At 45.4% G+C, this 71,554-nt stretch overlaps 2 protein-coding genes across 2 annotated transcripts in view; both read left to right on the top strand.

The window, feature by feature from the left end:
• The first annotated feature begins 1,892 nt into the window (after positions 1–1,892).
• On the top strand, positions 1,893–18,257 carry LOC134395464 (uncharacterized). The gene is made up of 6 exons (XM_063121626.1): positions 1,893–2,027; positions 4,516–5,068; positions 8,706–9,091; positions 11,674–11,834; positions 15,007–15,139; positions 17,343–18,257. The coding sequence occupies exons 1-6, from the start codon at positions 1,893–1,895 to the stop codon at positions 17,523–17,525; spliced, it is 1,551 nt and encodes a 516-aa protein (XP_062977696.1). The 3' UTR covers positions 17,526–18,257.
• A 25,368-nt stretch (positions 18,258–43,625) lies between these two features.
• Positions 43,626–71,554, top strand: part of KLHDC8B (kelch domain containing 8B) — a 31,173-nt gene continuing 3,244 nt past the window's right edge. Inside the window, exons 1-4 of the mRNA XM_063123447.1 lie at positions 43,626–44,471; positions 63,717–63,881; positions 66,439–66,663; positions 68,091–68,192. Coding sequence (XP_062979517.1) covers positions 44,096–44,471; positions 63,717–63,881; positions 66,439–66,663; positions 68,091–68,192 — 868 coding nt within the window. The 5' untranslated portion in view covers positions 43,626–44,095. The remainder of the gene's footprint in view (positions 44,472–63,716; positions 63,882–66,438; positions 66,664–68,090; positions 68,193–71,554) is intronic.

The following is a 71,554-nucleotide window of genomic DNA, read 5'->3' on the forward strand; positions in this document are numbered from 1 at the left end:
CAGGCAAGCTCTTATTGCTCCTTCCTTCACTGTTTCAGATGATTGGTTGGAAGAGAGCAGAGATGAAGTATGAAATTATGCTAATGAGGTTTGCTGCTGAGAGGGCATACTTAATTTTCCATGATTATCATTGAGCTACCTATTATGTAAATTACATTGCACAGATTTTATTTTTGACATAGAAAGGTGTGATGGTAAGGGCTATGCGGTCATCCCATCTTCCTTTGGGAAAAAGAAGACTTCAGATCTAGACACTGGCCAGGTTCACATGATCACTACAGCTCACCATGTCTTATTTAACCCGTGGTGGGTTGCGGCGTGCACTGGTCACCCTTTCCGAGCTGTGGCGGTTGGTAGCTCTGGCACCACGATATGTGAACACGGCGAGTGTGGCTTATGTGAGAGTAATACAACCCTCGCATAACCCTAAAACAGTTGTTGTTTAAGCCATCAATGCTTGATTCACACAACACAATGGCTGAGTTCGGACGACACGCCAATCAATTATTGTTTCCCATTCTGTTCTTATTACCCACCCCCAGTTGATTAGCGTGTTGTCTGAACTCAGCCAATACGTTACACCCACTGTGGCTTGAATATTAAAAAGAGGGGCTGGCACACGCTACAACCCACTGTGGCTTAAAAATAAACCAACGACAGCTGTGATGATTGTGCAAACTGGCCCGTTATGTTGGGGACTCAGGTCCTTGACTGCTTTGTGCATCTCAGCCCTGGTGTACACATCCAGCAGAATGAGGCAGGAAAGTTTTAGTTTCCACCAGTCCTGCTGAAGACCACCCCCATTAAGGCTTCTCCTTCCTCAGCAGTCACTACCAGCAGCCATTCCAGCAGCCTGTACTAAGGGAGATGAAAGGGGAAGTGGGGCCATTTTACTACCTCTGCTGAAAGACTACTTAATGATTTTCTCCTTCCCTTCCCTTTTTCCTTGTGTCTGTTTTTTTTAGTTTGTAAGCCTGTGGGTAGGGGCTGTTTTGCTTTGCTGGTTGCATGTAAGCCTTTCTTATTTATTTATTACATTTTTATACCGCCCAATAGCCAAAGCTCTCTGGGCGGTTCACAAAAATTAAAACCACAATAAAACACCCAACAGGTTAAAACACAATTATGAAATACAGTATAAAAAGCGCAACCAGGATAAAACCACAGCAAAGTTGATATAAGATTAAAATACAGAGTTAAAACAGTAAAATTTAAATTTAAGTTAAAATTAAGTGTTAAAATACTGAGTGAATAAAAAGGTCTTCAGCTGGCGACGAAAGCAGTACAGTGTAGGCGCCAGGCGGACCTCTCTGAGGAGCTCGTTCCACAACCGGGGTGCCACAGCGGAGAAAGCCCTCCTCCTAGAGCACTTTCTTGGAGCACTTTTCGCTGAGGAGCACAATAAAAATACTCTAAATAAACAATAGAAACATAAATAATATTGATTGTGGTGCTGAAGTGGTCAGTACCACTTCAGATTGTTAAGTGTGGGTTGGGAAGGTTTTTTTAAAAATGTTCCCTTGCATTAAACAACAAAAATCCTCCCTGCAAATAGAAAGCTAGCATACCAAGAAATAACCTAATCTAGGATATTTAGCCATGATGTGCTAGCTTTTTACTTGCGGAGAGTTGTCTTGTTGTTTAACCCAAGAGAATATTCAAAACTATCTTCCTCCTGAAGTGCAGCAGTCCACTTTACTACCTTGTTGTGCTACACACGTAAACAAGGCCTCGGACCTTTATTGACCCAGTTAGAAAAACTCACAACGTCTTGGCGTCGACCTCAAACCAAAGCACCGTGGATGGGAGAAGAAAAGTAACACGGCAAAATTCCCTTGCCGCGAACTTCTGGGGAGCGACGGAGTCGAGGGAAAACTGACTCCAGTCGCCAGATGGCGTCGCAGTCGACGGCACCAAAGAGGAAGTGCGGAGGTGGGGGCGTTCTAGGCTTCACAAAAGAAAGTTATTCTATGGTGACTAGAAGAAAGCGCCGGAGCGGAAGTTGGACGCCGGGCAGCGGTAACTTGGTAACGTCTCTTAGGGGAGTGGGGTGGCTGGTCGGTGGTTACTGGCCAAAGGCGGGAGTGGGGCTCGTGTCCTTTCAGGCGGGGAAGGAGGGCGGGCAAAAAAGCAGGAGCTGAATTCATGCGACCATCACCTTCCCCATTCTAAAAGGAAGGAGATCCCTCCCTTGGTTCTATGGGGCAACGAAGGGGAGAAAGCACCCCCACGCACACCCCCCCCCCCCCCGCCTTTGGTGGCCAGGGCTGGGTGCGGGTTGAGAGAGCGCACAGTGTTGGGTTTCGGCTGAGAAATCTGATGCTTAAGAGGGGATCTGATGACAAAAGTCTAAGCAGCTAAGATCAGTCTGGAGAAAATAAGGCGTTTGAGAAAATCGTTTTCACCTAGCTTGAGGCTGACCTGTGGAACTCCCTGACACCAGAGGTCGTAATCATGGATAGCTCAATGCAACTTTTATTTTACTTTATGCAAGTTTATTTGCAGTCCGCCCCGAAAGGCGGGTAAAAAAACTTTTAGATAAATAAGTTTAGTCAGAAGCATGTTCTGCTGTGTTCAGTGAGCATTATCTCCAAGTAAGTGTCTTGGGGGACTTACTTGGGAGCTTTAAGGGTGTATATGATTGTGCTTGCTTGCTTGAAAGTAAGCACTGTTAAACATAGTGGAACTTAATTCTAACTAGCCTCTCATTAAATCAGGCTGTGGTTTGTTTGTTTTTAAAGCTAAGGATAACTTTTGTACATTTATCTAAGTATTGGCAGCTATATTTAGCTTTCTCATGAGCATAGAATTTAGGTTTCTTTGACAACAAATTTGAAGTTTCTATTTTGCTGTGGGTGCTACATAACGGTCCACAATGTATATTGTATACAAATGTATGTACCAGAGGTGGAAGTAAAAACAACAGGAGCATTGGCTTTCTAGATCAAACAGATCTAGTCTTAAACTTTGTCTCTAACTATAGCCAACTCAGTTTGCCTTTGGGAAAACTTCAAGCAGGATGAGTGGGAAACAGCCCCATTCTTTGTTTGAAATCAGCATCTGATGATCAGACATAGACATAGACATAGGGAAGGTCTCTGAACCTTCCCACTTAGAAGTCCTCATAATGCTGAGGTTCCATTTTAAGTTGTCATGACTAATGTTATGAATGATAGACCGAGCCTCTCTGTGTTTGGTGATGACTAATGCTTAAAAAAAACAACACACAATGCTCTCTGCTTATGACATCATGACATCATGACATCATGTGGCAATGACTTCTATAAATTCAATTATGTAAAGAAATGCTTCCTCTTGTTTGCTACTGAGTGACTCTGAAGTGACTAAGCTGTTGATGGGGTGGAATGAGGGATGCGCCAACATGTGGAGAAGGAGGGGCAAACAGTGGTGAGCAAGGTTGGGGTGGGGAGTGTGTGCGCGTTTGCCATTTTAAAGAGGTGTAAGCTGGGGGGAAAGTGTGTTCATAGGAGAGATCTCCCTGAACGTCTTTCCCAGCCCCACCACGTTGGGTGAGTAGGACATATCCAATCCAGGCTCTTGTATGCTGTAGTCACTGATATGTTCTAGAACAGCCTTCCCCAGCATGGCACCTTCCAGTTGTGTTGGACTACAACTCCCACCATCCCAGCCAGCATGTCCAGTGGCTGGAGTTGTTGGGGAAGACTGTTCTAGCATCAGAAGTGATGGCTCTTTGCATGGTCAAGTAGATACGGTGATGGATTTAACATGTCAGGCTTGGAACCCTACTTCCTTTAGTGCGGAAATAAATTTTCTAGCATCTTAGATGAAACTGTATAAAACCTTAGGGAGCCGCTTAGAGTAGTTCATATTGAGCCAAATGAAACAACATCCTGACTACGCATGACGTAGCGTTCCGAGGCAGTACTATCCTTGGTTCTTGTTAGGGAAGCTATGGGAAGTTACCAGTTTTCTCCTTCAGTCCCGCATCTGTAAAAGGGAAACAGTGCTTTAAGATGGATCATTAGACAAGGTCATGGAGGTCAAGACTATCAGTGGCTACTAGTCATGATTGCTAAATGCGAAGTCCAGCATCAGAGGAAGCATCAGTATGTCTATGTTGCCCAGTTACAAGGGAACATGAGTGGGAGGGTAGTATTGTATTCATGTCCTGCTCGTGGTTTTCCCACAGGCAGTTACTCTGCCACTCTGTGGACTAGATAGCCTCTTGGTCTGATCCAGCATGGCTCTTATTATGTTGTTATGACATTGAGGATACTAATTATTATTATTATCAGTTGGTTACGTTGGTATCTTTGCCTTCTGCCAAGGAGCACAGAGCAATCCATGGAACAATACTCAGTTGTTGCTTATGCTGAGAAGTAGTAATTTGCTGAAATCCATGCATCAGGCTTCATAGCTGAGTGAACGTGGATTTCACATATCCAAGCCCAGAACTATAATAAGCCACTGCATCACACTAAGTGAGATAAGGAAGACTTGATCATTGGTTAATTACTCTTCTCATCCATACAGTTGAGCCTGAAACAACATTCTCGCTATTCATCCCAGCCCATGAGTGAGCCAACTGCTTTGAGGGAGAGAGATCCCTCAGGCAACTGGACTGTAACGGATGATATTTCCAGCAGAGGTTCTGGCACTTTGAAATCCAAGCTGAAGCCCTTGTGTGCTGAGATGGCCGCTGGACTAGTAGGCACAGAGTCTGTCTCCAACGATTCCACCTCGAGGAAAAGGAAGAATTCTCATTCTGGGACTGATGTCCTTGGGAATGGCATCAGAAATCCTGCAGAGCAGGACAAGGTTGTTGGGACCAGCCTTGCAGAAGGTCAACACAGTCCATCTCCCCAAAGACAGGAAGATGAAGAAATGGCTTGCCAGCAGTCAAGAACCACTGCTCCCATGGTTCCTCTTTCTGAGGCAAACTTAATTCCTAAGAAACGGAAACTTGTCCTTCACATTGATTTGAACAACACCATCCTAGTCTCTGATGCTGTCACCAATCAGGACCCTACAGCTGCTCTAAATTACTATTTGAGTACTGTGACCTGGGGAAAACTCAGCCCTACAGGTAAGGCCATACAGTATTATGGTTAGCTAATATACCATTTACAGTGACTAGAATAGAATAGTAGCTTATTGCAGTCACAGACCAACAGTTTCTGTAACTAAAAATCTGGAGTTCAATGGCTGGATGAAATTGTTCAAGAAAGGAAAATTGCACACTGTATTTTCCTTGATTATTTTTTCATTCCTAAAGCATAACTGCTGATACAGGGGAGAGTGGGATGGTACTTAGAGCCTTGTGAGGCCAAGCAGCATGTAGGGAAGGAGTCAGGAACCAGTGTATCTTGGAGCAAGAGTTTAGGGTGTTTTCCAGAATTCTAATGTTCTCCCATAATCAGTGGGGGCCCCATGCAGACCCCTCTCTGGTTTCCAACTGTCTACCATGCTCACATGTTTCATGAGGCCCAGAAGCAAGAAAGTTGGATTCTTTTGCCAAAATCTCAAGTTCTGTGACAGCAGTCACAGTTGGGCTTTCCCCACAATCATAGACGTGTGCGGGTGAGAAATGCCAATTTGTCTTTGGTTTGTTTCGAGCAGTCTATGCATCCTCTTCAAGGATGTGTTTTTGTTGTGAGGCTATTGGCAATTTTCAGTACTTGGAATGAAATATTTGTACTTGGGGAAATGCAGGTGGCCTGTTCATTATGACTGCTAGGTGGAATATGTTTGTGTGAATGGTTTTTAACCTGCAAATGCACACACACACACACACACACACACACCGCTTTCCCATTATGAAGGAAACACGGGGTGGGAGTCCCATTTTTTGCCTTGTAACGTATAATCCTGTCCATCATGTCATGCCTCTGGGTCAGCTGCAGGTTCCTGGAGTCTGTGCAAGGCAGGACCGTGTAAGCTATTATCCCGCCCATGATCTAGATCTCTTTATACATCAAGTCCTTTTGTTCCCTGTGAAGCTAACATTGTCAAAAGAGCTGCTGCATCCTGTTTCTCCCCTACCTAAGCACATATGTGTATTGTTGGTCTCTTTAGAATTAGGTTAATGCAGCCTGCTAACTCTTCTCTGTTGTGGGCACCCACACATCAGGAACCTCAATGAGCATGTATTTAGCTAAGTCACCTGGCTTCAGGTGCCCTCTGCCTGAACTACTGACATTAACATAGGATAGTCACCAGTTCCATTTCGCTTCACATGGTGTTTCCCATCCCCTTCTGAATATGAATAATGTTTTGTCTATACTGTCGGGGGAGGGAGGAACTCTTCAGAGAGTTCCTCAACTTTTTTTAGGATGGGAGTTGTGTCATTTCGTCTTTGCTTTCTAGAGATAGTATTGTACATAGAATCTGGGCTAGCTCCAGGTTCTGGAGGCCGCCTCCCACTTCTGTCCTGACTGTTGACTCACGTGCCCTCTTCCTCTGGGGACCCAATCTGTAAAAACCACCCAGAGGGGGAGCACAAAGCAAGAGGAGGAAGCGGCTCTATTTTCACATGCTGGCCCCTGTTTTGCATGCTGAGAGAAGGAAAGTGCACAAGTAGGGATAGCGAGGAGGAGGAGTGGGGTCAGGAGGCTGTGGGGATGGATCGTGGGCTCCCTGCAGGGATATGGACCTCAGCAAGTGCCCAACCATGTGTACCCCTGACACCTGCCCTGCAAAGAGTTATAGGCCCCTTTCAGAAGACACGTTAAAGCATGACTTTAACCACAGTGGTTAAGCCAGAAAGCCAGGCTGTGTTCAGAAGACACCTTAAACTATGGCTTTAACCACACTGAATAAAGCAAAAGGCCTTATTCACTGTGGTTAAAGCCATGGTTTAAGGTGTCTTCTGAACACAGCCTGGCTTTCTGGCTTAACCACCGTGGTTAAAGACATGGTTTAAGGTGTCTTCCGAATGGGCCCATAGTGTTGGAAAGCTTCATAGGAAGATTGTGGAGTCTCTTCAGTTGTAAGTTTTCAATAAAGATGCTGGGCAAGCATCTGTTGGGGGTAACTTCAAGGGTTGCCCTAATTTAGGGCACTGAGCTCTGCTTCCTCTGCACCCCAGCCCCTCAAGCTGATGGGCTCGCTGAAATGAGATGGTTTAGTATGGCCTGTGTAGTCTGGGTCCTTACTTTCATTGGAGGGCTCTCCTGTGGAAAGAGGGATACAGCTCGTGTTCCTGATTGTGTGGCAGGACTGTAGACTGACTTGGGACTGCAGAAAGCTACTGGCCTATCTATCAAGAAGGGGCATGAGTACACTGGAGTGGGCCTGCATATGCATCTGGGGCACTGAAGAGGCAAGCCACTTTCACGAAACTGAATGATGGCTTGTTTCTTTGGTGGTGGCAGCTGCAACCAAAACACATGCCCAGTTCTCTCTCTTGCTCTCATGTGTTGGGTGTGTGTGTGTGTGAGTGTGTGTCTGTCTGTCTGTCTGTCTGTCTTAGATCCCTACCACTATTCCATCTTTGGATGACTGCTTGGTTTGGAAACATTAGAGCTCTGCTTGACTATAAGCAGCTGACAGGGTTGTGTCTGATTTTTTTAAAAAAATGTTTCTAGCACAATATGAGACACATTATTAACAGCGTCTAGCACAATCTTAGACACATTCTAAATAAATATTAATATGGAGATGCAGGAGAGTAATTCAGAAGAAAGCAGTGCAGATACGGTGAAGCTGTGGCGGGCCTGGAAAAGCTTTCCTGTAGGGTTTTTGGTGTGGTTTGATATTGTTTGTTCTTAAATAGCTAGATTAGGAGGTCACTCTATTGCTGGCTTAAAGAGGGACATAAGGATCAGTTTGGTAGAAGGTATGAAACTTGGGAGTGGGAGAAGAAAGCAGAGAGGACTAGCAACTTAATATTTATCGCATTTTTCTTCCCCCTCTTACCTTTGCAGCACCCCTGTGAGGTAGGTTTGATGTCCTATTCTGACGCTAACCACCACACTTTATATATACATACATACATACATATATATATATATATATATATATATATATATGCACACACACACACACACACACACACACACACACACACACACATAGTGTTTTATGTCACCAGTAGTGTAGGTGTAAAATAGTGTAACATTTTGGGGTTAACAGATAACAGTTTGCAACAGTAATACGCATGGTATGTATAGTAATGCTTAAATAGATCCACTTCTGAGAAAGGCAAACTAGTCTAGTCATACACGTCAGATTATCCCTTCTAGATGTCCATGTATGTATCTAGGAGCTGCTATCTATAATAAGCCACATGCTCTACTGTGGAAAGAGCATTAAGGTCCTGTGTCCGTTTTATAATTGCTGGTGGAGAGTTGTCTTTCCAGTGTTGGTGAACAAGCCTTTTTGCTACCAGAAGAGCTCCTGGGATCTCTTTTTTGTTGTTGTCTGTCCAACAGTTCCCAGAGGAATTCTAAAGAACTTGAATGTCAGTAAACCTCAAAATTAATACACAAAATGACCAAAACAAAGCACATCGCATCATAAGGGTTAATGTTGCCAGATCACTGCTACACCACATAGATCACCACGTGCTGGCAGAGGGCGAGAAGAAAATACAGGAGGATAGTTGGGATGGAGCGGGAGAGCCTTAAATGTAAATATTGGGACTTTCAGATGGCACAGATGGGAGAGATTGTTTTCAAGCCAAGCGCTGTGACCCTCCTCTGCTCACTTCCTTTCTGTTTCAGGTGAGTGGCAGTGGCTCAGTGAGTCCCCCTCATTGCTGCCTCCCTGCCCGGGTGCTGTGAGCTTTTACTCTCATTTTGGCCGCAACACCAAATTCATTGAAACGCCGGAAGGGCAGCAGTTCCGGGACCTTCACAGGCGCCACCTGAAGCTGCTGGAATGGCAGGGCCAGCCTCACCCGCTGCTCTCCATCAAAGGTGAGGAAGCCACGCACTACCACTTAGTGCTGCCGTCCTTCTTCTACCTCTTGGAGAGCCTGCACCGGGAAGGGAGGCAGTTTGCCGTCGTCTTCCGCACCTTCGGCACGGACCTGCCTCGCCTCCTGCCGGCGGTGCACTGCGCCCTGGAGGGGCAGCACCCCCACTTCCCCACTCTGCGGGACATCTTGGTGAGTGGGCCAAAAGCACGCTGAATTCCTCCTTGCCGTAGCTTCTTCGGTTGCAGCCGGCTTTCTCGGCGAGCCCAGCAAGTTCGCAACTCGCTTGGATGGGTATCTGCCGCCTTTCCTTAGGAAGCTGACCTCTGCTTCTCCCCAGTTTGCTCAGTTTTGTAGAGTGTGATTTAGTTTGGTCTGCCAAGCAACCGCCTAGCAGTTTTTGAGACTTCCTCTGCTGGGTCCCTGTGTGATGATATGGGCTTCTTGTGAAATTCAGGATTAGGCTCCCTGAATCTGCTTCCCTTCCCTCATCCTGGGCTGAGGATGCAAGAGGAAATCCTGCTACACTCACAGGCATATCCTTTCTTTCCCTGAGGGGTGAGCAGCAAGAATGAAATCCATCAGTACTAAGTTAAATGTCTAATAAGAAATTAATGTGATAGCGGAGTTGGAGAACTCTGGATCTGAAAGTGGTGGCTCTCTTTTATGTTATGGTGGCCAAGATGTCCACATTGTGTGTTGCAGCAAGGTAGGAACATAAGAAGCTGCCATATACTGAGACAGACCATTGGTCCATCTAGCGCAGTATTGTCAACACTGACTGGCAGCAATGGCTCTCCAGGCTTTCAGGTGGGATGCATTCATAGACCTACCTAGAGATGCCAGGGATTGAACCTGGGACTTTCCACATGCAATGCATGTGCTCTACCACTGAGCTAGGGCCCCTGAGATATCTTGTTCTGAAGTGCCAAATTCTGGTGGCTTTGGTGTATCATGGAACTTGGTTTTCATTAAAAAAATAAATAGCAGGTTTCTAGTCCCTTTGATACGGATAAAAGTTTCCAAATAGTGGGCAGACTTGTTAAAGATTAAGGAATCAGCAAAAGCCTGGCTATGACTTTAGAAAGTCATATATCTATAGCTTGCAGAACTTCCTGTTCCCTTCCTATGGGCCCCAATGCTTACCTTCCCACTTCAATACATTTGTTTGACACACACACACACCTTGCCCATGTACTTCCTCCATTTACCTGCAAAAAGCTCTCGGAATTCTCTGCCAAATTTTTTTAAAACAATAACGTCTGATTTAAAATACGGCAATGTGTGTAGTATGAATCATTTGGACGTTAAAATTGGTGGTATGTAAAGAGCATTGTAGACTTCAGCTTATACTCCTTGGATCGCTGGTGTTTTACAGTTGAGAAACTGACGCCAAGAACAGTGACCTGGCCACAGCCAGATTATGGCTAAGGAAGCATTTGGTTGGCATCCGACACACTTGTCTACAAGATTGGATCACATTGGCATTCAGGGCACAAAAAGAAACAAGCTCAGCAGGTCTGTTGATACCCAGAGGTGCAATTAGTTAATTTTAGTCTCTGGACTTAATGGTCTTATATGCACACACGGACTTAATGATCTTAATGTGGGTCTTGTGGAAGGCCACCCCTCCCACATACGCACTTTAGATGGTAGGATGTATTTCTTCACTCACTTCAAGATAGGGTAAGCCACCCTGCTTCATTTGGAGGCCCTCCTTCTTATTCTAAGTGGGGCTCTGGGCTTCTGCTCCAAAGTCTTGGTGGCACCACGTTTGATATTTAGTGATGGATTTAAGAAGATCAAATAAACCTTTTGTTGTAATTGTGGATGTCCTGTGACCACAGATTAAAGTCTTTATGAGCGGAATTAGATCTGGGTAGAACAAAATGTTACTTTGGGCTGCCCTTTTCCCACTTCCTTCACTCTTGGAGAGCTGCAGGGAGCGGACAGGTTTCAGCTGTGGCAACTTCCGTGCTCTGTTTGGTACATTTGGGGACCTTCATTGATCATGGCACTTCATTTATTATTTCATTGATTCATTACGCTTCTGTCCTGCCCTCCTTTGAAGGAGCTAAGAGCAGTGTTCACAGGGGGTTATCCCATTTTATCCTTATAAACAGCCCTATGAGGTAGGTTAAATAGTGAGAGACTGGCCCAAGGTCCACCTGTGAGTGTCATGGCTGAGTGGGCATTTGCACCCAGGTCTCTGCAATCCAAATTCTGCCCATTATCTTGCACAGGTTCTCCACTTGTCACCATTGAGATCCATGCTTAGGAGAAACATAGCTCTAAATATGGGGTACAATTAATAGGTGTCTTCATGCTCTGTTGGTGACCTTCCCAGAGGCATCTAACTAACCACTCTTTGGAACTGGATACTGGGTGGCATGGCCTTTTGGCCTGAACAAGCAGGGCTTTTTTGCTCCAGGATCTCACAAAATCCTGTTCATACAAGTAGTCCATTTGCATGAGAGGAGAAAGTAGCCAAATATAACCAGGAAGTAGCCTTTAAGCTGGTTAATAAAACAGTTATCAGCTCCCTCTTGCTTTCCCTGGGAGTGAGATGTTTCCATGTTTTAATTATCATGAACCTCTGATCCTCCATTAGGGAGACGGTCTATTTCTGTTCAAGATGATCCCTCATCTCAAATTCCCCCCTCTTTTGATGGTCTCAGCCTTGCTGCTTAGGGCTTGATAAGATTGTGACGCACATCAGTGTTTGTGTTTCAGATCATTTTTACCCCTCCTGTTTCTGTATTATGTTATGGCAGTTGCCTGTAAACCTCACTCCTGGAAAGATACGTTGCAGCAAGAAAAAAGTAGTGTTGACCCACGGAACGGAGCAGCGTTCCACTGAAGATGGCGACAGGGAGATGTATGCATACTTCAGCTCCAGGGAAGGCCTCTGCGGCTTCCAGGACCACTTTGATTGGTGAGACATTAAAGGATGTGGCTTGTTTCTTACTCGCAAGTGGTTGGTGTACTTTGATTTGTGGTGATAGCAATAATCGGTTATATAAGTTATCCAAAAGTCAATCTGGGCAGATATTTAAAGAAGAATCACCCTGTTTGGAACGCATATTTCTCCGGTCCTTGCCTTTCCTGACAGTTTACCTCACTTAAAAAAAAAAGTTCCCTGTAATGCTTTTTCTCCTGAGGCAGGTGAATGCTTGCGGTTCTAAAGTAATTTCCCTTTTATTTCCTGACTCCAGCCAGACTACCTGCTGTGGCATGTTTATTCACACCTTCCTTCCTTTTCCTACTGAGTCCACATCTGTCAAGCTATTTGGAAGCTGTTCTTTGAAACAATAACTAATGATAGGTTCTTTAAGGGCCATCTGACACCACTGTACCCTGCCGGGTCTGGGTTAGAGACTAGGCTTTGTGGATTCACAGTTGGCTACAGAATCGGACTCAAAGAGTACTTATCAATGGAACCTTCTCAAACTGGGGAGAAGCAACGAGTGGGGTACCGTAGGGCTCAGTCCTGGGCCCAGTGCTCTTCAACATTTTTATTAATGATTTGGATGAGGAGGTGCAGGGAACGCTGATCAGATTTGTAGATGACACAAAATTGGGTGGGATAGCTAATACCCTGGAAGACAGAAACAAACTTCAAAGTGATCTTGATAGGCTGGAGTGCTGGGCTGAAAACAACAGGATGAAATTTAATAGGGATAAATGCCAAGTTCTACATTTAGGAAATAGAAACCAATAATAATAATAATAAAGGCACAGTTACAAGATGGGGGATACTTGGCTCAGCAATACTACAAATGAGAAGGATCTTGGAATTGTTGTAGATTGCTAGCTGAATATGAGCCAACAGTGCGATACGGCTGCAAGAAAGGCAAATGCTATTTTGGGCTGCATTAATAGAAGTATAGCTTCCAAATCACGTGAGGTACTGGTTCCTCTCTATTCGGCCCTGGTTAGGCCTCATCTGGAGTATTGCATCCAGTTCTGGGCTCCACAATTCAAGAAGGACGCAGACAAGCTGGAGTGTGTTCAGAGGAGGGCAACCAGGATGATCAGGAGTTTGGAAACAAAGCCCTATGAAGAGAGACTGAAAGAACTGGGCATGTTTAGCCTGGAGAAGAGAAGATTGAGGGGAGACATGATAGCACTCTTCAAATACTTAAAAAGGTTGTCACACAGAGGAGGACCAGAATCTCTTCTCGATCCTCCCAGAGTGCAGGACACGGAATAATGCACTCAAGTTAAAGGAAGCCAGATTCCAGCTGGACATCAGGAAAAACTTCCTGACTGTTAGAGCAGTGCGACAATGGAATCAGTTACCTAGGGAGGTTGTGGGCTCTCCCACACTAGAGGCCTTCAAGAGGCAGCTGGACAAGCATCTGTTGGGGATGCTTTAGGGTGGATTCCTGCATTGAGCAGGGGGTTGGACTCGATGGCCTTGTAGGCCCCTTCCAACTCTGCTATTCTATGATTCTATGATTCATCTTGCCCTCCAGGCACATGACCCTGCCAGTAAAGGAGGGGAAAAGGCTTGCTCTGCCCTAAATCCAGATAGTTTCTTTGGGAGAGACTCACCTGCTTTCTCCAGCTTCCCCAGGCAGCCTGAGTCAAGTGTAGCTTTCAGCAAAACTATTCATTCCCGATCTAGAAAAAAAATAAACTTTCTCATCTATATGTATTGTGTCTAGAGGTCAGGGATTTGGAAAGTCCTATGAATAACGGTTGAAAAAGTTGGCTATGTTTAGCCTGGAGAAGAGAAGAGGCGATAAATTGGAGAGAGGACAGCTATCCTCAAATGTCTGACAAGCTGTCATGTAAACAATGGAGCAGGCCTGTACTTTGTTACTCCAGAGAGTAGGACTAGAACAAATGGGTGGAAATGGAAAGGAAGCAGACTTTGGCTAAACATTGGTGGGGGATGAATCATAACGGCACATGGTGTTCAGCAGTGGAACAGCCCTGCCTCAGGAGGTGGTGGCCTCTCTTTTTCTGGAGGTGTTGAAGCAGATGGCTGGATGGCCATCTGCCAGGGATTTTGTGGTCGCAACCTACATCACAGATCCTGGACTGAGTAAGGGGTTGGACTAGATGACCTCAAGATCCCTTTCAACTCTAAATTTCTATGATTTTATGCCCGTGATTACTAGAGAACCTGCCCTGCCTGAGACCTTCAGCAAAGACTGCCAGTCCTTTTCTCTGCAGCAGCTAAAATTCTCATCTGTGCTGTTTGCACAAATTAATGGGGTACAAACAGTCTCAGTTATATGCATTCTGTCCTACACTGAGGGTTATGCCTGCTTTATCTGTTTGCAGTTTCATCTCTCAAACACTAAATTTAATTTACAGTCATCTTGTATCCTGAACATCTTGCTTTTCAAATACGTGTTTGGAAAAAATGTACCAACTTCTTTTTACCTCTTGTTATTTTGCACAGAAGGTTAGAGATATGTTGGCATTCTTGCAAGAGGATTCCAGTGGCCAAGAGTTCGGTCATAAATGCCCGGCACAATGTTCTATTCATCTTTATTGACTGTTACTCTCTGTCCCACTGACCCTATGGGTCATCTGTCTTCTCCATTCTCTTCCCCTTTATCATCTCATTTCTTGCCAAAAATAATCTGAATCCTTTCAAACCCGGAGAACAAAATAAACTTACAGTATAAGAGAAGATATACATCGTGTTCAGATGACACTCTAAGCCACAGTGGTTAAGCACTTTGAGCTAAACATTACGGCTTAGTGTGTCATGTGAACCATTTCTAACCATGGGGGCTGCGTAGCGACGGTTTAAACATGCTCAGTAACCATTTGCTGCAAAAGGGTTAGCGGCCTAGCCATGGCTTAGTGTGTTGTCTGAACAGGCCCATATTAACTGAATGAATAGGGATCTGTATCTGGGAAGGATATACCAGCTGGGCCCTTACAAACACTGCTTATGGTAATTTATTGCATCCTGGTTTCTGTTCCTTGTCTTTTTTCTTTTCTTTTCTTTTTTCTTTTGCTTCATTGTGCAAGGGGTGAGGCAGATGGGAGTCTCACTGATCCTCACCAGAGTCTTCTGGATCTTTGGAAAAGGCTGGAAAATATCCCGAGAGTTTTCAGTTGTGTGTCTTGCTGTGTTCCAGGTGGTCCAGGAATCAGTTTTCTAGCCAGGGTGGGAAGCCCCTTTGGATTGACCCTCATGACTCAAGCATCCACCACATCTGTATTGATGACAACATTCGGCTGGACGATTCTGACACCATCGTCCATCCTCAGGTATCGTTATCGTGGAACATTTCTCAATGTGCGATCCTTTTCTCGGACAAAATGTGTGCTTTCTATGCCCACAGCAACCCTGGCAGGTGAGCTAGGCTGAGAGATTGTGCCCCCAAGTCTTTGTGGGTAGGTGGAGACTTGTACTTCCAACTCCTGCATCCAAACCCATGTGCCATCCTCAGGTAGTGAAGCCTGTTTCCTTGGCTACCTTCTGAATGCCGCCTCTGCCTAGCTCGATATGGGGAACACTACTCCACTCTGAAGCAGTCCCAGTGGAGCTGGGGGGCTAGCTGCTTGTCATAACTGCAGGTGACTGGAGGAGAATAGTTTGCTGGCACAGACCAGCAGGTGCTTGAGGCCTGCTCTTGCTACACAGCTCCCTCTGTCCTCAGCTGACACGAGTCATTCCCACTCCCAGCTGGAGCCCAGCCTCCTGCCTCCAAACGGCCTGAAACTCATTCACAGCCCTGTGTGCTTAAAGGGCAGCTTTCACACCAGAGCATGCTCTGAAGTGAAAGGGAGGGAGGGAGGAAAGGAGAGGCTGGCCATTGTGACAGCTCTTTGTATCTGCCTAAAAGCTTTCCCTTGCAAGAGGAGGAGAGTGCCTGGGAGGGGGCACACCGGAGGGCTGGCTGGACTGATGGATTGAGGAACAGCGGGGCAGGAAAGGTTAATTGGTTCCTGCTGGAGTCCGGCCACCACAATAGCCTCTTGGGGCTGTTTGCTGCTCTGTGTACAGGACGGCTTGCTATTGGCCCCATGAGGCTCTTTGGGAAGGAGAGAGTTTCCTTTCCTTATAGCTAATCGGGAAAGTGCAGAGCTCTCTGTGGAAGATGCGAAGAGCCCTCTCGGGAGCTTCCGGCCTCTTACCCCACCCCTATTTGCAGAACGGATTGATGTCCGAATCCCTGTTTGTAGAACAGGGAGGCATTTCTCATCCATCCCCAGCCAAATGGACCCGGGTCAAGCTATATTTAGAGAGCAGCGCTCCAAAGATGACCCCTGGCGAATCCTCTCTTTGCTCCTGCCGACTCCACATCAGATCTCTTGGCTTCAGAGGTCCAGGCGGATTTTGCTAGCTGCAAGCCCAGCCTTGATCCGTCTGTGCATCTTGCTTCTTCCCCTTAAGCCACAGGTTCAGCTCTTGCCCTTGAGTGCACAGGCCAGGCTATGACCCAGTTTGTGCTTCTCTAGCAATACTTACCCAGCCGGCCAACGAGGGCCTGTTTGCTTGCGAAAGGTGACTCACTAGGTTCAGGGTTATGCATTTCATAGCTACACAGAAGGGAAAGCTTTGGTCAACGCGCTTTTTCCATAGGGGGCTCCGATGAGAGAAAGGGCACCTGCCAAATTTTCCCTTTCATACAACAGAGTCATGTGAATCTGGCAGCTTTTGGTGCACTGCTCAGCCATGAAGTGCACAGAGATGAAAAGCTTTGTTGCCTGTGTGATCTTCGTATTCTGTGTGCAGCTTGGAGCAGGGTCGGACTGAGAGCCATAACCACTGAATCCGTTCCCTTGGCAGACCCCTTTTGCAGCCCCCTTCAGTGAGGAATGCTTGCAGAACTCCTTCCACCCAGAGGAAACCCAAAAGATTGGGAGGAGAAAGTCTCAACTCTCCCACCATTTTATGTCCCCAGACGGGGTTCAGTTTGAGCCATACCTTGCTGCTTTCAGTCCCCAAAGGCTGGTCTTGGATCCCAGGATCTTGTTCCACTCAGGATCTCTCTGCCGGGAGGTTTGTCTCTGTAACTACACACATGCTGGAAGAGTGTGTTCCAAGAGTCTTAATTCCAGAATCTGTTTCCAGCGCCATGCTCTCAATTGGCCTATGTTCCAAACTGTGAGGATTCAGGTTGTCAGGCTGCTGAAGAGTGAATAAAGATCTGGCATAGTATTAGGCAACCTAGTACAGTCTGGATGTTTTGAACCACACTTCCTATAATCCCTAACCACTGGCTATGCTGTCCGGGGCATATGGGAGTTGAAGTCCAAAGCACCTGGAGGGCACCAGGTTGCCTTTCCCTGACCTAGCTTCCCTTGGTCTCTCCACATAGGACACAGCGTTGCCATCTATTCAGTGGAGGAGGGGAGGGGGGCGGCCCACTTGCTGTTTTGCTCTCATGCTGCATGGGTCCAACTGCCACGTGTCTCTGTAAGAGCGTTGCCTTTCTGTGCAGTTTTTCCTTTTCTTACCCGGCAGGTGTTCTCAGGGCCTGGAAGCTGCTGTCTCCGGACGACTCCCACCTCAGAGCTGTACGATATTTGTCTAGTTCAAACAGACCTCCTGGAGGCCATTGCCGACGTGAGCTATTTCTGCCACTGCATAAGACGGTGCGAGGAGAACTATGAGAGATACTTGGCCGGGGCTCCGGATTGCACCTAGTGGGTATGACTGAGCGGCGGGTGCGGAGGGTCTCTCCAGAGGAGACTTGGGCCCCCTCCCTGTGCCCTCCTGCATGGTGTGGTGCTTGCAAGGTTTGAAGAGAGTCTTCTGCTTGGAGCTCCTTGGTCTTTGGACTTCCCAGCAGGGCTGTTCCCTGCACCTGTCCCAACAGAGTCGGTGTCTTTGCTTTAACCTCTGTGCCGGAAATTCCAAATGCTCCTTTGGAACTGTCAGCAAGCCCAGGAAACACTCCGCACTACTCTCTCTGGTGCTGTCTCCAGGGCAGCTGAACAGATGTGGTTTCCTCTTAATATTTATTCAGAATGGCGGTGTGTGCATGTGTGTGCTCATGGAGATTTCCCTGCCACAGAGATGGCCTACCCTCCGCCTCAGAAAACCTTACAACCAACCCATGGGCCCCTTCCTGCGTTGTGCGGGAAACTGCTGGTCTGTTAACACAGCCCAACTTTCCAAACATTAAAATTGACTCCAGCTGCTCTTGTTTGTTCATTGGCTGTGATGGCTGCTGACCCCACCGCGTGAGGCCGAATGCTAAGAAGGCCCTCGTGGGAAAGGTTTCGGGGATTAAGAGTTGCTTCTGGTATTGCCGAGCAGGGGGCAAAAGAAGTTTCAAAGGCTTGTGAATGTATCCATTTCAGGGAACCCTCCACCTCTTCCTATCCATGACCATGCGCGCTGCAAGATTATCTAGGCTTCCACAGTGTTTGACTTCAAAAAATAAGCAATCAGTTTGGGTTTCAGTCAAATTCCTATCACTATTTATTTATTTATTTTATTACATTTTTATACCGCCCAATAGCCGAAGCTCTCTGGGCGGTTCACTGTCCACATTGATCTGCACAGATAAAGAGCCCCACTTCCCTAGAATAAGGCAGGGCCCGATTATGCTTGACCTCTTAAGTTCTGCTTGCCAAACAGCCTCTTCCCTATTGCCTGGGTGAAGGCCTCTTCTTCAAGCTCCCTACCCACAGTAGAACACTGAAAGCATAATCCAGACTGCTGTTGCTCTTTTGTGGAGAGCATTTTTTGCTCACAGGGTCCCTTCCACCCCAGGTGGAGAGGCAGGCTCTGCCTATTGTTGCCGCTCTGCTGCTTGTGAGAACTGTTTGAGAGAATAGCTTTACCTCTCCCAGCACTGGGAGGCTGAGCCCGGTTCCTTTGCCAAGACATCAGCAGAAAGCAGGCATGCATCTGCTTCTGCAAGCCATTGTTCTGGCCAGTTCCTTGCCTTTTAAGGATGCAGTCTTCCCTTGGGGAGCTGTGATGGAAAGGGAGAAGGAGGACTGTGACATACACTGTAGTTCAGAAATCCTGAATGCTAAGGTGCACAGGACGTTAACCCAGTGGCTCTACCAAAGATGCATAGAGATTTACACTACATGGCCCAGTTCACATACCGTCCTACAGGCAAACCAAAATAACCCCATGCACAGATCAGTCTGTATGATCAGCACAGCCAATTCAGTTTTATTGTGTAAATGCATACCTGCCCTTTCCTTTTTAGCTCAGTTGGTTATAGGATTTTAGAAAGATAAGAATATTTCAAATAGACAAGATATATGACTGAAATAACCCCATGAGCACTAAATGTCAGCTGCCTCACATTTACCTCTGGAAGGTGATCATGGCTTTAAAAAGTATTAAAGGCATCCAAAGGAAGATAGTTTTACCCATAATAGTGAGATAAAGCTTCCATGTTCAGAGATAGCATACCTCTAAATTCCAGGTGTTGGGGATAAACAATGCAAGAATGTCATTGGTTTCATGCCCCATTTGTGTACTTCCCAAAGCTGTCAATTTAGCAAGTGTTAGAACCAAGGTCTGGACCGAATGAATCCGTGGTTTGATCTGGCAAAGATCATGTTCTCTGATGGCCCCGTGGAAGAAGGATGTTCCAGGGCCTGGGGAGCAGCCATGATGAGTACCTTTCTGTATGTCCCTCCTGTTCATATTTGGTGCACAGAGAGCACAACTGAGAGATTGTAAATGAGGCCAAAGGGATTTGACAGTCTTTGAAATTTATTGGACTCAAGCTGTTTCAGGCTGGAAAGATTCCTCAGACAGATGGCAGATATAAGTAATGTACTCCTGTACAAATGGCATCCTATGTAGTCAGGGAATGTAGAGACTGCATCATTTAGAAAAGCTTTCAGCAACTATGCGAACCAGCATAGATAGCTCTCTGGAGATAGATGCAGGCTTGAACTTATTTATTTATTACATTTCTATACCATCCAATAGCTGAATCTCTCTGGGTGGTTCACAACAATCAAAACCATAAAATAGAACATGATCAAATACGATATAAAAGTTTTTTAAAAATTAAAACTACCATATAAAATAAAAATAACCAAATAAAACCTAGCAGCAGTGCAAAGATTTAAAATACATTAACAGATTTAAAACAACAAACTTGAAAGACTAAAATGCTTGGGGAAAATAAGAACCTAGCACCGAAAAGAATGCAACATAGCTGCCAGGTGAGGCTCTTTGAGAAGCTCATTCCACAACCGGGGTGCCACAACAGAAAAGGCCCTGTTCTTAGTAACCACCCACCTCATGTCCCTTGGTGGGGACACCTGGAGATGGACCACCTAAAACAATCTTAGGGCAGGGGTCTGAGCTCAGTCCTGCACTTAGTCAGATCTGGGCTCATGCCCACACCCACACCAACACATTGAAAACATGGGTTGAGTGGATCTCTGCAGAATTTGTTAAGTGTTAGAGTGGTTGTGGGATTGTTTCATCACCACACGCCCAGCTCATTGCAGCAGCCCCATTTACTGCAACATCACCAGACTTTTTTTTTTGCAGTGGCATGGCGAATATCAGTGGACCACTGAACTGGGTGGTGATACTATCCCATGTCCAGAGGTATAGTGGCAAATGTTGACATGCAGGCAGGAGATCATCATGACAGCCCCATAGCCATGCCTCAGAGCACAGTCCCTTGTTGTCCGTGAATGTTTCCCCAAAGGCCAAAACCTGCAGACATGTGGTCATGTGAACTGGCTCTCTTTGAGCAGGACATCAGCTGTGGTGAGAATCTATCATTAGGTTCCTCACAGGAGGATTATGGGAAGGATTGAGACCGTTGTTGAGCAATTTGCACATTCAGAAAGTGCCATACAAACTGATTTGATGTAAATGTTTTTGTTTTGGTATTTCTACCCCAAAATGGCTCAGTATGTTGATGACAGGCATTGGCTGCTCTGTAATCCATTTTGAAACAAGTCCTCACAGCAAAATCCAATAGCTAATATTTATTTATTGGATTGATCTGACACAGTACCTGAGGTGGTTTACCATTTTAAATGCTAAAACAGCCAAATGTTACAAAAAAAAATAAAAATAGAACGGAGCTCTCTTGGGCCAATGGAAGGTCTCTTCAGGAGCTGATGCCAGGAGCTCCCTGGCTGGGGGGTGTCTTCACTTCTGCCTTCCCTCGACGCACAGAGGTCTTCAGTAGCCCCAGCAAAGACGGGAGAGGAGCTGCTCCAACAGCATTGCAAAAGGGATTTATTATAAAAAAAAGGAACACCGCATGGTACCTGTCAGCGCCTTCTCTCTGCTTGGGGATGTAGAAAGAAAGGGCTCGTTGGTCTCTGTAAAATGTGAAGCCTCCCATTCACCACTTCAGCCTCCCTCCTGCTGCCGGTTCTTAGGCAGGGCGGTCCCGTCCTTCCACCTATTTCTCATCCTGACAAGTGAGTGGCAGCTCTCTCCCTGAAGCCTCGCTTCGTCAATTATGAATTCAGTTGCCATCGAGACTGAGGGATTAAGGCAGCTGGAGCCTCTGGTTCTGCAGCCTGCCGTGCGAGGCACCTGTACAGAGCTGGCACTCCGTGGCTTTTGCACAAGGCAGGATTGCACGGCTTGTGTTGCTGCCATTTCTGAAGTGCTCACTTGGCAGGCAGGCAGGCAGGCCCACCCATCTCCTAGGAATCCCTGTGCCAAGTTCACAGCATTTTGGGATGTGTGTTTTTACTGAAGGGTTAATTCATCTGGAATAAGTACCATTCCCCGGTTCCATAATCTCAATTGTTGCACACTCAAGACCCTGTAATGTGAACTGTTTTATTCCTTCACCGTTTTATATCCACATTTCAGCACGGTAAGACTTGACATCTCTACCACCACCACCTCCGCACACTTTTGAACGTAACCTTAGGATTCTAAATGCTCTTAGTGATTTTGAATAAAGGAATGGATGTGGTCTTTATTCCAAATGACATTTATCCATCTCTGTTTGTTCTCGAATAAAATAGAATGATCATCATGGTTGGGAATCTGTATTTTGTCACCCTGATTATGACCATGAAGGAGTGGATAGAAATGTATTAAGCACTAGTCCTATATTTTTTGAACAAGGTTCTGTAGTTTTTGAAGGCAAGTTATTCAAGCAGGCACTTGAACTTACTTGAGCTGATCTTTGTTTATTTGAATTGTTTAAAGATGTTTGTATCATTGCTAGTGCGTTATTATTATTGGTGTATACTACCTTTTTACATTCTGAGCGTGTTGCTTGTGGTGTTCCATCAGGTTTCTGTTAGGAAAAAAGCTGGGGTAAAAAGTTTAGTAATAAATGTGATTTTGGGGGTGGGGGGTGTAGCCCATCCATGTATTGTACTCCCTTTGGTACAATACACTCACTGTTCTGTGTAGGCACCTCCTCAAAAATTTCCTCCTACCTTACAGTGCGTAATATTTATTTATTTATTTAATTACATTTATATACCGCCCCACAGCCGAAGCTCTCTGGGTGGTTCACAAATGCTAAAAATATACCTACCTATTAGCAATTGCTGCATTTCTTTTCCTTGTTAAAGCTGTTTATGCTTCATGTCCAAACCATCTCATTTTGAACTGTGCTAAAAGTGAAGTATGCAGATTATGCAGTCTGCAAATACATGAGACAGAAATTCTGATCCTTTCATATATAAGGTTGCCAACTTTTCTCCTGGTGAGCTCGCTCTTACAGCTTGCCCAATTTCCTGTTGCAAAAAGGTTAGGTGGTGTGATGGGAAAGATTTCACCTGTTTATATTTTTGCAGGTCAAAAGAAGGATCCTTGCCAGGTTGGATCCAATTTGAATATACTGTAACTGTCTTTTGTGATCATTCATGGTAGAACCTGGAGAACCTTCCCTGTAATATTTTAAGGAAGAAATTCAGAAGCTGACAAAAGAGCAGAGAATCTTGAGAGCACTTTAAGAGCTATCACATTTATGGTGGCTTGAGTTTTGTAGGCTGTAACTTACTTCATCAGATGTAACGCTACCTGTTCTCATGTTTGTGGAGATCATAGAATCGCAGAGTTGGAAGGGGCCTACAAGGCCATCAAGTCCAACCCCCTGCTCAATGCAGGAATTCACCCTAAAGCATGCCTGACAGATGGTTGAATGCCTCTAGTGTGGGAGAGCCCACAACCTCCCTAGGATAAGTTCAAAAGGATGGTGATTGTGTGTGTTCATGTTCAGTGAGAGTTTTATGTGCAGAATTCATTACTACAAGATGTGTTGATGACCACTGGCTTAGGTTGCTTTGTAAATAATATTAGCCAAATACATGGAGGCTAGGACTATCAAGGTTACTAGCCATGATAACTAAACAGAACTTCACGTAGAGAAGCAATATACCTATGGATAGCCGGATGTTGAGTACAAATATGGGGATGCATATAATCTTCATGCCCTGTTTGGGAGCTCCTAGAAGCATTGGGTTTGCTGCTGAAAACAATATTGTATTCTTAAGTATACTTTACAATTGCAAACTAATATCACATATTAAATGCAGTATCTCTTGTCCAACATCTCTTGTTTTATCATTCATCACATTCAGCCAAAAAAGGTTCCTTGCCTAACATATGCACATTAGCTGCAGCCTTCCAACTCATTATGCATTTCTAATGGGGCTCTTAGTTTTGAGCCAGTTGCTCACCTCTGGCAAACAGTCAAAACATGACAGATGGGCACAGGCAGTCTCCAGAGAGCTGGACAGCCAGGGACGTAATGGGACATTTAATGCATTATATTCTTTGCTACGTGGAGATATTTGTGTATTGTCAGGACATAAGAAAAATGTGTGCGGTGGCAGCTTGTTCCATGTTGTCTCAACCAAATAAATATTTGTTTGGTACATGACAATATGTATTCTTGTTAGCAAAAATATAATGTATTTGAATGGTCAGATGAAAAGGGACTGTTACAAAACAGCAGCTTCTTTTCCAAGTGTTATTTAAAGTGGGGTGGTGGCTGTAGCTGCATGAAAAGGTCCCCAATTCAATTCCTGGCATCTCCAGGCAGGGCTGTAAAAGACCCATCTGAAAACCTGCAAAGCTGCTGCTGGTCATTGTAGAGTCTACTGGGCTTGATGGACTCAGGGTAAGGAAACTCCCCATGTTATTTTTTTCACTTAGATTTACATCCCCTTTTTCTTCTGTTATAGAATTCATTACCAAGTTTGTACCATATGCAATTGTGTAGTAGAGCTGGAAGCCCATGAGCTTGATTGGTTGCCTGAGGAAAAGGAGGTGGATGCTAAGCAAAAGACAAACTGTTCCCAGCCTAGGAAGTTTATTTAGTGAGAGCAGGGTGTTTTAAGAGGTTATGCTCAAGGGACACGGGGCTAGAGGGAGAGCTTGCTAGGCAGAGTACCTGCACTGAGCTATCCAGCTCACACTGTTGGAAAGATTGGACCATCTGAATCACAGTTGCACACATCAGAGAAAACAAGTTAAATCAGCCATCACCAACCTGATGCCCTCCAGGTGTGTTGGACTGCAACTCCAACATGCTGGCTGGGGCCTGCTGGGAATTGTAGTCCAACACAGCTGGAGGGCAGCAAGTTGGAGGCCAGGTTAGTGAGTGTGGGTGTATATGCAAATATTCTAGCTAAATAACTAAAAATATTTAATACAAAAATAAAATAAAATGGAAGCTTTAAAAGTTGCACATAATGTTCTGCCTGGAGATATCCTACCTTGCACGATGATACGACAAGCATTCATCCAGTTAATATATCCACCAAGCCTATTGCTTGCTTCCATAAGGCAGATCGTCCATTTTATTGCACCAGAAGAAACTCACTCCTGGTGCCTCCTCTCGCCATTACCTGTCACGAATCCAAAGGCAGATCCAGGAAAGCTATAGCTTATAAAAAGGCCTGTACTCGGACCCATTTGTGGTAGAGTGCCTGAAGAGATTAGACGTGGTAGTGTGTGTATATGTGTACAAATCAGACTATCAGTTTATTACATTATGTTTGCTGGCACGTTGTCTATAAATGTATGTGTGCCAAACAACATTAAATACTAAAACCTAATTTCAATAAAATTAGCTGGTTATCAAAGCGAAATATTTTGCAATTGTGTGAGTGGGGGGGTGGGGGTTGATGAGGCACAGTAAGCTTCAGACATCTGATGATGGATCAAAAGGCAGATCCAGGCACCCAAGTTCTTACTCATTGGGCACAATCCAGCAGAAGTATTCTTTCGCAAACCCTCTTGAAAAAAGAGAGAGAAAAGAACAGGAGTTTTGCAAGGACGTGGCACTATATGCCCTTGCATAGCTCCCTTCATTTCAATGCGAGCTGCAACCAATTAAAAACATTTAAAATGGATTAATCATATGAGTTTCAATCATCTGGTTAACCAATTGAGTAAACTTGCAGAGAGCAAAGCCAATATTTCGGAAGCAAGGAACGTAATTTCTTTGTTCCTAGATGAATCACACATGTGTGGTAGCAGCAGGCATAATAACCATAAAAGAGGCATCCCTCCAGTGAGAAGAGAGGGAAAATGTCTCTCTTTAATAGGTTCTTGCTGCTTCTGTGCTTTTAATGAGTACTCAGAACTGGCCCTACCATTAGGCAGACTGAGGTGGGCACATTAGGTGGCAGATGCTAGCGCAGGGGTGGGCAATTTGAGGCCCTCCAGATGTTTTGGCCTACAGCTCCCATTGTACCTCACCATTGGCTATACTGGCTAGGGCTGATGGCAACTGTAGGCCACAACATGAGGAGGGCCACAAGTTGCCCACTCCTGTGTTAGGGATGGGGAGCAGCAGAGAGGTGTTGGGACAGAGCTGCCCACCTTGCGCCTCCTAGCTTGCTGGCCAGTGGAAAACATGGTCCCATCACCAGTAGTGGTGAAGTAAGATTTAATATAAGAACATAAGAAGAGCCCTGCTGGATCAGACCAAGGGTCCATCTAGTCCAGCACTCTGTTCGCACAATGGCCAACCAGCCATCGGCCAGGGACCAAGAAGCAGGAAATGGTGCAACAGCACCCTCCCACCCATGTTCCCCAGCAACCGTTGCACACAAGCTTACTGCCAGTCCTTTTATTTCTATGGGGGGACAGAAGCACCAGCTTTTCCTTTGCCACAGGCAGCAAAATGTCTTGGGCCAGGCTTGTCAGTACTTGCATTAAAAACACTTTTAAAATCCTCTGCTGCCTGATTAATCGAAGGCATCTTTAGTGCATTAACCACAATTGTATACATGTTTATTTAAAACTAATAGGATTTACTCCTGGATAAGTATTTACGGGATTGTAACCTATGGGTGCAATTGTATATCTGGGAGTAAATCCCATTGTACTAAAACTGTCTTACTCCTGAGTAGACATGTACAAGTTTGAACTTAATTTTTTTTTTTAAATCTAACCAATTAAATGTTGCAGCCCTAATAAAATTTATCATATCCGTATTGACTTGAATGCCATACAGGTCTAGTGAATGCAACTTTGGCCTTTGCATCTGAGGTTATAACAGATACTTTTCAACTTGTACAGCCCGAAGACATGGACAGGATCCTTGGAGAGCTGAGGCCTACTGCTTCTGTGCTGGACCTTTGCCCTTCCAGGCTCATAAAAAAACATCCAGAGGTGGAGGTGCCTGTTGAGTGTGTATGGGTAGTGGTGAATGCCATTTTAAAGCAAGGTCTGATGTTCTTGCCTAAAGGAGATAGTAGTAAGAGGGTTGTTGTTGTTTTTAAAAAATTAAAAATCCCTAAACCCCACTATATTGATTAAATTCTGGCCATTCTCTAGTATTTTACTCTTGGGAAAGGTGCTGGAGCATATGGTGGCTTCTCAGCTCCAGGGATTTCTAGATGAGCCATATTAGATCCATTTCAATCTGGCTTCAGACCTGGTAGTGGGACACAGACTGCTTTGGTGGACAATCTATGCCAGTGTGTCCCTGTCGTTTCTGCTGGACCTCTCAGCAGCTTTCGATACTATCGACCATGGTATCCTTCTGTCTGAGATGGGACTGGGAGGCAGTTATACAGTGGTTCAGGTTGGAAACCCCTGGGACAGATTGTCTGAAATTGTGCGGTTTGGTGCCACCGGTATGCTGATGACACTCAACACTGTCTCTCCTTTCCATCTAAACCTAAGGAAGCTGTTCTAGTTCTAAATCTTTGTCTGATGTCAGTAATGGACTGGATGAGGATGAACAAATTGAAGCTTAATCCAGATAAAACAGAGGTGCTTCTGGTTAGTCAAGTCATATCAGGGAATAGGGATTCAACCTGTGCTAGACAGGGTTGTCCTCTCCCTTAAGACTCAGGCTTGCAGTTTGGGTGTACTCCTGGACTCAGCCCTGAGCTTGGATACCCAGGCTTTGGCAGTGACCATGAGCAGTTTTGTATCGCTCGGGCAGTAGGCCAACTATCGGGTCCATAGTTTGGGGGTGCTCTTGGATCCAGAACTGTCACTTGAGGCACAGGTGAACTCAGTGGCAAAGAGCACCTTTTATCAGCTTAGGTTGATATACCAACTACGTCCTTATCTGGACAGAGATAGCCTAGCTACAGTTATCCATGCTCTGATAACCTCTCGCTTGGATTACTGCAATGCGTTATACGTGGGGCTGCCTTTGAAAACGGTCCGGAAGCTTCAGCTGGTACAAAACAGGGCAGCTCGTTTACTAACAGGGACTGGCTGGCGAGATCACATTACGCCAGTCCTTTTCCAGCTTCATTGGCTGCCAGTCCAGGTCCGGGCCCGATTCAAAGTGCTGGTATTGACATTTAAAGCCCTAAACAGTTTGGGGCCAGGTTATTTGAAGGAACGCCTCCTCCCATATGTACCTGCCCGGACCTTAAGATCATCTACAGGAGCCCTTCTCCGTGAGCCCCTGCCAAAGGAAGTGAGGCAGGTGGCTACTAGAAGGAGGGCTTTCTCCGCTGTGGCACCCCGGTTGTGGAATGAGCTCCACAGAGAGGTCCGCCTGGCGCCTACACTGTACTGCTTTCGTCGCCAGCTGAAGACCTTTTTATTCTCTCAATATTTTAACACTTAATTTTAACTTAAATTTAAATCTTACTGTTTTAATTCTGTATTTTAATCTTATATCAATTTTGCTGTGTGGTTTTATCCTGGTTGTGCTTTTTATACTGTATTTTGTAATTGTGCTTTTAACCTATTGGTTGTTTTATTGTGGTTTTAATTTTTGTGAACCGCCCAGAGAGCTTCGGCTATTGGGCGGTATAAAAATGTAAAAAATAATTAAATAAATAAACTGCACCCATTCCTAGAGATGTCTGATCCAGCCAGTCATACATGCCTTACTTACACCCCGTTTGGACTACTGAAACACACTCTACATGGAGCTGCCTTTGAACTCTTCAGAAACTTCAGATGAGGCCAGACTGCTGACCAGGGCCAGTTGTAAGGGCTCCTTGTTACAATTGCTTCACTAGCTACAGAACTGTTTCTGGGCACAATTCACAGCACAGGACCAGGCTACCTGATCTTAAGATCTTTGGGAAGAGGCCCTTCTTTCAAGACCGCCCCCTTCAGAGGCATATTTGGTGATGATGTGAGAGAGGGCCTTCTCCGTAGCTTCTCCCAGTCTGTGGAACTCCCTGCTGAGGGAGGCTAGTTTGGCTCCAGCTGCTGCCTTTCTACCAGCAGGCAAAGACGTTTTTATTCAAGCAGGCCTTTGGCATATAAGCAGGTCTGTTGGGTTGGCTGCTGTTTTTATTATGTGTTTGATGGTGTTTTAAATGTATTTGTTTTATTATCGTTTTAATCACATTTTTATTTATCTATGACCTTGAGTGCCATTTCCTTGGTCAAAAGGCAGGATACAAATTTAATAAATAAATAACTTTCACTGAGGCTTGGACAGGAGCACTTCCCAATGGTTTACCGCGCATCTTACTCCTGGAAGGGCAGGCGCTGTTTGCCTTTTTTTTACCTTAAGGTACCAAAATATTTTGAGTGTCTCTTTGTGTGAGACTGCAAATATTTGAAGGGTCTTTCGAATGGCTACAGCAAAGATCATTCTGAAACACCTTCTGTTCATGCTCCAATACCAATGAGCCACAGCAGCAGGTGAGGCATTGTTCGGGGGTGGAATTCAAACTCAAGACGACAGTAGGCCCTGACAGATATGACATTCTTCCCTGGACGTTAAAGAATTTGGTTCCTACTCTTCAGCAAAGTGAACCAAGAGTCAAATTAACTCAATACATTACCTCAGGTTGTGACTCCTTGCAGACTATTGTTCAGTATTAAACATCAGGCAACGGATGAACCAAACCAACATAGGACACCAAAAAAACCACCAAAAAAACCTGAGGCATTGCCTGTTTTAGTCTATATATACACGTGCACCATTAAAGTCCAATCCTATGTATGTTTAGACAGAAAAAAAGTCCTACAACTCCAAGTATAGGGCATGCTGGGAATTGTAGGGCTTTTCTGTCTAAACAAGCATAGGATTGCACCCTAAATTGGTTTTTAATTTCCCCCCTAAAACCGTGACTTTTATTTTTTGAGATATATCTATTGTTTTCTGTTAAGCTAACATAAGTAAAAGTAAAATACCAAGAGCTCAACGTATCAGGTAGGGTAGGCCTAGCCAAATTTCAGATAAACTGTGTTGTTTATTCGTTCAGTCATTTCCGACTCTTCGTGACTTCATGGACCAGCCCACGCCAGAGCTTTCTGTCGTTGCCACCCCTAGCTCCCCCAAGGTCAAGTCTGTCACCTCCAGAATATCATCCATCCATCTTGCCCTTGGTCGGCCCCTCTTCTTTTTGCCTTCCACTTTCCCTAGCATCAGCCTCTTCTCCAGGGTGTCCTGTCTTCTCATTATGTGGCCAAAGTACTTCAGTTTTGCCTTTAATACCCTTCCCTCAAGTGAGCAGTCTGGCTTTATTTCCTTGAGTATGGATTGGTTTGATCTTCTTGCAGTCCAAGGCACTCTCAGAATTTTCCTCCAACACCACAGTTCAAAAGCATCTAGCTTCCTTCGCTCAGCTTTCCTTATGGTCCAGCTCTCGCAGCCATAGGTTACTACGGGGAATACCATTGCTTTAACTATGCGGACCTTTGTTGTCACTGTGGTGTCTCTGCTCTTAACTATTTTATCGAGATTTGTCATTGCTCTCCTCCCAAGAAGTAAACGTCTTCTGATTTCCTGGCTGCAGTCAGCGTCTGCAGTAATCTTTGCGCCCAGAAATACAAAGTCTGTCACTGCCTCCACGTTTTCTCCCTCTATTTGCCAGTTATCAATCAAGCTGGTTGCCATAATCTTGGTTTTTTTTTAGGTTTAACTGCAACCCAGCTTTTGCACTTTCTTCTTTCACCTTTGTCATAAGGCTCCTCAGCTCCTCCTCTTAGACTCGAAAAAGGACCTCACGCTACTCTTGTTTTCCCCACTGCCTTCCTCAAAATATATATATACTCATTTATGTAATTGTTCCATATTAACCATTCCGAAACTGGAAACGCACATTTGCAACGGCGCACCGTGATTTCTAAAGCAGAGGCTTCGAAAGCGCGGCAACGCGGTCTCCCTAACCGGGCCTGCGCGGAGTGCCCGCGTAAAGCAGCCGCTGTCCCGAGCGCGCTGCGCCCGGGGGAGGAAGAGTTAAAGCGGCGAGTGGTGTGTGGCTTCCCCCCCTCTCCGCTATATTAAGAGGCTCGCCGAGAGTGGAGGAGAAGCAGCGGCATTGGAACAGGGAGGCGAAGAGAGGCGCGGGCAGAAGCGGGCGTCTCCCATCCTCGCCAAGGCGCTTGCAGAGTTTGCCCGGACGGGGGGGATCGCGCACCCCGGCGAGGTGAGCGCTGCGCCTGGGGCTCCCGAGGGCAATCAGGTGGGTCCGGGGCTCCGTCCAGCTATGGCGGAAAACTCCGAGCGCCGGACTCTCCCGTCCTTCTCGCCGAGCGCTGGACCCCTGTGGGGAAGAGGCGGCGATGGCGACTCCTCCTCCTGCAAAGTTTGTCTCGGCGGGAAGAAGGGAGAGCCGAAGGGGCGAGGCCGCAGGGAGCCCGCGTTCAGACGGCGGCTTCCAAGCGCATCTGCTCCCTCGGGCGATCGGAGAGGTGCCGGGGCGCGGAGCTCCGCAGGCGGCCCTTGGGACGTTGCGCAGCGTGCCTGCGAGCTCCGCGCCTCCCCTCTGCGGCCATCCGGGGGAGGGGAGCGTCGGGCTTACCGCGGGCGGAGCCGGTTCCTTGCTGCGGCTACCAAAGAGAAGTGCCGCTCACGCCCTGGAGCCGGCCGGGCTCTTTAGTCGGAGCTTTAGCAACTCTTTCATTGCTAGAGGTTGCGGAGTGACCGGGGGGTCGGTGGGGTTCTCCTGTCGGATAGAGCCAAGGTGGGATCCGGAGGCAAGGCAGCGCCGTAGGTAGGGTCGCCGCGTAGTTCTTCCCAGGTAGTGCCGCCTTTGCGCGAGGTGAAGGACGCATATTTCCCCGCCCCCGCCCCTACCCTCAAGGAGGGGGAATAGAGTTTGTGTTCAAGGTATAGGTTTTGGAAGGGCGTCGTTTACGGCTGGTCCTTATCCGTGTTTTCAGTGTCCTGGAAATGGTGTCTCTGAGCATGTGCAGGGTTATTTTTATAGCTCTCTTCTCTCCCCGCCCCCAACAGCCCCAGTCGTGCAGCTATAGTCAGCCCCACTGTGTTTCAGGTTCATTAAACGACAACTGCAAAAGGAACATTACCTTGAAAGAAAAAAAGATCGGAAGGCAAACACATTAATTCTTCTAAAAATCAACGCAAAACATTTTTCTTTAGGGATTGCGGTCAGGGCCAGGACTAGTTCCATTTCTTTCTCCCCCACCCCTCCAGCCAAACGAAAAGGTTGTTACCTCACACCCCCTTGTGCCTTACTGCATGCTGAGCCGCATAACGGTGGCACATGAAATGCCAAGAGTTGACTGAGATGCTCCCTTTCTCTTTCTCTTTCTAAAGGTCTTTTACTTCTTTAGTGCCTGCCCTCCATAACTGTGTCTCTGCCGCAGGCGGCTATTGAAGACCAAAAGGCCCTTGCCCAGCACTTCAAGTGTGGCAAGTTCTTTCCCCATTATCCCTATGGCTTGCTCCTTCCCCCATAAGAAGAGCCCTGCCGAATCAGACCAAAGGACTTCAGAAGTCCAGCCTCTGGTATCCCATAGTGGCCAAGCAGATGACTTTGGGAAGCCCCATGAGCCAGCAGGAGCCCCCTGCTGTTTGTCCCCAGTATTGTATATTCAGAGTTCCCCTGCCTCTGATCCTAGAGGTAGCATATAGCCATTTCATGACCAGGAGTCATTTCATGACCAGCCTCATCTTCCGTGATTTGGTTTAATCCCCTTTAAAGTCATCTAAGCTAGTAGCCATTTCCAGGTCTTCAGGAAGCTAATGCCGTGGTTTAGTACTTCTTTTTGTCTGTCCTCAGTCTTCCATTACTCTGCTTTGTTGAATGGATCCTGCTTCTAGTATTGTGAGAGAGGGAGAAAAACTTCTCTCTGTACACTTTCTACATGGATCATTTTATAAACCATGATCACAGCCCCCTTTACTCACCTTTTTTAAAAAAACTTAAAATAGCTCCAGACACAATAGTTCCCTGTATGGGATTGCTTCCCCACCCTATTGAGCAGCAGTTGCATCCTCTGAGCAAACTCTCATTCCTCTGCTGAGAGATATAGGGGGAAGAAGCAGTTTAGTGATGCTAAATGACTTCATCTTCCCATTTTGGAATGTTTCCAAGATGGCTGAAAAGCAAGGTATTGGCTTGCTCAGAAACTTAGTAAGGGCATCAGGCCGGCTAGAACCACACTGTTGCAGCTTCTCTTTGGCTTTAGGCCTGCCACCTAACACAGTACAGCACATTCAGCGTTCCTGGTTGGGAATGAGTAAATCTGAGTCCTGTGATATTGGACAGCAGCCAACAAACTTCTGAGCAGCAGCAGCGGTCTATCCAGTAGCAAGGACTTGGGAATTGCAGCTGCCGTATCCTGAAAGGTACACAGCGTTGGTGCTGTGGGCAGGAGGTGGGGCTTGGCATTGGGAGCGTGCCTCAGGCAGTGTAGAAATGACTACTAGCTATAGTGATGCTTGAACCCCCAGCTCCTTTTAGAAATCATTAAGCGTTGACTCATGCGTTATTATCTGCTTGTGAGTTGCAGAGTGTATGCTGAGAATCTGGGAGCGGCATGGCATAGCCGTGGTTTGGGAAGTAGGTTTGATTTGATCCTTCTGGTCATTTTTTGTGTGCTTTGAGAGGGGTAAGGCTTGGAGAAGCACTCTCGTAAGGCAGGCTCATAGCAGGCAAGACCTGGCCCTTGAGTCAGGAGCGGATGATCCCTGGTCTGGTTGGTTTCAGGTTTGCCCTAGATCTAGGGATTAGTTTAGCCTTTGGATGTGTTTTCAGTTCCAAAGCACCCAGGTCCCCGGAACATATCTAGCAGTGAAAGGAATGAGTGGTACTTTGATCACGGGCACAGTATGTCTCTCTCCCCTTCATCCTTGTGCAACCAAAATAAACATATCTGAAGACTGAGGGAAGGGCTTGTAGGAGAAAGCATGTCGTGTTCCGGGCTGGGTTTGAGGCCTGGCACGTCTGTTACAAATTAAGTGCTGGTCGATCTGATGGCTCCCTACTGGCTGCCAGTTGTTATTGGGTAGGATGAGATCTTAATTGCAAGACCATTGGCATGTCACCAAAAACGACCAGGCGGGGCGGGTGGGGGGTGACGAAGGTGTTGGGTAAAGAATAGAGTGCCTAAAACTACCGATAGGCATGGTTCAAAAGTAGATTTTATAACCCGATTCCTAAGCAAATGGTTTTGGTGTAATGTACGCTCCACTAGAACTTTTCGTGTGCTGCACTTCTCACCCATGAATCCCAAACTGCAAACAATGAGCTAAGCAGAGGGATTAAGAAACATAGTAATAATCCATTTCATATGTAACTGTGGCAAATTGTAGGTCAATGCGCAATTTGCCATGTGCCAGCCGCATTCTACCATTATTTTGCATATTCAACCTTCATTTGGGCTGATTGAAGGTTGCTACTTGATGTCCAAATGTAGACAATATAGATTAATTGTGGGTTAAACAACCCACAGTTAATTTACAATTAGTTGTTTGGTTAACTGTGGGCTTTTAACCCATGATTACCCTATAGTGTCATTGTTTGGAAGTGACTTTGCAACCTCTGATTGGTTTGATCACAGGTTGCATATGCAAAATGGCAGTAGAACACGCCTGGCTAATTAATTAACCCACAATTAGACCTGTTATGTGCAAATAGGCCCAGTGCCATTCTCACACACACCTGGAGGTCACATTCATGTTTAGGAAGATGCCTTTTGATCCTTTCCCCCAAACATCTGTGTTTAACACAAGTCAGGGTGGTGGAATACTCTTTTTCCTGCACTTTTTTTGTTCATACATTCAGAATATCACCCCATTTCTTGCTTACGCATTTTTTGTTTCTAATACACCTTACCTGTACCTTTAATATATATGCAGAGGTCATGCCTCATTATTAAAATCTGGTTGACTTAAGCCAGCCTTTCCCCAACCGGGCACCCTCCCAGATGTGTCAGGATGCATCTGGGAGTGCACTGGGCTGGGGAATGGCTGGGGATACTGGGAGTTGTAGTCTGACACATCTGGGAGGGTGCTAGGTTGGGCAAAACTGGCTTAAAACTTCAGTGCCAGCTTTACCATGAGCAAGTTCTATTTATTAGGTCAGGAGGCTGCATTTTGCTACTGCTCTCCTCCCTCCTGGTATTGAAGAGGACAACCCAAAAAGTAAATGAGAGCAAAGCAAGATGTTTTGCTTTGCAGGGGGTTGCTCTCGATGGCCTTATAGGCCCCTTCCAACTCTCCTGTTCTATGATTCTATGTTCTCATAGCAAATGCAGCATGATTGTCTAAATAGTGGGGAGCTCTCCAAGGGAGGATTGTCAGGTGGGAAGGAGACCTCTTCTGCCCACCGATTTTCCCCTGTGCATGCTCCCATGCCATCTTTAGGTACCCTGGGAAATCAGCGGGTATAAACCCTAATAATTCGTTCAGCCTTATCAGGGAATCACAGGGTTGGCTGGCCAGGCTGACTGTGAGAAATAGATGACAAAGGTGCTTCTTGCCAAGCTACTAAACCAATCCTATAGCACCCATCCTGTGCTCGTATGCAGCACCGAAGTCCTGTAGCCAGGAAAGCACGGCCTTTCACTAATTTGTCTCTTCTCCTTTCCCCCGTGGGACTTGGTGGCTCAGAACATGAGCAGAGTCAGCCCTGCCTGGTAACTCAGCAGACAGGAAAGTTGCAGAACTGCTTTCCTCTTGTCGGATCTGGGTCTGGGATGTCTTGGGCGACCACTGTGTAGTGTCCCTCCTCTGCTAGGAATATGGGTGTCCAGCTTAATCTATTCTATCCCTCCCCAAGCTGATGCCCTCTGGATGTTTTGGACTGCAATTCCTAGCATCCTTGAGCATTGGCCATGCTGGCTGGGGTTGATGGTAGTTAAAAGTCCAAAACAGCTGGAGGTCACCACCTTGGGGAAGCCTGATCTATGCCTGTGCTAAGCACACTTGGAATCTCCTATCTGTTGGCAGAACTTCGCTGTCTGAGAATTGTTGCTTCTAGTCCTCATGGTCATGAAGAATAACTTGGAAACATATGGACAGTGTCTGGCATGGGTTTAAAGATGGGAAGGAAGTGGTTTCCAAACTGGTTGGATTACTCTCTGTAGCTCTCTGTAGCTCTCCCAGGTGTCCTGATCCATAGGACTTCCCCAGTGCCAGGCTCCTCCTCCTCCTCCTCCTCCTCCTTTTCTCGCCTTGCCTTTTGCTTTCACAGTCCTTGCTTTGAGATTCCCAAATTATTTGCTATCTCGCTTCTCGGATTTCAGAATATGTTGGGCAAAGAAAGTACCTGCACCGTCTTGGTTTGCATAATTATAGCAGCATTTCAGTGGGTGCAGAACAGGGGCTGTTTCTTTTTCTGTATGTGACTCTCTACACAGCTCTCTATCATATACTAAGTGTGATCTTTCAAATCAACTCGGGCTTATCGGGCTCAAGCTAATAAAAAAGGAATTTTCTGTCGGCTTAAGGCTGAATCCTTGAGTCTTTCTTGGAGGCAGGAGATGGTTAAGGTGGCAGCTGCAGAATTAACTTGGCCAGCCCGCACATCCAGTCTTGTCAGTGCACCACTGGGATTTATTATTATTATTATTTAAGAGATTTTAAACTCTTGGCTGCTTGCACTGAACTGCAGGGGTAGCTAGAGATTGCTGAGTAAGCAAGGCTAGCAATGCGGTCAAAGCCGCTGCATTCGATGAAGGCAAAATGTGATCCAACACTTTCTCTGGACAGTTGCTTCCCGTTCAGTTCTGTAGTGGCTCCCATGAGCTCTCCGTGGCAAAAAGCTGCACGGAGGACACGATCCACAGTAGTCTCAATTTGTGGTTTTGCCCACCAAGGTCCCCCCACAGGTCTGGATTGCAGAATTGGAAGCTGTCAAACACTGTTGCTGGGGGGTGTACTACCATCTTATTTATTTATTTATTTATTTATTTATTGCATTTATATACCACCTTTTTTCCTCCAAGGAACCCAAAGCGGCGTACATGATCCTAATCCTCCTTTCCATTTTTATCCTCGCAACAACAACCCTATGAGGTAGGCTGGGCTGAGAGTCTGTGACTTGCCCAAAGTCACCCAGTGAGCTTCCATGGCTGAGTGGGGACTAGAACCTGGATCTCCCGACTCTTAGTCTGACACTGTAGCCACTACACCACACTGGCTCTTGCTTGCAGGCTATGTAAGCCTACACGTCGAAAAGTTTAAATGCCAAGGGGCATCCACATATGAATTTATTTCCCCAGATTTGTTGTTTCAGCACTAGTGAGAACATCTGAGCACCTGATTCACTTCAAACAGCTGACCTAGCTCTTTTCTGAATGAATGAATAAATTATATAGGAGCTTATGCATGCAAGCATGGGCTGTCCTGCTGGGCTGTTCCTCTCTCCTTCTCCCCCCAACTCTGTCACCAGAACTGGCTTTCCACGCGTCTCTTTTCCGAATGACACTTAGGAAACAACTACTGATATTTTTGTAGTTAATAGGATAACTACATTTGAAACTATAGTAGCGTTTTTCAGGGGAGTCCAAAGTATACACCACTTCTTCCACCCAGTGGCTATCCAGGTAATTTAGAGGGTTCTTATTTATTCTGCCTACATTTATATGCAATTTTATTGGGCCTGTTCCGACAACATGCTAAGCCATGGTTAGGCTGCCAACCCTTTTGCAGCAAATGGTTAGCGAGTGTGTTTAAGCTGTGGTTATGTAGCCACCAGAGCCTTGTGTGGTGCAGAGCGGTAAAGCAGCAGTTTCTGCAGCTGAAACTCTCCCCATGACCTGAGTTCGATCCCAGCGGAAGCTGGTTTCAGGCAGCCGGCTCGGGTCGACTCAGCCTTCCATCCTCCCGAGGTTGGTAAAATGAGTACCCAGTTAGCTGGGGGAAAGGTAATAACAGCCGGGGAAGGCAACGGCAAACCACCCCGCTATAAGGCCTGCCAAGAAAACATCAGCGAAAGCTGGTGTTCCTCCAAGAGTCAGTAATGACTCAGTGCTTGCACGAGAGGTTCCTTTCCTTTCATGTAGCCACCATGGTTAGGAATGGTTCACACGACATGCAAAGTGCTTAACCACCGTGGCTTAGCGTGTTCTCTGAATAGGGGCATTATCTTTAAGAACTGCACTGGATCAGACCAATGCTTCATCTAGCTGAGTGTTCACGGTGTCCCACCTGATCCCTCTGGGCACCTTGCACAGGCATCTGGTGGCCATTGTGAGAAATCGGATGTTGGACTAAAAAGGCCTTTGATCTGATCCAACAGGGCTGCTCATGACCTTGTATGGGAATATCAGATGTGTGGTGGGTGTTTTAGTGGTAAGTTACTATCCCTCATTGTTGCAGAAGGAAATAAAATGTATGCCATTGAAGATGCCTTCTGTCCTTGGCCTCTGATAAAGCAACTGCAACCCTCATCTGCATAGCCAAACCCAGACGATGCAGGATACGTACTACCACTGTATGCTCTAACTGCGGTATTGATCCTGCATTCCAGGGATACTGAAGCTCTTTCAGCCTGAGGGCCAAATTCCATTTTGGAGAAGGTCTCAGGGGCTGCATTCCATTGGTGGGTAGGGTGACCATATGGAAAGGAGGAGAGGGCTCCTGTATGTTTAACAGTTGTATAGAAAAGGGAATTGCAGCAGATGTCATTTGTATGCATGCAGCACCTGGTGAAATTCCCTCTTCATCACAACAGTTAAAGCTGCCCTCTTTTGTATTTGGTCATGCTGTGCAGGGGTCCTGCAGCTTTAACTGTTGTGATGAAGAGGGAATTTCACCAGGTGCTGCATGTATGCAGATGATACCTGCTGAAATTTCCTTTTCTATACAACTGTTAAACATACAGGAGCCCTGCACTCTTTTGCATCTGATCACCCTATTTTTTATTTTTTTGGCATCTGGTTCAAGGCCCTTTTGCCACACACACACACACACACACATATCCCCCCGCAGGCATGTTGAGTTCTAGTTTCTCACAAATTGCATGCTGCAGCCACAGCACAAACTCCAGGCAGTGTGGTATTAGGGCCATTCTGATTTTATGTACTAGGGATGTTACCTTGCCTGCAGATTAAACTTATGCTTTTCCTGCTAGCCTCAAGAGCCAGGTCCCTTGGGCACTGAAGGTTGGGGAGAGAAAAAGTTCCTTCTCTCCATCTCCTAAGAGCACTGGAAAGGCCCCCCAGAAGCAAAAGCTATTCCTGATCTGGGGACTTGTTATTAATATTTCATGCCTGCATTGCTAAATTATGCAGCTCTCAGCTATTAAGATACTAAAGCATCTAATTTTGTGGGGAGGAAGATAAATGAGCTATAGAGTCCTTGTAGTTGACAAGATTTAAAAGTGGGGATACTCCGAGGGGCTGGCTACAAATTAAACGCTCCAGGTGGAGCACAGAGCGGACAAGGAAGGATTGGCTCTCCATGCTGGTACTAAAGCTGCATCTCCTGAGCTGCGCATAAAATGCGGCAGGGGAGCTGGCTAAACACTCAGAGTCCCAGAGGCAGCTGCTGTCTCTACGTTCTCTTCTTTCATTTCACAATGATCTAATGAACAGTGACGCTAAAGGCGGCTTCGATTCAGCCTCATTGATGTTTCCAGTCAAGGGGTTAGGACAAAGGGGTGCCGTGCAGCTGACCTTTGAGCTATGCAAATAGTATTGCCAACTGACCTGAAAAAAGCTGGCCTGGCCTGCTCCTGTGGCCTTAACAGCACCTTGCTCTGCAGGAATCAGCAAGGAGAGCTTTTGCAGCAAGGGTGGGCAATTTGTGGCCCTCCAGATGACTTTGCCCTCCAGCTCCCATGATTTCGCATCATTGGCTGTGCTGGATAGGGCTGATAGGAGATGTAGGCCCAAAATTTGGAGGGCCACAAGTCGCGCACCCCTGTTTTACAGTACGGGCCTTTTCATTTGCTAACATCTGGAGATCAAGGGGCTGTTAAAGGCAGAGAACTAACAACTGGTAAACATTGACAAACCTTTATGGAAATGCAACTCTAAATAGAAAGAAGCCCTTACAACAGCTTTCTCCAACCTGCCCTACAGATGTTTTCTTCTGCAACTCCCTGAATTCCTGACCATTGGCCTTGCTAACTGGAGTTAATGGGAACTGAAGTCCAAAACATTTGGCTGGCACCAAGCTGGGGAAGGCTGCCTTACAACCAAGGCTCAGCTATTTCCATTTCTTCTCGCTGCCAAAGTGTGGGATTGAGACCTAACTATTTTATTTATTCATGTATTTTATTTATTTTTAGGCATTTCTATACCACCCTTGGTTATATTCCCAGGATGGCTCCCAGCAAGAATAAACAATTTAAATGGAAATTAAAATAAAATAAGCTAAGATAATAAAAATAGCCAGCAGATTAAAACTATATATAAAGAGCTCAGGAATATAAAATTGTGTTTGCCTGATGCCAAAGGGACAACAAAATTGACGCTAGGTGAACCTTTCTAGAGAGGGTGTTCCACAGCTGGGGCCCTCAGGGACCCTGAGTGTTCCACAACAGGGGTGCCACCACCGAGAAGGCCGTCTTTCTGTTAGCCACCCGCCTTGCCTCAGATGGCAGGGACATCTTCAGGAGGTCCTCCACTGAAGTTTTTCTATACAATGTGCACACAATAGCTATTAAGGCTACTTCAGCAGCCATTTGCAGCCCCTTCAACACTATGAGTCGCATCCTGTAAACATGCACACTGGCCATCTATATGACTTTTTCCAAACTGCATCAGAGTTAGCTGAAAAGCATTGAAATGCATTGCTATACATCGTATGGTGGTTTCTGAACTGTCAGGAGATGGCGCTGTTGCTTTGCTTTCTGCACTACTATTACCCTAGCCTGATGAAGAGTTCTGGAGAACTCTAAAGCTTGCACACTCTTTTGTGACTTTTTATTTGGTCCTAATTATGATATTACCCAATTGTAGATTTGGTGAAGGTTTTGCTCATGGACCTTTGACTTTTCCGTTGCACAGAAGAGACTTATTAAAAGAACGGTGCTCTTAAATGTGGGAAACACTTTAGAGACTTGTGACACGCATCACAGCTGTAGTTAAAGCTGCAGTTGACTGAGGTGGCAACTCTGGGGGAGTGGAGGAGAGCTTCCTTTTGAAAATATGTTCATTAACAGTGGCCCTATTCAGAAGACACCTTAAACCACAGCTTTAACCATGGCGGTTAAGCCAGAAAGCTAGGCTGCATTCAGAAGACACCTTAAACCATGGCTTTAACCATGGTGACTAAGGCAAAAAGCCTTAGTTACCGTAGTTAAAGCCATGGTTTAAGGTGTCTTCTGAACCACAGCCTGGCTCTCTGGCTTAACCACCGTGGTTAAAGCCATGGTTTAAGGTGTCTTCTGAACAGAGCCTATTTGTCATAAATTCACTTGTCTGGATTAGGTCTATAATCCTGGAAAGCCAGCAGGGGCCCTTGGCTGATCTGTCCTCCTTCCAACACCCACAATTGTTCTTGCCACATCCTAGCCGTTTCCAGAAGGGTAGCTGTGTTTGTCTATTGCAACAAAACCCTTTTCAGACAGTGCACTAAGCCACGATGGCTAAGCATTTTCAACTAAACGAGCATGTTGTGTGAACCATTCCTAACCATGGTGGCTACATAACCACGTTTTAAACACACACTAACCATTTGCTGCAAAAGGGTTAGTGGCCTAACCATGGCTTAGCATGTTGCATGAACAGGCCCAAAGCATCTTATGGCACCTAAATTAACAAACGTATTCTGGCATAAGCTTTCGTGGAATGCAACCCACTTCATCGGATTCATGGAGTATTATATTACTGCTTAGAGATATTTTAAAATATGATCAGAAGTATACAAATCAGTTTAATAATAGTATTTTTAAAAATCGGTGGGGGGGATTATTTGCAATTTACTGCTTAAATCCCCCCCCCAGCTGCCAACCATATGTTTGTATTAAAAAACATGAAACTCCCTATAATATTCCATGCATCTGATGAAATGGGCTGTGACCCATGGAAGCTTATGCCAGAATACATTTGCTAGTCCTTAAGGTGCCACAAGACTCTTTGTTGTTTTCACCACATCCCGATTCTCTTATCCTCTGGTGACCTCGCTGTTGTAATTTTGCAAGAAATGTCTTTTGAAGCTGTCTGCATCCCAGCAGGCACCTTTCACATTTACTTAAGTCTCTCCCTCTCCAGTATGTATTGTCCTTCCACCAAAATGTGAATGTACCAGACGGGCCTGTTGTGTCCTCTTGGGGTGTGTGTCTGTGATTCGTTTGACAAGGGGGCCATATCCTAACACCCGGTGGTACTGCTGACCTAAAGACACTAGTGGTTGCTGCTGTTGTTCTCTGGAAACAGGACGCTTAACGCTGGGAACTTCGAAGAATAATAATAATTAATTATTATTATTATTATTTATTGCATTTTTATACCGCCCAACAGCTGAAGCTCCCTGGGCGGTTCACAATAATGAAACAGCTCTCTTGTTCCAACTTCATCTTTGTTTTTCTTTTAGTGTCATTGCTCCACATGACCCTGAAGAGGCATTTGTGTCAGGTTGAGCTCTGCTAGTTTAATTAATACGCAACTACTGTTAGCTCATGGTTCTGCACTCTTTGCACATGCTTAAAGTGGGGAGGGGGAACATGCTCTCTTGCCACTTTGACTGTCCTGATTTTGTGTACAAGAAGGCTGCAGAACTCCAGGCCCAGGAGCCAAATCCAGGCCTCAGGGGGTCCCCGGAAGGCCACGCCCCTTCTGTTGGCCCCACCCCCTTTACCTCAAGCTCCAGTTATTTAGTGGTTTCCTAGATCCTGTGCGGTTCTTCCCCTCCCCCCTCTGCCTGACCTCCATTCTAAAGGGTCGAAATGCCTCTCCTAAGGCTTAGGTGCTGGCAGTAAGAGCTTTAAGCTACCGTGTTTCCCCGAAAATAAGACAGTGTCTTATATTAATTTTTGCTCCCAAAGATGCGCTAGGTCTTATTTTCAGGGGATGTCTTATTTTTCCATGAAGAAGAATATGGTACACATTTATTGTTGAACAACAAAAAAAGGGCTTATTTTCAGGGGGATGCCTTATATTACAGCGAAAGGCAAAACTGGAAGTAGGTCTTATTTTCGGGGGATGTCTTACTTTCGGGGAAACAGGGTACAATATGCTGGTATTTTGGCCCCGCCCATCACTGGAATGCAGCTCCTCCCCCCCCCCCCCAGCCGCAAGAGCTTCTTAGGCTGAAAGTGGTTCTGCACCTCTGGGGTAAGTAGTCTGGGTTGCATGATCACGAGAATCCATGCTTTAGGGTGGATTCCTGCATTGAGCAGGGGGTTGGACTCGATGGCCTTGTAGGCCCCTTCCAACTCTGCTATTCTATGATTCTATGAATGCAACAACAATGAAAGCTTCATGCTGGGCCGCTCATTCTGGAGGTCGGGTGGCGGGAGAAAGGACAGGTTTTTCTTTTCTTTTCTGTGAGACAGGCCTTTGTGGGTCAAATGGAGCCTATTTATTTATTTATTTATTTTATTACATTTCTATTCCGCCCAATAGCCGGCGCTCTCTGGGCAGTTCACAAAAATTAAAACCATTCAAAGTATAAAACAACAGTATAAAACCATAATATAAAATACAATATAAAAGCTCAACCAGATAAAAACAGCAGCAATGCCAAATTACAAATTTAAAACACCAAGTTAAAATTTATTAATAGACTGTTAAAATGCTGGGAGAATAAAAAGGTGTCTAAAAGCATATAATGTAAGTGCCAAGCGAACCTCCTTAGGGAGCTCATTCCACAGCCGGGGTGCCACAGCAGAGAAGGCCCTCCTCCTGGTAGCCACCTGCCTCACTTCCTTTGGCAGGGGCTCACAGAGAAGGACCCCTGAAGATGACCTTAGGGTCTAGGCAGGTACATATGAGATGTGTGTTTCTGCTTCGGTGTATGGATGAGCAGAACTAGTCTTGGCTGTGTTAAATTCAATTGGGAGTCCAGGCAGGCTGGAACTGTTTCCGGATGCCGGTTCTGGGACTGATGCCTAAATTTGAAGGACAACATGAAATCTTGCGGATGACCTGTTCAGAGACTTCCTGTGTATCTAGCATGGGCTGCTTTCACTGTGGCTCAGTTCCTTAAAATGGCTCCCGTGACAACCTCTGGTAACCTTGTACCTCCCTTTCCCCCCTCTTCTCTCTTTGTCCCTTGGAAGCTGCTGCAGGCAGTGCCATCAGTACAAAGATCCGAGAGGCACGAAGTTGAGGAGAAAAATTGCTGAGGGAGTGCCGCTTTTTGAGGCTGGCTTACCTTCAGCATTTGGTGCCTCCCTCCAGCGTTTTAGGCCTGGCCTGAGTAGACAGAACATCTCTTCGGCACATCCCTCGCCATTTTGGATAGGAATGGTTCCCCTCCCTGTGGAGGCAGCACCTCTCTGGCATCACGGCGCTCCTGGCCTGCCCCCTCGGGGGACCACGGATTCTCCCTGCAGCCATATCTGCTTCCCAGTCTACCAATGCCTTGTGGATGTGGAGTTCCAGTGGTACAGGAAGTAAGGCCTCCGACCTGCCTCAGGCCAGTCCTTGTAGATCTCCAGGGCACTGTCTGGAAGGCTGCCACACTGAGGCGCCGAGTCTGTGCGGGGGCCGTGGCCATGTCTGCCTCCTGAGATGCCAGGCCGTCAGGCAAAATGGAAGCCACCAATGCCAAATCCTTCTTCTGGGAGGCCTTCCCCCCCATGCCCACCTGCCGGGTGTACTGCAGCCCGACCTACCAGGACGGACACCTCTTTGTGGCAGGCGGATGCAGCCAGCAGGGTCAACCTTTGGACACGGTGGAGATGTTGGATATTGTTTCACGCAAGTGGACGGCGCTGCCCCCTATGCCCACCCCGCGGGCCGGGGCTGCAGCAGTGATGCTTGGCAAGGACATGATGGTGATTGGAGGGGTGGACTCCAAACAGAGCCCTCTGGCCTCGGTTGAAATCTACCATGCAGATGAGGGCAAGTGGGAGAAGAAAGCAGACCTGGCCCAAGCTTCCATGGGTGTCTCAGCTGTTGAGAAAGGTAAGTGGCAGTTCATCCCAGGGTCGTGGAAGGTATAAGGTGGGACAAAAATCTTCCAGTATTTGTACACTGAGCATTAGGGAAGGTGGCTGCTGTTCTAACAGAAACAAGTGGCACTTGCCACAAAAGGTTGCAGTACGGACTGCTCCTGTGCAGGGTGCCAGCTATGCCCTCTTCCGGGAGACTCCATTCCATTCTACCTCCCTGCCCTGGTTCTCCATTTCCGTCCTGCCCACAGTGGTTAGCCAGCACTCTTTGCCCACTGAGCATGCTCAGCCCTCCTTAGGCTGTTTTTAGGAGTTTATTCAAATGATGTTTTGTACGCTGCAAATCTTGGGATTCTTCCATGCCTGCTGATATCTCTTTCTTGTGCGTGAAAGTTGCCTTTTTGGCTACTTAAAGATCCACATTTGGTTAATGCATTTGCTATTAGTATATAGCAGAGGAGGGAAACGTTGAGGTGTACAGGGGGGCATTTTTGCTACAGAGCCCTAAAAGGGTCAAACTTAGCTTGTAAAAAATAAATAAATTTAACCTTTTGGGCACTCTGTAGTACTCCGGATGCCATTTTCCTCGTTATTTTTAAAAGCTGCCTTCAGGTTGCAGGTTACCCATCCTTGGTATATAGGATGCCTTTTAATTAAGAACTCATAGTAGTTCCAAGTTCAAAGTTTAGTGTACTGGACAAAGGCCATGACAAATACATCAAAAGAAAATATGTATACAATAATATAAATATTTCAAACAGTAGAAAATTATACCGATAACTTAGAATTTACCATAACTAAAACTCAACTTTCACGCAGCAGTCTGAGGCCGTAGCTAGACCTAAGGTTTATCCCTGGATCATCCAGGGGTCAAACCTGTTCACCTAGGTGACACACAGGGGATCCAGTGCTCAGGCAGGGGCAAACCCTGGATGATCCCAGGATAAACCTTAGGTCTGAATCTCCATGGCAGTTTTATGGCAATTTTGTCTAGTTCTCTCTTCCTAATCTTTTTTGCTGCCAGAGCAAATGAAGCCACTTTATGTGTCACATAACTGTTGGTATCACTCAGAAGAAAAAGAACCGTTTCTGCACTCATAGTATGGTGATGGACGCTTGGTTTTAATGCAAAGTCAGGCAAGCATGCAGTTATGTGGTGTGAGATGCAGCTGGTGCCTCATTTCAAAGATACTTACTCCACTGCTTTTAAAAACATTTGATGACTTTTCCTTGGTTTGTGATTTTGTGATAATCAATTTGTTTTTGTGTGTTTTTAAATGTATAAGGTGCCTTGAAAGGAACTGTTAAAGGGCAGGATAAAAAATTGTTAAAAACACTTCAATAGGTCCTTAGCTGCTATGCGTCCACTGTTAGTGCGCCAACATAGTGCCTTCCTGGGCTATGCATCTCCAATGTGGTACATACAGGTGAGGCAACCTGATTTAAATCAGGTACTGGATGTGTGCAACCATGTCATCTCAGTCAGTTCTTCTTGCTCGCACCCAGCACTGCGTTCAAACCAGGCCTGAGATTCTGACCTGCCACAGGTGACCGGGTGAAAATTGCAAGGAAGCCTTAGAGATGTGATTTGGCCTTTAAGGCCACAAATAAACGTACACAGCTGCGCGCAGGCAGATTTTATTGAACATATTTGCAGTGCTAGTGCCTGGAAAGACACAGGCCTGGACAATGCATTCATTATGTGGGGAATCTGGGTTCCTATCTCACAGTGTCTTTGTTTTTCATTTAAAGCAGTGGCAGGAGGCTGCCAATTCAGTTGGAGAAGGGGTGCTGGGGGAAGGGGTGTCTAAACTGCTCACACTGCCTCTGTCTAAATCAAAGATAGCCTTATAAGGGAGTCTGGTCTCTCCTACAGGGTTAACCGTAGTTTTAGGAAGGAAATTGAGGTGTGTGTTTGTGGAGGGTTTAATACCCTCCTGCTTTTAGCAGAGTTGCTGCTCTGCTAAAAGCCGGAGCCCTCCATGGCTGCAGTAAACTAGCCCGTCCACCATCACATATCACACAAACGTAATGCAAGATTTGACCAGAGAGGTTCACCTGAGGCCGATGTTTTGATCTTTTCAGTGCCAGGAGTAGACAAGGCTTTTTAGTCCTTCTGGAACGCATTAGTGCTTTTTTACAGTTTTGCCCTGCTGTTGGCTTTTATTTTGATCTTTTTATAGTTTTCATCTGTTTTAAACTTAACAGGTTTTATGTTGTGTTTTACTGTGTTATTGTATCTTATGGTTTTAAGGTGGCTTTGTGAACCACCCAGAGAGATTCAGATAATGGGCAGCATAGAAATACATTAAATAAAATAGATGATGATGATGATGATGATGATGATGATGTCGATCCCAGCTCATACAGACATTCCAGAAGTTTGCATTAGGCAGATCTTAGTTTCTGGAGATTGATTATAACACATTGTTTATAAACTGTGCGGCATGCTTGGAATTTTTGAGGGTATCTGTTCTCCATCTTTGGAGTGTTCCTTCAATTTCCTCTCAGCTTTCTTTGAAGTATCTACAGTCCTTTAGCTTACCCTTTTCTGCTCCCTTCTTCTACTTTTCCTTTTTTAACTTAAGTGTTTCATACTATTGGGTGTAGATTGAAAAGCCTTGTCTGAAAGACACGAAAATGGTAAGTTCAACTCTAAGAATTTAAGTGTAAATATCATCTTTTTATGCTATCAAACATATTGGTTGGTAGTAGTTGATGTAATTAATTAAAGTTCTCAGATTTAAAAAATATTCATCCTGGTTTCAGAGTTTGTTCTCTGTGTACAAGTATGTTTTCACAAAAAGATAAAGTTTGATAAATCTTTACGCACCAGAAGATTTCTAATTCTGCCATCTGATTAACATTCATGGGGTTAAGAATTTTGTCTTAGAAATAATCCTTTATTCTGGGCCACCAAACCCAAATTATGTGACTGGAATATACAGAGTACTTAATTTGCACACCCAGTTTACATAGTTGTATTATCTGGGGGATTTTTGAATGTGTTTTGGTTTCGACTCTCTGTTGAGGATTGGGTCCATTTTTGGTGAGACTGCAAAAAAAGTGGAAAGCAAATGAGTGTGAGAAAAATAAGCTTCTAATGGCAAGAGTCCAAGGGAAAAGTTGTACTTGGTCAAGATATCCCTATGCAGTTTATGTGTGTGGGGGGGGGGGGAAATTGCAACACATTTTTTCAGGGTTCCCTCTGCACTCATTTGGGATGCCTTGTTTTGTGTTTGTTTTGATCGAAGTGGAAGCTGAAACAATTAGATTCACAACTGGATTCCACATTCCCTTTGCTGTGATCACAGCTGTGTACATTTCTAGCAACTCTATCCTTTCTGTGCCAAAGTGGTAGTTTCCACACTGATTTTCTGGCCCCATTCTCATTGTTGAGGTCTGGGGAAATCTGGGTGTATGCAGGCATGACCCCAAACATTTTGGTGCCTGCAGACAGTTTAAGGCCGCGTACACCATTTTACATGGTGGATCTACGCGCACCCCGTTAAGGTCAGATGTACAACCGGAGCGGATTCCTTGTTTTGGGGGGCCCTTGGGTGAGATGGGGCCCACCTTCCTGAGTGCCCCCTCCTTCTTGCTACTGTTACCAATGCTCGTCTTTGTGCCCATTCTGCACAGGTGGCTAGAGCAGGGGAGAGCCCAAGGCAGGCGGAATACGTTGCTTCCTCTCTTTGGTTTGGTCACTGCTTGCATGCTCAGAGAGGGCAGGTGAACAGGCAGCAAGGCGAAGCAACAGTAGGGCCAGGACTCTCTGGGAGTGAGTGCCGGGCTCCCTGGTGGGGGTGACCCCCAGCACCTGCCCAATGATGCCAACCCCTGATACTGGTCCCACGTACAGCCTTTCTTGGGGGATTGGATTTAGGAATTAGCTAGTTTCTAACAGAAACCAAATGTGCGGATTGCTGACTGGCTGGCCCTTGTGACAATCACAAAATCCCTCCCCTACAACCTAAAGCAAGGTTTCAAATTAAAAAAGCCAAAAATAGATTGGCTGAAAACAACAACCCAAACATAATAAAATACAGAATCATAGATTCATAGAATAGTAGAGTTGGAAGGAGCCTATAAGGCTACCGAGTCCAACCCGTTTAGCCTGGATGAGCACGTTAAGGACATGATTAATTTATTCAATAAAAACTGAGAGGAGAAGGCAAAAGCCACACTGGAATTAGTTCTGGGCTGAAGTCTCTGGATGCAAGCCCCCCCTTTTTCTTTTTTGAAAAATCTGTAGATGTGCAACCTGGGCAGCCTCTTGTGTAAAACTTGTGTGCAAATCTAGAATCCTGGAGTTGGAGGGGGCCTTGTCGGCCATCCAGCCTAACCCGCCACGCTCAAGGCAGCAAATCCAGGGCAAGAGCAACCCCAGCAAACAGCTGTGCAGCCTCTACGTGAAGACATCCACTGAAGGAGAGCTCACCAGCTCTCGAGGTCAGGAGTGGGCAAACTCCTTTTTTTCCTGGCCATTTGCATGAAGAGAGAAACACCCCACCCCCATGCTCAAAATCATCTGGAGTGGATGCTAAGTCCCGTCCCCCCACGCACACTAAGAGTCCTTGGCAGGAGGTGGGGGTGGACTTCTCTCCCGCTCCAGATGATTTTTGGCAGAGCAACTTTTTTGCTCCCTAAATTAGCCAGTGGAGCAATCCCCATTTGTTTGTTGCCCCAAGGTTTTTTGGGGAGCGCACTTTGCTCCCCCACAGCCATTGTTTTCAAGGGGGCCTTTTTTGCTTCCAATACAAGCCAGTGAAACATTGGAAGCCATTGTTCCAGGTGCCCCCTGCCCAACAAGGTACCACTTTGCGAGCCCCCTCACTCCCTCTTCTTTCTTGGGGCACCATAGGGACTGTGACATTGACCCAGAATGGCCCTGCAGTTGGCTGCTCCGATCTTGATGGACATTATGCCTGCCCCTGCTCTAGGAAATGGATTCCATTATCAAATTGCTCTTACCATCAAGTCAGTTCTCCTAATCTTCAAATGAAATTGACATTCCTGTAGCTAAAGTCAGGTAGATTAAGTCTTATTTATTTATTTATTGCTGTTCTATACCGCCCAATAGCCGGAGCTCTCTTGTCTTGCCCTATGGGACATGAAAGAACAGGTCTTTAGCCTCTTCTATAAGTGAGGGTGGCCCCTGGTGTGTGTGTGTGTGTGTGTGTGTGTGTGTGTGTGTGTGTAGGCTAGCATCTCCTCCTCCTCAAATGCACCATGGCTGGTGCCAGACTATTTTGCGCCCTAGGCAAGGCGGGCTACTTGCACCCACCCCAAAATTGCCAACTTCGATTTTTAAGAACAGATGTTTTGTAGAAAAAATAAAAAGCACAAAACTTGAACTTAATATGTTCTTTCTTAAACCAGCTAATTTGTATAAAACTGTGACCCTTAAAGGTCGGTACTGTGCCCCTCTGAGTTCTGCGCCCTAGGCAGCTGCCTAGTTGGCCTAATGGTAGCGCCGGCTCTGACCATGGCACAATTTTTCCCAGCCTGGCATCCTCTGGATGTATTTGACTCCAAATCCCATAATTCCTATAATCCCATAGTGCTGGCCAAACTGCTGTAGCTCTACCCCCAATCACTGATGTGCATCATAAGCCCTCTGGCTTGGGTTTGTAGTCTTATCATTCAGACAACATACTAAACCATAGTTAGGCCGCTAACCCTTTTGCAGCAAATTTTGAGTGATTGTGTTTAAACCATGGTTAAGTAGCCTGTGGTTAAATCATGGTTATGTAGCCACCATGGTTAGCAATGGTTCACACAACACGCTAAGCCATAATGTTTAGCTCAAAATGCTTAACCACCTTGGCTTAGCGTGTTGTCTGAACAGGGCCAGCCTGTCCTTGTGAATGGGGCCTCTGACTTGAGCTGGGATCTCACCTCATGTGTAGGAGCACATCAAAATGTGTGGAGAACCCTTTACTACACCAGCTAGGAGGCAGGTCCATGGCAGAGGCAGGGGCTGTGGTGCTCAGTGGAGGGAGCTAACCCATGCAGCCACACAACCCCCTTGCATGTTCTTTTAGCGCATGGGGGGGTGTCAGGATTCTCCATATGTGACAGCCTTTCAGGTATCTGAAAAGTGCTCTCATGTCCCCCTGGCTCGTCTCCCCCTTCTCTTCTCCAGGCAAAACATAACCTAGTTCCTTCAGCTTTGATACCCGTTAGATAAAACTTATTAAATGAAATATTTTTGTCTAGAAGAGAAGCAAGAAAATGTGCCAAAATAAAGCATGACTGGGCCTGATGCTTTTCTTCCCCCAGTTGGTTTGGGTGTAATTATCAGCTGGAGAGCTCAAAACTTCCAGGCTCTTCTTCTTCTTACAGGCCTTTGTTGAAGGCACATCAAAAGAGTTCAAAATGGCATTGACTGAATAGCTTCAGTGTCACTCGCAGGCTGAAGCAGCTCCAGCTGAGGCATGTGTCTATTACACAGATATCGGGGATGATCCAAAAGAAAAAAGAGAGGAGCATTTGGTCTTAGCTCCTTTTAAAAACCTAACACTTTCAAGAATGAAGGGAAACAGCAACCACACACCCTTTCCAGTAGAGACCAACCAGTACCTCACAAGTCATAGTGTGGTATAGTGATTAGGGTGTCAGACTACAAATAGGGAGACCCAGGTTCAAATTCCCACCTAGCCATGAAGCTTAATGGGCGAATCTGGGCCAGTCACTGACCGGGTTTGAATGACACACTGCAGCTCATTGTGGGTTATTTAACCCACACACTGTGGCACACACAGCTGAAGAGAGGGACAAAAGTCCTTGAAATAAATAAGCCTCGCACAATGTATTTGAACTCACACAGTGTCTTTGAGCACGATGCTGGTAACGCTGGGTGTTGGGGAGGGGAGAGCGAGGGGGAGAGATTGTTCCTCCATTTGTGCTGCCCTTCTGAGGAGTTTCAAGTGCCTCAGAAGGGTACTGCAAAAACGACACCCTTCCCAGTGTGTCTTTTTCCTGTGACTGGCCAGTCATGAGTGTGCTGTAAATTGCTCACTTAGAGAAGCCCTGAGAGTGTGTTCCCACCCACACACATCTATGAGATGGTGAGAAAGAGAATGGCTACCACCTTACCCCATTCCCTATTGTGTGGGAAAGGTGGTTGCTAGGCACGAAATGGGGGTGTCTGTGGAATGGCCTAACCTCAGGGGCCTGATTGGCTGTGATCTTTGCCATTAGCATTGAACATGTGGAGGAGAGGCACCATCCTGGATCTTTATCCTATATTGTTCATAGAGTGACTGCCCAAAATTTTACCCCCTTCTTAAATCCTTTGCTAGGGAGAGACTGGGGATCTTAACTCAGCCTTCCACAACCTGGCACTCTCCAGATGTGTTGGACTATAACTCTTATGATCCCAGGGTAGCTGGGATGGCCTAATTAGGTGAGACAAGGCATATTACATTCCATTTTAGTAAATAGCATGTGTGGATAGGAGCAGTGGAATTGGGCTTCCCACATGCGTTTTCCCAGAAGAAGGCAAGGAAACTCCAGGGGTCATTTTTTGTCAGGTACTTGGGTGGAAGAAAGGGTTTGCTTTTCTCCCTGTGCTGCTATAATCCCAGTCTGAGAGCTTCTTCAGATGAGCCTTTTATCGCACGTTCGTGACTGACAACTCATGGATGTTTGCGGGTCATTTTGACGACACAGTGATCCTCCTGCACATCTTCTGCTCCTTCTGCTGTTTTTTTCCATCACAAAATAAGACCCCTAAAATTCGCCTTTTCTGAGCTACAGCAATATTTGTCGCTATTTCCTGCTCTGTGCAGGAGAAGTTGCGCTATAAAATGCCCACTAGAGGGCGGTGTCCCACTAAACTGAATAGGCCACGTGGTCCGTTTCTTCCCTGTGTGTTTCTGTTTGTCCCAATTGCAGACGAGAACCAGGAAGCGGAGCAATGGTAAGGAAACATAATTTCCACCCGTCTGAAAATCCTCGTTATCACTCTCCCCACCCTGCGCAGCTGCCATTTGCTACCATGTTAAATGCTGGGAGATCTGATCACAGATCGCTGTTGGTCTGTTTAGGTCTCAGTTTCCCCATAACAAGGTAACAATAGATCATCTACATAAGATAGTTGAGCTGCCTGGGCTACCCTATTCCCGCTCCATCGCATTTTTTCCACTCTGAGCTTAATCTGCCTCTCACAGGTGCCTCCTTTTTGAAAACAGCTATGCTTGCTATTCCAAGATAGCAAGAATTGCTGGGTTTCAGCTTTGTTGCATAGGATACAGTAGGTAGCTTGTCTTCTATCTGGGAAAGGGTGTGATGGTTTTCCTGGATTCAAATGGTTGAGAAGACGCTCTGTTGAAAGTGGACTACGTTTCTTTAATGGGGGTTCTCAGGGATCTGTGCCAGAGTGACGACTGCTCAGAGGGGAAGGGACATGTCCTATGCTATTACACTCCCTGCCATGAGCAACTGAATGCTGCAAACCTAATGTTTAAGAAGTTGGCTTCTCCCAGGTCATTTGTCCATCGTCTAGCCCAGGCAGTGGGGCTCCAGGGTATCACGCAGAGAGACCTTTCTCATCACCAGCTACCTGGTCCTTTTAAATGGAGGTGCCAGGGAATAGGGTTTGAACTTTGGATCTTTGACACCAGAGCTATGGTGCATAACTCTGCTTTTGCTCATCTGGAGGCTGGACAAGGAGCAATACAAGGCATTGAAGCCCTGGTCTCTGGCGACTGCAAATCCTCTTAATTCAAACCCCCTCCCCGTCCCCAAATGCACACTTTGGCTAATGAGATCCCTCCAAGACTTGCTCTCCCTTATGCATAAACACAGGCGTGAAAGAGAGCTGGTGTGGTGTTGTGGTGAGTGTGTCACAACTAGGATGAGGGAGACTTGGGTTCAAATCTCTATTCAGCCATGAAGCTCACCGGGTGACCGGTCACACACTCCCAGTCAAACCTACCTCACAAAGGTTATCATGCGGGTAAAGGGGAGGGAGAAAGAAAGGTGGAGCAAGGGTATAATAAAAATGAAACGAAGGGATAATACTGATCAGCAAAGCCTTTTTAAAAAAATTAAAAATAATAAGTGAGAAACTGCTTGTATAAAAATGCATGCTAAGATGCGTTGACTTTAGTAGGCCATTCAAAGCAAGCTTAGCCAAGTGCACTCTGGAGTCTGCTTGGCTAAGCCACACACAGCTAGAGAAGTCACCATGAGCAGTGACCACCAGGCTAGCAGCAGTTGTGAGAATTCCTCCTACATTTTACCTTGCCGGAGCTTTTGATAGTAGAGGGATAATTTTTAAAAAGCCAATTTTTAAAACCTGTATAGAACTGGTAGCATCCTGTTTGTTCCCAGGCCCCTAAACGGTTTGGGGCCAGGTTATTTGAAGGAACGCCTCCTCCCATATGTACCTGCCCGGACCTTAAGATCATCTACAGGGGCCCTTCTCCGTGAGCAAAGGAAGTGAGGCAGGCTGCTACCAGGAGGAGGGCCGTCTCTGCTGTGGCACCCTGGTTGTGGAATGAGCTCCCCAGAGAGGTCCGCCTGGCGCCTACACTGTACTCCTTTCGTCACCAGCTGAAGACCTTTTTATTCACTCAGTATTTTAACACCTAATTTCAACTTAAATTTAAATTTTACTGTTTTAACTCTGTATTTTAATCTTATATCAATTTTGCTGCATGGTTTTATCTTGGTTGTGCTTTTTATACTGTATTTTGTATTTGTGCTTTTAACCTGTTGGTTGTTTTATTATGGTTTTAATTCTTGTGAACCGCCCAGAGAGCTTCGGCTATTGGGCGGTATAAAAATGTAATAAATAAATAAATAAATATCCTTTAGCCTAGCTTCAAGAACACTTTAACTGGAGATGCTGACAATTGAATTTGGGACCCCTCTGCATGCAGAGCAGGTGCGCTGCCATTGATCTGTGGCTTCCCTACATGGATAGAAGCATTGATTTTCTTCGCCCCATTTAATTTTTTTCCCTTTTGAAGCAGACAGTGCAAATCTGTAGATCCCAACATCACAGAGTTAACAAATCAAAAAAAAAATGTAGCCGCCTGAATGGCCAAGTCCAAATGATCTGTATGTAATTGATCTATTTCATCTATCCATTCGCCTTAATTATCCAGCATTTGGTTGCGTGATAAAAGCCTCTAATATTGCCTGCGGTGATTTCCTACCACCGCCACCGTACATTTCACTTTTTTCACATCTGAGATCCCATTTTCTCCCTTTTATGTTAGTTTCAGAAATAAGATCTGCTGCTTGAGCTTCTGTATTCATTGCTTGGTTTTTAATCTGCTCAAATAAGAAGGGCTTTTCTTCTAATGGGCGTTGAGGACTTAAGAGCGTTGGGGTGTTAACTGACAGGATTCCACCCAGTTTGTAGTCATTTCTCCTTTCTTGGTGGAACCAAGAGGGCTATTTATATTGCATTCTTAAGCCTTTAACTTTTTAAATTTATTGCATACTTAATTGTATTTTTATAGTTTTAATTGTGCGCTGCCCAGAGAGCCTCAGCTATTGGGCAGTATTGAAAAAGTAATAAATAAATAAATAAAAATAATACATATTTGTGTACAAAGTTTTGAGCTATGTTTGGAACTATTGTGTTAGATGATGATCCTGGATAAAAACGTAATACATAAATAAAAATAATACATATTTGTGTACAAAGTTTTGAGCTATGTTTGGAACTACTGTGTTAGATGATGATCCTGGATAAAAACGTAATAAATAAATAAAAATAACACATATTTGTGTACAAAGTTTTGAGCTATGTTTGGAACTATTGTGTTAGATGATGATCCTGGGCTTCCATCAGGAATTGGCCAGTGATTGAGACACGAGTCCTGTGGTACCTTTCTTGATGCCACATCTGCTGGGTCTAGGCAGCCCTGCACAATGGGAAAACGGAAGAGAACAGAAAGGGTGCAGAGGGGAGCAGAAAGGGAGATTTGTGCATATCTGCAAGGAATATTGTCCCTAGATAACTAGTACTGTTCAGTCCTCCATCCTGGATTGGGGGAGGTGGGGAAGCCTCTCCCCCTCCCTTAGTATCTGCAGAGTGGTGGGCAGGCTGTGCTGGAAGCAGAACTTGGCAGCATGGCTGGGTTGCCATGGTGTCTCCAGGGATACAACGCGCCGAGTATAATTAGATGTGATTGCCTGGTATCCCTGTGTGTTTCATTGTTGTGTGTGTTGGAAAGGAGGGGGTGGCTTCCACATGCGGGGGATGGGGGGGAGACGGCAGGTGCTGGGGCCTGCCAGGGGGCAGTCAGATTGGGGTCTGGGGTCTCAAAGTGAAGTGGGGATTTGGATGTCAAGCAGCACAAGGAAGAAGGTCTATTGTTCTAGAGTAGGGGCTGGTAGGATGCAGGGCATATGCATAGCCAGGTAATGCCACATGCAAGGCTAGAGTGGGAGGACATCCCTAGGGTCCTTTAGAAGGTCTTTTGCTCCTTTCGACAAACAGAGGGAACTTGGTAAACTGGGTTAAATGAGGGTCTAGTTTCTTCAGTTTTACTGCTGGGTCTCAATTTGTCCCCACCTGCACTGTAAGTGGGTAATGTGGCCAGTACTTATTTATTTATTTATTTATTACATTTATATACGGCCCCATAGCCGAAGCTCTCTGAGCAGTTTACAGAAGTTAAAAACAGTAAACATTAAAAATATACAAAATGTTAAACCATCAAATACAACAGTATAAAAACAACAGTATCCATTTAAATAACAGTTCTGGGGTCCATTAAGAAACAAACTTAGCGTTGTTAAATGCTATTAAATGCCTGGAGAAAAGTCTTGACCTGGCGCCTGAAAGATAACAGTGTTGGTGCCAGGCGAGCCTCATCGGGGTAGACTTATGGGAGACTTCCCCAACCTTGTTCCCTCTAGATGTTGTTGGACTCTTAACTCCCATCATCCCTGACCACTGGCCATGCTTGCTGGGACTGATAGGAGTTAGAATTCAGTAACACCTGGAAGGGCCGCCGCTTGCCCACTCCAGCTCTAGAGGGAGAAAGATGGACCTTTAAAAGTGGGACCCATGTTGGAAGTTGGAGTTAAAGAAGGGTCCTGTGTTCGAAAAACTTGAAAACTACTGCCGCAGGTGTTTACAGCCTATGTGGTTACAGGAGAGCCATAATAAGATAAATTAGAAATTAGGGTCACCATATGAAAAGGAGGACAGGGCTCTTGTATCTTTAACAGTTGTATAGAAAAAAGGAATTTCAGCAGGTGTATAGAAAAAGGGAATTTCATATTGTATAGAAAAGGGAATTTCAGCTGGTGAAATTCCCTCTTCATCACAATAATTAAAGCTACGCAAGCCATGCCTAGTGTGGCCAGATAAAATAGAGGACAGGGCTTCTGCAGCTTTAACTGTTGTGATGAAGAGGGAATTTCACCAGGTGCTGCATGCATACAAATGACACCTGCTGAAATTCCCTTTTCTATACAACTGTTAAAGATACAGGAGCCCTGTCCTCCTTTCCATATGGTCACCCTAGTAGAAATCAAAGCCTTCTCTTCCTTCTTTGCAGAAGGCACAGCCTAGAAATTAGGGAGCATAGATGTTACCGAATGGGGGGATGATTTTCTCTACCAGTGGACCCCTTCTTTAGAAGGGTTCCCCAAATTGGAATTACTAATAGACCGTGACCAGTCAGGATGAATCTTCTCAGCCTTTAGGAATCATAGAATCATAGAATAGTAGAGTTGGAAGGGGCCTATAAGGCCATCGAGTCCAACCCCCTGCTCAATGCAGGACTTCACTCCCATCAGCCCTAGTCAACATGGCTAATGGTCAAAAATTCTGGGAGCTGCAGTTCAAAACGGCTGGAGGGCACCAGTTTGGGGAAGGCTGGCCTAGTCTGTCTAGCTGCTTGGGGAGTTTCTGAGCCCTGTTGCCAAGGTCCCCTCCCTTCCTTCAGCCCAGCTCTAGTGGGGGAAAATAGAAAAGAAAGGTGCATTGGATGTTCTTGCCCAAAGCCCCAAACACAGAACTTAACAAAAACTTTGTGAAAATCCTGAGATCACCAACGGTAGCTTTGTAAATCTGCAGTCTCTCACATGAAGAAGGGTTTTGATGAGAAATTCTCTTTTTAAAAACAGTCCAGCCAAATGATTAAATATAAAAAGGAGTTTATTTGAGAGAAAAGAAAAGGAAGAAGCGCCATAGAAGTCAATAATCATACACAGAAAATTCCAAATAAAACCAATGAAGTCATTCTAACAGTACATTTTTACATGCTTAAGTAGGATCTTGGGTTTTAGAGCATGTGCAGAGTTCAGTGCAGAAAGAATATCTGAGAAAGAACATCTTGGCCTCCTGATTAGATCCTATGAGGAAGACAATGAGGAGTCAGAAACTGGGAATATTAGTTCAGTAAAAGCCACCCCATTATTGGAGACTGATTATTGTTTGTCCAATGGTGTCCAATTTCTGATATCGGTGGTCTAGCCAGAATATCAGAATTACTTACTGGCTGGTTCCGGCCGTACCTTTGAATGGTAAAAGAGGTGGCCAGTGTTAAATGGACAAACCGTTTTATGAAAGAGCTTAAGTTTTGGATGTCTATTGGAGCAGAAAAAATGAGATCCAGCTTAGACATGATGCCAATTTGCAGACACTCTAGGGAGCGTGGTGAGCTACATCAGAAGTAGGGGTTTGTCACAAATATATTTTGCTAACAGCTGAACTGTAGACTTGGCTTTTCTTATAGGAAAACTTGGCTGGGAACGAAGGTAGAACAATAGGCCAGAGGGATCATGATGGTTTCCCTAGTGGAGACTCTTGCATATGAATTACCCTAACAAAGGGAAGCTGAAGTTGAGGAGTTCTCCAAGGTATTATCTTGTCCTCCTCCCCTTTATTTAGAATGTAGGGCAAGGCAAGTTCATGTTGGTCCTAGTAAAACAATAGGCATCTGGGATGATTTGGTCTTGTTGGGGAACATCAGTAAATGAGCAAACAGCAGACAGAAAGCTTCCGCCCACCTACACTTTTGTTCTGGTTCTCCCTCGAATTATCCCATAGCGTATGAAAGCTGTTGTTGTTGAGCTCCATCACACCCGCCTCCGCCATGCTCCGGCATGCACCCCAAGAGGGCTGAGCCGGGCTCCGCAGCACTTGCTTGGGGGCTGCCGAGGGAGGCCCTGCTCCTCGTCTTCCTGCTCCAGCGCGCGCCCCAGGAGGGCTGGGCCTGCTCCGGGCTCCGCAGCGCTCGCTTGGAGGCTGCCAAGGGAGGCAGCTCTGCTCCTCCTCATCCTTCCGCACCCCCAGTGGCCGCTCGGAGTTCAAGAAGAATCGCACTTCCCGAGGGGCAAAATACGTCGCCAAGAGGGGGGGAAGAACCGCAATCACAGCAGGACATAGTCGACGCCATCCGAGTCCTTCGTCATGATAGCAGACTAAAAGGTGGGCGTCATGGGAGTCTTTTGCATGAAATTCGCCATGAAAGCACGCTATCAGCCTGGTGTGATGGAGCTCTGTAACAGAGATTTGCTACATGCCATCTGGCCTCTTAGCAATGGAGGCAGCCTGGCAAATGGGCACAAATTTAATGGAGGATTATATTTAACTCGGACAAATAGATGTCACACATAAAATAAATAAACTTCATACAGTATATTCCTAATTGTCTGCGGCAGGAGCCCCAAACGAGTTTCTGCCCCGGGCATCTTGTACCAGGTCTGGTGCTAAGCATGCTAAGGAAAAAACTGAAGGCTGCTCCTGTTCGTGGTCTGGCAGCCTATAGTTCAACACGCAAAGATGTTAAGGGAGGGGATGTCAAACTCTTAATGGGTGAAGAGACAAATTCCCTTACCCAGCAGAATACCAAAAGCCACAGCTATGATTTTTTTATTTCCAAATTTCTGTTCCTCTTGAATTCAATACCAAACTCTGGCTCCACTTCACTTGAAGCTACCATTAGAAAAGACAACTCGTTCCATTCTTTCGATGCATTCTCTGTTCTTAAATATTCATAACATTGAACCCTCCGTACCTGACTCTGTGCTTTCTTATGCTCCTCCCCTTGCCAGCAACCAGTTACCCGAATCACAACCTGGTTCTCAAGATGTCTCAAAAAACAATAACAGAGACATTGAACAGGACTAATGGTTGGGTCTGCAGCCACATGCCAGTTCACCCTGATGGTGGGATCCCAACAGCCCTGATGCCCCTGAATGCTACCCAAATGAACACCCCAGATCCTAAGGACTTGAGACCAGACTCCATTTGAGATGAGACACGCAGGAGCACCAATGAATATATTTAGTTGCATGCCAAAGTAAAAGGACATTTCTGTTAAGGTTGCAATAGGTCCAGGGTCTTTGTGGGGCGCAGCAACTGTGATGTCATGTATGTACAGTGGGGGGTAAGCGATTACCTCCAGGAGTGATTGGTTACCTAGCTTCACCCCTTCCTTTATTTATTTATTACATTTATATCCCATCTTTTTTCCTCCAAGGAACCCAAGGCAGCATACATAATCCTCCTCCTCTCCATGTTATCCTCACAACAACAACCCTGTGAGGTAGGTTGGGCTGAGAGTCTGTGACTGGCCCAAAGTCACCCAGTGGGTTTCCATGGCTGAGTGGGGACTAGAACCCAGATCTCCTGACACCCAGTCCAACACCACAGGTTACTATCATTTGTGGATGCCAGGCCCCATGAGCCACAAAGAATTCACAGACCTAGCAGGTCAATATTTTGTTTGTGGAAAGAAAACCGTTAAATTTTTGCCCCCTTTATGAAGTAGTGTGATTATATAATTCTGATGTGGTTCAAGATCATGCTGAAAATATCCGCGAAGTAGCAAAGTCAAAGACTGATGAAAGCCAGACCTTTATAGACTTAGCTTATTGGGATTTTTGGCTCACTAGGAACACAAATTGTTCCGATAACTTGTCTTTATTTGTATTGCTATCATAATTTGCATCTTCGTATTCTATGTCATGACTGCTTTGATGAAAGTCTGTACCCAAAGATGTTCAAAAGCAGCCACACAGGCCATCACCCATGCAAGAGTAAGAGTAAGGCAGATGGTTCTCGGAGAAATCGAGAATCCAGAATGGAATAAAAGAGAAGTTCTTGAACTGATGACAATAGAAAAATAAAATTGTGATATGTAGGCTCGATGCCTACAAAGGGGGGAAATGTTGAAGAAAATTAAAGAAATCACTGGTCCAAAAGATTCCCAAGTGAAAAGCTCAAGCACAAACAAAAGACACTGACCAAACATTTGACCCAAACACCCACCTACCCACAATGTTTCCCCGGATCAATAAAACTGAAGCTAGCCAGATGGGCTCCAATCACTCCCCTTCCTGCCAAAGTGTGTAAATCACAAACTTGCCACATTCCTGACCCATGCCACATACCTGAAAGCAGGAAAGGAACATCCTTCACCTAGAAAAAAAACAACCAATCAGATACCCCTCTCAGAACAATTTACAGTTTCGGGTCCACTTTGTTACGATTAACGTCCTTGGTGTCTCTTATCGGAGAGGTGCCATTTATTGCTGTAGAATTGTAGGATGAATTGTTTATGTTACTAGTTAGGTTTCTTTTCTTTTTTTATTTTTTTTTTATTTAATACATCAAACAATACATCAATACAAAATAAAACAATACTACATAATACACAATAATATGAAATAAACATTTGATAAACATATATTCTAACTTAATTCTCTTAACATAATCATACTTAACATAAAAGTGCTCCCCCCCAGCCACGGGATCTTATTCATGTTTCCAAAATCTCATTGCTTCCTCTGGAGGTGTTTTCCCTCTCCCCTTTAATAATACAAATTCTAGAAACTGTTTCCATATTCCCTCAAAATCATTCATTTTTATCATTCCTCTCCTAACTTTTATATTACATGTTAATTTATCATTAATAGCAATATCCCATATTTCTTTATACCAATCTTCTATATGATAATCCCCTTGAACCTTCCAGTTCCTAGATTAATCTTGCTGCTGTTAACAAATTCGTTATCAATTCTTTTGTCTCTTTATTACAATTCAATTCTCCATATAATGATAACAATGCCACTATAGGTGTCTCTTCAATCTCCATTCTTAAAATTTCTTTTATCTCATTAAACACCATTTTCCATAATTTTTGTACAAATTCGCATTCCCACCACATATGTAAATACGTTCCTTTTTTTTGACAACCTCTCCAGCAGCTTGCTGAATTCATCTTATTTATTTTAATTAAGCTTATCGGGGTTAGGTACCACCACCTCCATACAATCTTATAATAATTTTCTTTTATCCTCACAGACATATTTCTCAACACTCGTTTCCATATCCCTTCCCAACTCTGTTGCCCTATTTGTTCCTTCAAGTCGGTTTCCCATACCATCTTGCCTACACTTTCCGTCTCCCCCTTTTCCACTAATATTCTATATATTTCACTCGTTAACCCTTTTATTAATTTATTTTATCTTTTCTCATTTTCTTTTTTTAAGATCAGCTCCTCAAATTTCGTAATAGCTCTACACTCTCCATTATCCTTTAACCATTTTTTCGTCCATTGTTCTAATTGAAGATAATTTAACCACATTAAATTTCCCTCTTTTAGTCTCTCCTTTATTTCTTCTCTAGTTCTCATCTTTTCTAGCCAATCTTTTAACTTCATTACATTTCTCTCTATTAAACTTTTCCCAAACTTGTCTTTTAAATTTCCCGGAAAGTTCCTCATCATTATCACTGGTGATATTGGGGAAATACTTGGAAGTAAGTCCTTTTTATATAATCGCCATATTTCCCAGTGATTTTTTAAAAGGGGGTTCTCTATTTCTTCCTCCCATTTCTTTGCATAATCTCTGAAAAATATATTTTCTAATTTCCAGTCTATATCCTCTCTTTCTATCCTCCAACCAACTTAAATCTCCTAATCCTATCATACTTTCTACTACATGTCTCAGCCTATTAGCTACGTGATATAATTTTAAATTTGGGAGCCCTAGCTCTCCTTTTTTTTGCGTTACATACCAACTTTTTTTGTTTAATCTCGCCTTTCTATCATCATTACAAAAAATATTTACTATACTTTGCCAACTTTTTAATTCTTTTTCTGATATTCTTATTGGCATCATTCTAAATAAAAAATTTACTTTTGGTAAAATCCTCATTTTTATTAGGGCTATTCTTCCAAACCAAGATAAATTTATCCTTTTATATTTTTCTAGTTTACTCATAACTTCTTTTTTCAAACTATTTAAATTTTCCTTTTCTAAATCTTCTAATTTCCTAGTAAGCTTAATTCCCAAATATTTTATTATTTCTTTAACTTTCATATTCTTCTCTTTACTCTCCCAATCTCTCTCCTCCTTTTTGCTATAATTAAACAACAACGTCTCTGACTTTGTCCAATTTATTCTTAATCCCGTCACTTCCTCAAACTCCCTCAGATGATGTTTTATTCTATCCATTTTCTCTAATGGATTTTTAATTGTTAATACCGTATCATCTGCAAACACATTTATTTTTATTTCCTCTTTCCAACTAGTTAGGTTTCGATTTATGATGTAAGGTATACAAACAAAGGGGGAAGGAAAAGGTGGGAAGAGGAGAGCTGAGAGCTTCAAACAGTTCTCAAAAAGTATAAGAGATTGCTGGTGACGAAAGATGCCTGTGAGCTCAGCCTTCAGCTTGTGAAGAGGCTGCCTCCTCCTACACGTGTAGCCTGAATAAAGCTTTTGTATCGGAACCTGCCTGCCAGGACTTTTGCTTCATCTCGGCTTTAGTTAATTTCCCTGATACAAGAATGTGATGAAAAGCAATTACGTAATGCATTGCTGCAGCAAGCAGCAGTTATGAGCGAGTATATCCTGCTGTCTATTAAAGGCAGCGGCTTTCCAGCCCTACGGTTGTTCAGTCACATCTGCGGAGAACTTCCACAGTTCTGAGTGAGCCTCCTAAAAAGCTTGATAAGGCCCCTATGCCTTGGGTTTGACATCTTTGCTTTAATGTTTGGGTATCCTTAAATCTCTGCTTGTCAGTTTTGGAATCTTTCACAGGCATTCCTTTAGGGCCCTTCGAATCTTCCTACACTTTCTGCTGGCATGTCTTGGGTTGATTAATGTCAGAAGCCGCATTCTAGGCAACACTGGTTATTACTCTTGGCAGTGCTGGGTTTTTTTTTAATGGCCTTATTATTATGTTGTCTGGTACTTGACACACACGAACTGTTTTTTGCTTACTCTGCCCACCCCTTTGACTTGTTCCCATCCTCTTTTCCAGATGGTATTGCTTATGCTTTAGGCGGGATGGGCTCAGACACCTCCCCACAGGCGCTGGTGCGGATGTATGAGCCGGCCAAGGACCATTGGCAGCCCCTGCCCGCGATGCCTACACCCTGCTACGGGGCCTCCACTTTCTTGCACGGGAACAAGATCTACGTGATGGGTAAGGATGTTTAGTTGATTAACCAGTTGGATTAATCAACTAAAAATATTTTGATGGACTGAAACAGTTCTCCCCCATTAATCACGTGGCAGATTTTTAAATTGATGATTAATGCAAATTGTAGGATGATAAGCACTGTTTTAGAAGAGGCAACCCCCACCCGCTCAATTGCGCAAGATGCTGCGTTTAATGTAGAAATGACATGGTGCTTCCATAGGAGGCTTAGTATTTGAGGTAGGGAGGATGGAAAGCATAGGAAGAATGGAAGGCTAGAGATGAGGGGAAATTATTGTCAGTACCGAGAACCCACAACAGTTGAGGCTGTGATGATCTTGGGCCACCGGACCATGCAGGATTTTCAGATTGTGTTTAAACACTGCACAGCCTGAAGACCTTTGTGACTGGTCTGACCCTGTTCACATACAGTCAAGAATTAAACCTATTTTGAAGGTTTCCCTGTGTGTGGTAATAATTGCATAGAGGGGAAGCGTGGGGGCATGCCTTTTAGGGGGCACACACTTTTGGGGGTTGCCTTTAAAGAAGAGCCTGATTGGAACCCTCATTGTACAGAATTCCCAATCATGGGGAGCCTACATCAGCTTTTCCCAACCTGAGCTGGCCTGCAACCCCCATCATTCCCAGGAGTTGCACATCTGGAGGGACACCAGGTTAGGAAAGGCTGGCCAACATGCGTACAGCAGGCTCCCCTTTATTCAAAGTGCTAGTTTTACCATTCAAAGCCCAAAACAGCTTGGGGCCAGGCTATCTTAAGGAACACCTCCTCCTATATGTACCTGCCTGGACCCTAAGATCATCCTCAGGGGTCCTTCTCCGTGAGGCCCTGCCAAAGGAAGTGAGGCAGGTGGCTACCAAGAGGAGGGCCTCCTCTGCTGTGGCACCCTGGCTGTGGAATGAGCTCCCTAGAGAGGTTTGCCTGGCACCTGCATTATACTCTTTTAGACGCCAGGTGAAGACCTTTTTATTTTCTCAGTATTTTAACAGTTTATCAACTTAATTTTTAACTTTGCCATTTTAAATTTGTATTTTAAATCTGTATTAATTTCTGCATTGCTGCTTGGTTTTATCCTGGTATGTTTTTATACTGTTATCTGTTTTAAATTTTGAATGGTTTTCATGGCTTCAGTTTTTGTGAACCGCCCAGAGAGCTTTGGCTATTGGGCGATATAAAAATGCAATAAATAAATAAAAGGCATTGCCCCGAACACCCGGGGGAGGGGGGAATGATGGCAGAGGCGGAGCCAGCAGCCCCGCTTTTCCGCCTCCACACGCTTATCATTATGTGGAGGGCGGCATGCCTGATTAGGCCTTTGGAGGTGGTTAATTCAAAGCCCTTTATTCTGAGTTAGCAGCCCCTGTATTTTTGAACAAGGAATCTCAGCATGTGTCAGCCACACACCCTTGCTGGATTGTCTAGGGCCATTCACAGGCCACCGTGTTCCTCTATCCATCAGCGATGACAAGCATGCCAGCGTTTCCATGCTCTCTGATCTTGAGATGTACACAGCCAGGCAAGTCAAGGGCCTTTGAATCATTCAGAGTTTTATTTTTTTTATTTATTTATTTAAGGATTTTTATGCCGCCATTCAGCCAAAAAAGGCTCTCATGGCGGCTTACAAAGGTATTTCTTGACAGTTATTATTATTATTATTATTATTATTATTTATTTATATAGCACCATCAATGTACATGGTGCTGTACAGATAACACAGTAAATAGCAAGACCCTGCCGCATAGGCTTACAATCTAATAAGTTGTAGTAAACAATAAAGAGGGAAGGAGAATGCAAACAGGCACAGGGAAGTGTAAACAGGCACCGGGTAGGGAGAAGCTAACAGTTGGATCTCCTCACTTTGAACCCCCTTCAGCCTTGGGATCATGGGGGGGAAAACAAACCTGGAATGGAAGTGAGTTCAGTGGCTTTTTACTAGTTTACAGGAAGTCTTATCTCAAGATGTCTTATTTGCCCTCCAGCTCTGTCCTGTCACAAATATATTATTCTCCGGATAGCCTTGGCTCAAAAACACAAGAGTTTGGGAGCCTAAGGGCTAAACTACATGCCATGTTAAATACACAAATTGCAGCTGATGTTCATCCTTTTACCTGGGAAGGAAGCATGCCCGGTCCAGATCGGAACCACCATGCTTGCGTAGGTGAGGCTTAAACCTTCCATTTCCCACATAAATCTCTCCCACCTCCCCCACATGTTGAGGCTAAGAAAAAAGAAAAAAAACCTCCATTGGAGGGTTTGCTTCTCTTTTTTAGCTCCAGCGTGGGAGGGTGAATTTAGTGGGGGGGCGAAGTGGCTGTGTGGGTAGGTTTAAACTTCCTCTACCCATGTGGGGTGGTTCAGATTGAGTTGTTGTGTGCTTACTCTGAGGTAAAAGCGAGAAACAGCTGCATGTCTTTAACACAGCATGTGGTTTCACCCTAAGTCTCCAGTCCTTTCTGTCTGCCTCTGAATCTGCAGCCAGTCTGCCCCGCCACCTTTCGAGCCAAGGAGAGCTGGTGAGCTGTGAGGTGTCTCCCCTTTCCACAGGAGGAAGGCAAGGCAAACTGCCTGTCACGGCCTTCGAAGCCTTTGACCTGGAAGTGAGGAGCTGGACCCGCTACCCCAGCGTGCCCAGCCGGCGTGCCTTTGCCAGCTGTGCCATGGCGGACGGCTGCTTCTTCAGCCTGGGAGGACTGCAGCAGCCAGGCCCCCACAACTTCTATTCGCGGCCCCACTTTGTCAACACCGTAGAGATGTTTGACTTGGAGGAGGGTAAGCTGGGGTTGCGTGGGGGAGTTGGGAGCCTTGAGATTAGCTTATGTTTGCTCCTGCTTAATAGGATGGATGGATGGTTAAAGAAAAGGCCTAGGCAGGCATTCAGCCTGGACACGTGAGGGCTGAAACTAGGCAGGCAGAAACTCTTTCAACCATAGGGTTTGCTTCCATTTTAGAGAAGCTCTTGTGGGCCGTATTCCAGTGGTGGGCAGGGCTGAAGGCAAAATGGGCAGGGCTAAATATATTGAAATACCAGCATATTTTAACTTAAAGCTCTGAACTACCAATAACGAAGCCTTAGCAGGGGCATTTCAGCCATATAGAATGGGGGAACATTGCTCAAAAGCCAAGAAACCATCAAGTGCTCAGTTATTGGGGGAAGTGGGTGGGGCCTTCTGCAGATTCCCAGAGCGCTAGGTTTGGCTCGCAGGCCTGTGCTGCTGCATCTGAACTTAAACTCTGGCTGGGGGTGTGGTGGAATACAAAAGCCCCGCCCCCAGTATCCCCAGCTCCGCCCTTCCTGTTCCTGAGAAGGTTGAAGGATGAGGTCTGAAGAGGGCGATGTCCTACTTGAGTTTGGTTGAACACAAGTGAAGCCCCCTTTCAGATCTTGCCAATCAACCTGGCAAGGTCAGGAACAGGGAGGCTGAGCCCTGTGAATATGGGGACGTTGGGGGCAGGGACAGAGCACAAATCCCCATGCTCCCGACACAGGTTCATATATCCTACTCAGGGCTATTGTGTGTAATCCATCCATTAACTTATCCAGCATGATGATAGATGCACTCACCCAGATTAGGGTGTGCATCCCCCAGTCAAGATGCATCTTTGCGTTCAGGGTTCTTGGTCACCCAAGTGCTCCCTCTCCATTTAGAGTGAGTTAAATTCTCTTTATAGCTTAGAAAAAAAGGCAAGTAACGGGAGACATATAAGGGGTGCACAAAATCATGCAAGGTATGGAGAAAGTGGATAGGGAGACATTTTTCTCCCTCTCTCATCATACTAGAATCTGGGGTCATCCCATGAAGCTGGTTGGTGGGAGATTCAGGACAGATAAAAGGAAGGACTTCTTCACACAGTGTATAGTTAAACTATGGGATTCACTTGCACAAGATGTAGTGATGGCCACCGATTTGGATGGCTTTAAAAGGGGGTCAGACAAATTCCTGGAGGAGAAGGCCATCAATGGCTACCAGTCCTGATGGCTACATGCTACCTCCAATATCAGAGGCCATATGTACACCAGTTGCTGGGAAACACGGATCGGAGGTTGCTATTGCACTCATGTCCTGCTTGTGGGTTTCCCATTGGGGCAGCTGGTTGGCCATTTTATGAACTCAGTGCTGGATGAGATGGATCTTTGGTCCGATCCAGCATGGCTGTTCTTATGTTCTTTATTCCCCTCACCCACAATCTCCATTCAGGTTCCTGGAGTCGGCTGAGCCGTGCCATCCGCATGAGAGACAAGAGGGCTGACTTTGTCGCTAGCCACCTCGGTGGACGTGTGGTAGCAGCAGGTGGCCTTGGTAAGTGTTGCAAATATGGGACATCTCAAAAGCCAGATGTGGGGGTGATGATGGAGATGCACAAAAAGCTGTTCTGGGGGGCAGATTTGGATTGAGATGTCTGAGAGTTGAAATATAACATCTTAAAATAAAGAACCTCACACCATCCCTCTCAAAGTGTGTCACTCCTCCCCCCCTTTATCTGCCAGAGACATGTCTAGCTAAGCCAGTTTTTTAAGCTTTTTTTTTTTACTTTGTTTGTTGCTTCGTTCTTTCTCTCTCTGTTCTTATTCTGGATTAGCCAGCAACAGTCCCTAAGAGCATACCATCACAGGCTGACATAGGAAGCAACAGCTATTAAAAGGAAAAGAGCCATAGCTCAGTAGTAGAGTGCATGTTTTCATAGAATCATAGAGCTGGAAGGGGCCTACAAGGCCATCGAGTCCAACCCCCTGCTCAATGCAGGAATCCACCTTAAAGCATCCCCGACAGATGGTTGTCCAGCTGCCTCTTGAATGCCTCTAGTGTGGGAGAGCCCACAACCTCCCTAGGTAGCTGATTCCATTGTCGCACTGCTCTAACAGTCAGGAAATTTTTCCTCATATCCAGCCAGAATCTGCCTTCCTGTAACTTGAGTCCATGATTCCGTGTCCTGCACTCTGGGAGAATCAAGAAGAGATCCTGGCCCTCCTCTGTGTGACAACCTTTCAAGTATTTGAAAAGTACTGTCACGTCTCCCCTCAATCTTTTCTTCTCCAGGCTGAACATGCCCAATTCTGTCAGTCTCTCCTCATAGGGCTTTATTTCCAAACCCCTGATCATCCTCGTTGCCCTCCTCTGAATCCCCTCCAGCTTTTCTGCATCTTTCTTGAAGTGTGGAGCCCAGAACTGTACACAGTACTCAAGATGTGGCCTATCCAGGGCCGAATAGAGGGGAACCAGTACCTCGTGCGATTTGGAAGTATACTTCTATTAATGCAGCCCAAAATAGCATTTGCTTCTTTTGCAGCTACATCTTGTGTGTATAAGAGCTCCGTTTCAATCCTTAGCAGCCTCATCTTGAGGATAGCTGGTAGCAGGGTTACTGGGAAGAACTTTTCCTGAGATCATGGACAGCTGCTGCCCATGAGAGTTGCTGAGAAGGCTAGATAGAACAGGGGCCTTGATTCTATACACGTCAGATCCTTTTGGGGACATATGCAATCAAGAACTTGTTTTGCTAGATCAGCCTTCCCCAGCCTGGTGCATAGCTGGCTGGGGGATTATGGGAGTTGGAGTCCTCTTTATCAAAGTCTTTGAGGGCTAAATTCTCCATGGTCACACGCAGTTGTAATCGTTTTATTGCTTTTAAAAAGAATTCTACTTGTTTTAATTTGTTAATGATTTAATACGTTTTTAGCTGTTTAAATTTATGTTTATATTGTTTTGATTTTATCTGTACGCCGCCCTGAGATCCCAGCGATATAGGGCAGGATACAAATGTTTTAATAAATAAAATAAATAAATACATCTGGAGGGCACCTGGTTGGGGAAGGCTGTGCTTGATCCTCAGCCTGATGATCCATCTGCCATATGAAGCCCACAGTCCAGGAGGACAATGAAGTTAGCTGCCCCTGTTCATTGGCTATAACATCTGGCAATCAGAGAGGTATTCTACCTCTGATCACAGAGGTGAGCATGGTTTAGGGCCTTCTCACACAATTACTTTGGTGATATTCGGGAACTTTCCCCAGGGATACCATTTGCCCAGTGATTATGTGAACAGGCTTTTAGTTAGCCCTAAGCACAAGTTAATTGCCTTTTTTGTACATGGAATCAAAGTGGGATAGAAGTTAGTTATTTTCGGCTCTTTCTGTGTGTGCCAGGAGCACTTAGGGCTGAAACTAGGTCACATAGCAAACATGGGATTATCTCTGGATACAAACTCCACAGGAAGGACAGAGGCATAAGGGCCATAGGATGCTGCCTTATACTGATTCAGACCTTTGGCCCATCTAGCCTAGTATTGTTGGTACTGGCTGGCAGCAATGACTCTCCAGAGTCTCAGGCAGGAGTTTTTCCAGCTCTCCTTGGATTGAGCAGGGACCTGCAAAATGTGCTCCACCACTGAGCCACCCCTCTAAAGGGAAGGAAGGTGGGGGGCCAGGCATTACAGGGTAGAAGCAGCAGCAGCCCCTTCTTATCCACTTTCCCCTTGGCTAGGGAACCATAAAAACAACAACCTGAGGAGGAGAATAGTAGCACGTAGGCACCAACCTTCCAATGTCTCTGGCCGCTCACATTAGGCCGCAAAGGCACTGCTGCATAATGCATAGTTGCAGCCTTAATGTGGATTTGGCAGCCATTAGCACAATTTCATCTTCCTGTCATACTTGCATTCTGAGCAATGAAAGGTTAGAGGCAGAGTGCGGATTCTCATCCACGTTGGTGACTGTGAGCGTAGAGCCAGATATATAAATTATCCCAGGTTACTTCCATCTGGAGGGGGGAAAGAGATGTGGAATAAATGCCCTGCCAAGTGCTGCCAAGGGAGGGCCTGCATTTGCGGTAAAGCCCATGCCTTGCAAGCAGAAGGTCCCAGATTCAATTCCCGGTAGCTCCAGTTAACAGATCTCAAGCATCAGGACTGTGAAAGATGCCTCTCTCCTTTAAGGTGCTGGGAAGCTGCTGCAGATCAGAGTGGGCAAAGTGGAGTAAAGAGCGTGACTCTGTATAGTGCAGCTTCATATGTATCGTGTTAATTTTCCAAGACAATTCGTCTTGAATGAAAGGTACAGAATTATGTAACACTGCAGGACTAAGCCCACAAATAAGCGAAGGGGCAATTTACCACATTTTACCTTATCTTTTCAGCAGTGAGGAGGATGAGTGCAGTGGGTAACATTTCTTCCATGCTAAGCCATCTTGAGGTCACGCTCTGAAATGTAGTATCCTGAATCCATTCGGAATGTTATTTCTTTTTCATTGATTTTAGGTTTTTTTTTTAAAAAAAAAAAACATAATCTTGTGAAGATTTCCTGGAGTGGGGATTGATTGTACACCTTGCAGGAGAATAAGGGTGACTTGATTAATGTTTACAATTTTCGTTGACTAATTAAAGTGAGATGAAGCTGTGCCTTATTTAGGGAGTCCTTTCTGAAGGTTGTTTAGCATGTTTAAGATATATTTAGTGCACACTTTTATTGTCCTTTTCACTACGTAGTAATAGAGGTGGTGGCAGTTTTGTTCTGTATTTTTTGCCGTCTCAAAGAGCCGATAATGTGTTGGATGATCCTAGCCTGCTTTAGGGCTTGTGAGGACAGAACCACTTATGACAACTATGCAATTTTCATGCATTTAAAGTTTTTTTTTTAAAAAAGAAATCCTATGAACAGCTCAAGTGA

Source organism: Elgaria multicarinata, chromosome 3 (assembly GCF_023053635.1).
Source record: "Elgaria multicarinata webbii isolate HBS135686 ecotype San Diego chromosome 3, rElgMul1.1.pri, whole genome shotgun sequence".
Lineage (NCBI taxonomy): Eukaryota > Metazoa > Chordata > Lepidosauria > Squamata > Anguidae > Elgaria > Elgaria multicarinata.

Bases quoted from the DNA above. Each gene is read 5' to 3' on its own strand.
- LOC134395464 (XM_063121626.1), top strand. From the start codon at position 1,893: ATGGCGTCGCAGTCGACGGCACCAAAGAGGAAGTGCGGAGGTGGGGGC. The intron at 11,835-15,006 runs GTGAGACATTAA...GCTGTGTTCCAG, and splicing joins TTCCAGGACCACTTTGATTG to GTGGTCCAGGAATCAGTTTT. The intron at 15,140-17,342 runs GTATCGTTATCG...CTTACCCGGCAG, and splicing joins ACACCATCGTCCATCCTCAG to GTGTTCTCAGGGCCTGGAAG.